At 43.6% G+C, this 58,848-nt stretch overlaps 1 long non-coding RNA gene across 1 annotated transcript; it reads right to left on the bottom strand.

Moving 5' to 3' along the window:
• Window positions 1-12,382: 12,382 nt before the first annotated feature.
• On the bottom strand, window positions 12,383-58,641 carry LOC131561261 (uncharacterized). Its single transcript, XR_009275056.1, has 3 exons — window positions 58,421-58,641; window positions 54,451-54,547; window positions 12,383-12,540 (listed from the first exon to the last, which is right to left on the bottom strand). It is a non-coding gene; the product is annotated as an uncharacterized LOC131561261 (long non-coding RNA).
• Window positions 58,642-58,848: the final 207 nt, after the last annotated feature.

Here is a 58,848-nt window from a genome sequence, read left to right as displayed (position 1 = left end):
TCTTCCTTCCCAGACCCCCCTAAATACTTTCAGTATCAGGAAATTAATAAAAATGAGTAGAATAAAGGAATACACAAAGGACTACAAATATCCCCTTTGTTGTATCTGATTTGGACCTGGAGTGTTTCCCAGCTTCAGTCTAGCCACTTGATAATCTGAAGTGGGGAATGCTACATAAATTACTCATTATTCCCACCAGATGAGCTGTCAAAGACTGCGGAAACCAGTTCATGTTCACCTCACCTCTCTCTTCTCTTACTTTCCACTCTGCAAAGCTCTGTTGCTAAACAGTTTTGTCTCAAGACAATAAAAGAGACAAAGAAAGAAGGAAAGAAATAAAGAAACCCCCCACAAGTGTCCTGTAAGTGTACTTTGAACAAAAATCCAGAAGGATACAATGAAACCCAAAGCAATTGTTCTTCTTCTTATGCCCCACAGCTGTCAAGCAGCCTTCACAGCCTGCCTGGGGTTATCACCAATAGAAACACAGGTATGCAGCCCAAAGACTCCAGGAAAAACACAGATTGAGCTCCCCTCTTTTCAGAGGTGATCCCTGGGAAATGCAAAGGCAGCTCTGGGGCACAGTTTGTGCATTTCTTGAGTTGCAGTGGCTTGTAGTTATTTTCACAGCAAATCTCAATGTCATAGTATTGCATAAATACAGAGTCCTACTGCTTTGCTGCAGCTTCTGCTCATAACATCTAGGAACTCCATCCTCCAGGCCACTCAACCCAGAACTTGGCACCACAACTAAAATAACACTTCATCTTGATATTTCTAAATTAGTAATTTTTATTAAATGTTTCCAACCAGTTGCCAGAACCTATGTTTCTGCCTGACCCTCATCCCTAAGGTTTCCTGTTTGTTTTTGTTTCCACACTGCAGACAGCACAAGTGGCAGAGCACTGTTACTCTTGAAAAAGATGTTTGTACATATGGGTCTGCCCCAAACACCTGGAAGTACTTGCAGCCCTGGAAAGGCAAGCCCAGATGCTGGGTGGCCAAATGTCATTTCAAGTTAACAAATGCTTCCTGTCATTGCTTTTGGGCCAGACAGGAGTGAACCATCCCTAGGGCTAGGAGAGACAAAATTCAAACCCAGGATGGAATCTAGTCTCAAGTCTCTCTTGCAATATCCTGATGTTTCTGGCACACTGCTGGCTGGGACATCTTGGCACAAGCTGCTGCTGGTTTGCTGTGCTGCACAACACCAGGCAGCACTTCAATTCCTCTGCAACTGCAGCACAGTGTATTACTGTGTGGTGCCATGGGTTCCAGGCCCTGCAGCAAAGGGCATTCAGCACAGCCAGGAACCACAGCAGCTCCCTCCAGCTGGGAGGCAGGGAGACTCTCAGGACTCAGGGAAAAGCCTGGAGGCCAGGGGTTCAACCCAGCACTAAATCCCTCAGGGCAGTGGCAGTAACACCAAGCCAGGAGAGGGCCCTGTATCTCCCTGTCTCACCAGCACAGTTCTTATAAAACCACTGAGCGGGTGGCTGGAGCTGCACCACTCTCTTTTTCTCAGTATAGATGTGGCAGCCAAATGTTGGACATCAGTTTGCTTTTACTCCACCATGATCTGGCTGGATGTATGACAGCTCCAAACTATGCAGGATCAAAGAAAAAGTGTTGGAAAGGCCCCACAGAGATCATTTGCTCCAGTCCCTCATTCTCAAGGCAGGATCAATTTTCCCCTCATCATTTTTGGTAGATAGAAAATTAGAGAAAGAAACCAAATTTCAGGGAACTGGGGTTCAGCTATAGCTACAGAACTATGGTCTGGACAGGAATAAGGCTGAATACACTTATTCTAGAAAATCATGCCACAAAAATAGTGTCAGGAACTTGACTATTCTTTTCTAAAATAAACAAATCTGGAAGCTTTAAAATCCAGGCTTTGGGGTGAGAATTATTTTGTAATCTTTAGTCACCTACATAGTCAACCAATGCAGAAATGCATCATATCACATCCTAATAAACACTATGCAAATATTTTTGCAATTGAATGCTAATGATATCAAATATTATTAATATGCCATTTGGCACACTATTGTAAAAATTACATTTAACTATGTATTAACTGGAGTTGTAACAAATGATGTATTTAGCTAATTGTATGCAATTAAATTAGAATTAAAAACGGGATGTTTCATAATCTTCTTTGCTTTTCACTAAAAATCTAAGCAGGGAATTCAATAAATGAAAGCTGCTGGAAAATCACATGAAACATCAAGCACTGGAGATTAATATAACACAAGGCATCATATGTTGCTCATCTAAGTTTATTGAAAACCACACCAAGTCTAAATCTTTGCACACTTCATACTGAGCTAAACTTCACCTCTGTTTTTTTCCTGATTCTTCATTCTATCCATTATATCCCCCAGACTTAGATCTGTTGCATCATTATATCCAGAAATGAAAATAAAATAATTGTTTTTAAATCATGCCTCCCTATAGCATGCATGTGTGCTCCTTGCAGTTGTGTCAATAACTGGTAACACATATGAGCAAAAATACAAGAGTTACAAACAGCAGCAGGGTTTGTTTTAGGAGTTTGCTCTTTGCTTCCCAGTTAACTGCTTACACATTTGTGTAAATATTAAATGTCTGGATGTGCTCAGGCTTTCAGAGAGAAAGACTGGGAACTCACCCTGTGGCCCATCCTTTTTTGGACTTAGTTATTTCAAGGATTTCTCTGCAGGCATTGATCCAACTTTGTACAGGCAACTGTCCTTACAGTACTTACAACTCAGTAAAAAGGACTTGTGCATACAAATTTGGCCACTAGTGATACAAATGAACAACTTACATGCACATGTAAACAAAAGACAAGAGCAGTTGCTTGTGCAGCACCATTGTATTAACTTTCTCATTGTTCTGGGCAGCACACAGACCCCTCTGAATGCAGGGTGCACACTTGACCCTACTTGTGGAGGTTGACCTTTGCATTCACCCATCTCTCTCTCTCTCTCAGGAAGCCCTGCCCTGGCTCCTGCTGCAGTCACAAGTGCAATCATGCCCACTATAAAGGAAGCTGGATCAGCTCTACCCACCACACATTTCAGATTGCATAGTTTCAGCTTAAAGCTTTGGCAACACATCAGGACTTCTCTCCTAATGACTCTAGCTAACTTTAGCTGCTGCTTCTACTATTTCATGGAGGCATCCATATCAGTGGAAAGCTCTGGACATGTTTTAACTTTTGTATGGGCATCATTCTTTCCGTCTGCAGGGATGGAAAGGTCTGCAGAGGTCCACAGTCTGCCTGCACCCAGGGATTTCTCCTCAGACCCAAGGAGCAGCAGAGACAAGTGAGCTGCTTTGTCTGCTCAGAAATCCTTATTTGCAGCCCGAACTGACTCCTTTTTCCATGTCTGTGCTTGCTGCCTGCCAGAGGAAGGGGTGTTATAGGGACATGAGAGGGGCAGGCATTTGCACAGCAGGAACCTGCAGAGGTTCCTTGCTATCCCTGAGCCAAGGCAGCAGGCTCAGGCCTCTGTGCATGGGAACACCCAGTGCCAGGAAATGAATGAATAAGCACAGAGACCAATGTTCTGGCAGGTTTTGTCCCACACTGCAGGGAAAGCTTGAGGACCCTTCATTTTAACTCCTTGTTATTTATTTAGACATAAGGGATCTCCACCTGCTTCTAGATACTCATAGCCTGCGTGTTTTAATTCCTAGCCCAGTGGGCATATCAGATAGTGAAAGTCGTAAGATCAGATATCCTAGCTAAACAGAGGAACTGCTTTCATGCACCACTGCAGCTATCACCCAGGACCTGCTGGAGCTGGGGAAAGCTTCCATTTGCCCTGCTGGTGTTGGCAGGGGTTCCAGCTCCAGCATTTCCTGCCATCCCCCGCCTCACTGGCATGTTCTTCAACACCCTTCCACCCAACAGTGGCAACTCAATGAAGCACTGCCACAATTTAAATAGTTATTTGCATTTCATTAACAATGACAACATTTATTTTAATACAGTTAAATCAGAGTAGCATTTAATTTAATTTTAACAAGATAGTTATTAAGCTAACCAAATATCAATTGATTGCTGAAGAGACCACATTGTGAAACAAATAAGTTGAGAAATAAATCTTGTTGCCAGGCCATTAATGTAAAATCACATAAATAATAAACGTCTAATTAGGTTTTCTCTAATGAAGAGCTCCAACTGTTCACTGACATTCTCTGGGATGGCTGGGGCCTTCCCAGGTTGGCTCTTAGAAAAGAGGAGCCTGATCCAAGCACCCAGAGCTGTACAGACACACCCAGGCTGGGCAGCTGGCTTTAAAGAGAAGCTCAGCCTCCCCATGTGCTGCCTTGCTCTGCATCCCTCCGGCCACTGGCTATTCAGAGACCCAAAGCACCTCACTCAGGTGAGGGTGGGAATCCAAAAGTCAGGAAGCAGGGATAGCAGGGAATCCAAAAGTGGAAATCCAAAAGTCAGGAAGCAGGGATAGCAGGGATCCAAAAGTGGAAATCCAAAAGTCAGGAAGCACCAGGGGCTGCTCCTGTCAACCCCATGGGGCTGTAGGGTCTGGGGGTCATTCCCCCAACAAGTCCCACATCCTCACATTGTCCTCAGAGTGAACAGTTTACCAGATTTCCCTGCAAATTAGCCTGCATCTGGAACACCAAAAATGGGTCAGTTACAGGAGACACAAACATCTCCTTTTCTAGCATTGCCAAGGACTTGTAATTTTCATCCATCTGTATGTGTGGATATCACTTTCAAGGGGGTTGTTTGTTTGCTTATTTAAACACAGATCTCTTAGGGAGATCCTTTTCTGACCATCTGCTCTGTCCAGCTGTACAAAACAGGCCAAAAGACCTCATTCAAGCAATTGTGAATCAAGTCTGCAAGTTCTGCTTGAAGCTTACCAAAGTACCTGCAGGCTTGATTTAAAAGCTTTAAAGTGACAGAGAATATCCACCAAAAGTCCACAAAAATTACTCCAATGGTTAAAATCTACCAACTGTGAAAAATGTTCACCTTTACTGAGCCTGAATTTATCTAGTTTTAATGTTTATTCACTGCCTCTTCCCATGCCTTCTTTTGCCAGCTACAGCAATCCCTCAGCCTCTGCCTCACAGAAGCTGAAGCAGAGCCTGCCATCAAGAGAGGGCAGGGGCCCTTCTCTCTAGCAGCATGATTTTTGGAGGGAAACCAGAGCAATTTCAAGGAAAAAAGGGTCAGAAAGCCAATTCACTAAAATGCAAGTGAGTTACATCATAGTTTTCCTTTTTAAAAAATAACAATAACTCACAGCTCACATACCCCTTCCCCTTAAAAATTACATGAAAATAAGACTGACTGCACTGAGCCCATGCCCCAGATAACCCACACAAACTGCACTTCACCCAGAATTTCTCATACAGGGACATAACCTCTCTTGCAAGGGGGTCACTGGGGGAGAGATAGTTGTGCTCTGTTTGGTTCAGTTTATGGATCACCAATGTGCATATTAAGTTCCAGTGAGTGCCCAGTGAGAAGCTGCTGTCTCTGTTGGAGCCTCCTAAGAGCTCCTCTGCCTGCATCACATTAGGAAGGTGGCACCAAAGGACCACCACCTCCCATGGATGGCACTGGCAGCAAGGAATGAGGGGTGAGAGGGGACATGGAGAAGCTTGGAACCATGCACATGTATCCCCTTGCTCCTTCCAGCTCCCAGGGGGGGTTTTCTGGGTGAACTGTGATCCTAAGTAAAACATGCTGGAATAGTCACACCCATTAGACAGCCTGGGCCTGCACACCTGAGCTCCTGCAGTGAAGGCAGCTGCAGTTCACATTGAGCTGAGACCACTCTTCTACTGCTGTGAGACCTGTCCAGGGGATCAGACACAGGTACAGACCCATTCTGCACAATTCTGCTGTGCCATTCTGAGGCAATGAAGCCAGCAGAGTCCATGACAGCAGTGTCCTCTCTCCACATGGTGTCCAGCTCCAAACCCAACCCTCTCCACTGTCTCTGCCCACCTCACTTGGTTACACACAGGGAGCAGGCCTTGTGCAGAGGCTGTGACAACACAGCACACAGAGCCCTAATTACAATAAAAGCAGCAATGTGGATTTGTCAGTGTTACATTACACAGATCAGAAGCTGTGATTTTTAAGAAGGAAGCAGCTGTTTTGGAATATGATCTATTTTTCCAGGAGGTTAAGATAAGTAGTTTTCAGCTAATTATTTTGTGCCAAACCAAGCAAATCATCTCAAAAGTGAACTTCATCTCAAAAGTGACCTAGTCAGCTTGGAAGACTCAAGAGTTCATACCAAATTTTACACTTGACATTGAACATGGAGCTGGATGAGTGGTGGCAGCAAGGGATCTAACCTACTTCAGCTGAATTGCTGACAGCAGGGTTACAGCTTTTAGCCAGCTGCAAGGTAACCACACTTTTTCTTGCATCTTTCCATTGCTATTTTCCAAACAAGTAACTTTACACATCTGGGAAGAAAACAGAAAACTGACCAAAAAAACCCCCAGTAATTGAACAAAAACCAGAAAATATGAGGGGCCTTAGACTATATAAGCTGTTGGAGACTGACTGAAATAGCCAAGGCATGGCTATCCCTTGGACATCAGAAAGAAAGAGTTCCCATGGTTTTGTCTTTTTAAAATATGTTATCATAGAGGCATTATCAGTTTTTCTAATTGGTTAGCACTGTGCCTGTTCTCAGAGCCAGCCAGCAATTAGTTTTGCTAGGCACAGAGGAAGCTTTTAGCAGCTCATCACAAAAATGACTTTGTGGCTGGCTTCTTCCCCCCTGATCAAAAATCAAGCTATGCAAAGACCAGCACAGTAATCCCTTCCTATCTCATCTGCTCCACCTCACTTGCAGGTGTTCCTCTGCCACCTGAGCAGCACCATTGCCTATTTATTACCCAGGAGCAATGTGCCAGGCAGGGTCTCACAAGAAGCACGAGGGCTTGACTGCTTTCCCTCCATCTCTGGAGCAGGCCCACCTCATCTCCCAGCCCCTGGGAGCACAGCAGCCACCACCAAGGGGAAAGGTAAGATCCTGCTCCAGCCACATCCCCTTGGTCTTGGGAGGCATCACACCCTACCCTGGTACACATCAGGAGGCAAGGACAGTTCTGGGAGCAATCATTGCTTGCTTAGCTGCATAAAATGCTATCAATAACCACAATATCATCTAGTAATTGATTATTAACTCCATCAGCTGAGGGAGCTGCATCATGACTTAGGAATTACCTTCTTTCCTGCAAAGATCTTCCCCCAGACAGGACTCACTAAAACCTGCTCAGCCCAGCATATCAGTTTCCAGGTAGAAATTGAAAAAACAAAAAGGGAAAGAGTAAAGCCAAGCACAGCAAGCATGCAACAACAGTGTTGTGAGCTCAGATGATGTTAAATGAATTCATTCGATTCATTCTCAAATTTAATTGGCAAGATTTAGTGGTTCACATTAAAAGCATGAATAACTATTTTGTTCTGTGAATGACTATAGTTTAGTGACTCCATGTCAGTGTATTTTGCCCAGGGTAAAACTTGCTATATGAATTATTCACTGCTGGGTGAATGAAATGAACGGGGTCATGCTCATAGACAGGATGCCAGCTGTGGTTATTTGACATGACGGGGCACACTCAATGCTGACAAAGGACAATAGTTAATTTACAATGTGGTACTGGGGCTCAGTCATTCTCCTTAAGATCTTTATAGAAAGCATGGCACTTTTTGTCATGTACTCCACATTAAGATGGATTCCATGTGCCAAAAAACACTGAAGCATAGCTCACTTTTAAAAATGTTCAGTAGTTTAAAGGCAAAAAAAAAAATAATCTACCTTCCTGTCTTGTTTGGCTGAAACATTGCTCCAAAGAAAAAGTGTTTAAGAGCAACTTAAAAACAAATGAAGGAACACATCTATATATCACTGGAACATCTTGTCATAGATGCAGTAGTTGATAACTCTTAGGAACCTCTCCCTGATAGGAAAGGATCTGGAAGCCTCTCACACAATGAGGTCTCAGACTGGGAATAATAGAGCTTTTACCTAAGCTTTTACCTCCAAAGCCAAGAGAGAGAACATCCTGGACAAAGTTTCTGCACTAAAGTATTTACAGTGAGCAATCAGAGTAGGACATGTCCCAGTCTTCTTAAAAACCTGTTGCTTTAATACAAGACATTTGTAATCTGGAAAGACTGATTCAGTGCAATTCAGCTTGATCTGACAAATGGGCCACAAAAGTTTACTTATGCATACTAATGATACATTCATCTTCACTTTACACTTCTCAGCTGCCTGCTTATTGCAAACATCTGTGTTGCTGAAATGACTGGCATTACAATTCATTTATATGGTTTAAAGCTAGTGATGGAGAGGGAAGGGGCTGTGAATGGGCTGAATTGATGTCCTGGTGTGTATGAAAATAACTTCATTGGTAACTTCCAAACCACCAGCATGGCACAAAACTTGTGTGCATGAATATTGCATTGATAATTGCATTGATAATACCTATTTAGTATTTAGAAGAAAGGCTAAAGCAAAGATAACTAAAAGGCAGCTTTGATTTTCCCTCCATGTCACACACTCCTTACCATACAGTTGAGGCAGAGGTTGCTGCTTTGTAGCAGCTCCATGGCTGTTCATCACCAGTAAAGCAGCTCAGTTCCTAATGCCATCCCTAATTCAAGTATTTTCTTGCCTTATGCAAGAAAAATGGTACACTTTCAAACTATGGTGTGCTGGAGACTGTGCCTACCTCTGAAATGCACCTGCTTGGATTTGCTTTGTTTTCATCCCTCCTGATACTAGATGATTTGGCATAAATCCTGCCTAAAACATAGTTCTCACATGGTTAAGAGTAATGGGATATTTCTCCTTGTGATGGAGAAAATTACAGTAATGAGATAGTTCTCCTTGGTATTTGCTTTTAGACCAGATGGCACTTCTGCTTTGTAGCTGCATGTGAAGTATTCAATTTCTGGACTCATATTTCTTAGGCATCCTAAGAAGTAGGATATTTCTTAGGATTTCTGGAGATCCTGGATACAGGTTAGTATACCAAAAAGGCTCTCAAGTGGTCTTCAGAGTCTTTCTGTTCTTGGACATCCAGGTATTATCATTATTTCACTGCCTCTAATTATGCCATGGCATTGTGTACTCTTCACAGTCACATGGAACATCTCAGAGACCCTCTAGCTAGGCTGACAGACAGCTGGGTGTGAGTTAAAGCCTTTGCCATAAACCACTCCATATCTAAGTTCGTTAAACTGGTTCAAGGCTGGCTTGGTTGATTGTGTTGGTGTATCTCAGTATTTACAGTGAAATTAGCAGGTCTGTGTACTCATGTATTCATTCACATTCATTCAAGCTAGGAGAAGGTGAGAAGTCAGTTTTGAACATGGTGTATGGTCCATCTCTCAGTGCCCATGTGCTACTCTGGCACAGCATTCACAGTAACATGTACCACAAGCTAAGCAGTATAAAATAATCTCCAAAGTCTTACAAAAGCTTCCCACCACACAATTCTCTGTCTCAAAAAATCAGTGGCCCTGAACCCTTCTGCAAGGCATTTCATTTCATTTCAATTGTTGCCAAAACTTCAGTACCAAACTATGGCCCCATGTCTGCACAAAGGAGCAGTGGCTTGAGCCCCACAGCACCGTGCTGCTCACTGCAGAAGCACCTGCCAGCTGACAGACCTGCCTCAGACCTGCCTCACAGCTGCCTCCTGCCAGTGGAGCCTCACTTCTCTTTGTTTCTTTACTAACACTGCATAAATCACCGAGAAACTTGGATAAACTTGGCAAATGCAAATCCCAAGAGCTGCCCAAGTGGGTTTGTGTTTTCACATGAGGGCACAGTGACGATTGCTTTTGCACATTGTGGGTCAGCTCATAGACAGGGGAGAGCTGAGTAGCCACAGAAGCTACTCCAACAATTTCTTCCTTGCACTTCTGCTCCAGAGGCACTGAGAGCCTTCTCTCAGGCTGGATCTGGACCTGGGGCCATCTCAATTGCACACTTGCATTTGATATTACTGCATTACACTAGCATATACCACTGTTAACTAAAACTACAAGAATAGAGAAATAAATGCATTGTTAGGAAAAGTGAAAAGTGGGAGTTCATTTTGCAGATACTGATTTCAGCAACCTTAAACATACCCACTCAACCTAGCATATCACCTGGCACATGGGGCTCACTTGCTCAGATGTGAGTTACAGTATTTCACTTGCCATTTCCTCACACACTCTCCTCCCTGGGCACAGGCATGGAAGAGAGAGGAGCCCATTTCCACACCAGAAATAACATTTCCCACCCTCTGGCAGGCACGGGAGCAGCAGGGTGGGTGCCTGACTTTGTGCAGCATCCCACAGGGAGAGGCAGGGCAAGAGGCACCACACAGGGGGCACAGCAAGGACTGCAGGGCACCTACCACAGCCACAGCAGGGGCTCTGCTGCCAGTGGGGCCAGCTCCAGCCTGGGGAAAAGGCACATCAGGCGCTCCCTCCAACACTTAATCATCTGCAGCGATAAGGAGGGCAAGGGGGAATAAGGAAGAAAGAAAAACAGCCAAGTAAGAATGAAAAGTAACCAAAAACAAATGCAAAGTAAAAAACCTAGCCCACTTCCCTCATTAATTTTGGTCACTGCATTCACTAAAAAAAGGCTGGATGGGACAGCAAAGCAGAGCATGCAACTGTGCTCAGAGGACACATGAATGAAATCCTGTCTCACTGCCACCTTGTTACAGGATTGCTCTGCAGACATGGCCCACTTCTAAAACAGCTAACAAAGGCTGCACATTGCTGCAGTTATGCAATGGCACAACCAGAGGGTGCACAGGGAGAATTTGCTCCTCTTCAGCCCTTTCAAAAAGAGTCTGTGCCACTATGAAGCCTACAATAGAGAAGTTATTAACTTGAGCTATGCTTTCCAGCCCCTGCTATGTTATTTTCAGGGCTGACTGCTGCAGCCTGAAGAATAATTCCTAATACTTCTCTCTTTCTGTGAATTCTGAATGTTTATTTTTTGTAGACATCTGTCCAATTTCAGGTAATTTCACGTCTGGAATGTCTACATAAGTAGGTGTGTGGGACTATCACAAGGCAAAAAACCCCATTGTTACAGGAATTGCTTCTTAATGCTGAGGACTTTTCATGGAGAAGATTTGTGCCTTAGTGTATGTGTGCTATTGACAAAGATTTACTGCATTCAACAGATCTGCATTTTGTTAGTTTGTTACAATTTCAATCAGAAGTATAATCTGCCATGCACAGAAAATACCTTCCATGGGGAAAAATGAGAGCTACAAAGCTTTTCACTGCTTTCTTTGTTGTCCTTCTTGTTTCAGGTACATTACCAATGAATGGTATGCTGCAACAAATTACAAAGATTGCAGTAATTGAATATGTTAAATGTTGGTGATGCAGTGAGCCTCTGGATTGCTAAACAGTAATTCCACAGCACCATCCCAAAGCAGAAGTACTCTGAGCTATGCCATTCCTTGCTGCTTCCAACTCCTACTGATGCTGATAACTATCTACCTTCAAAGCACAGCTGGATGAAATGTAAAGAAAAAGCTAAAATAGTGCACCTTACCATCCATGAATACTCAGGTGCCAGTCAGCTAAAGGCCCTCTGGGAACAGAAAGTCACAGCTATTCTCCTCTTTCACAGTCCATGCTGCCATTGCTGGGATGGGATATTTTGAAAACACACATGCAAAGGACATCCTGTCACTTCGATTTTTTTCGACATATTACCAAGGAACACTGCCCTTCCCATGCCTGGCATGGTCTGTGCAGATAGAGAATAACAATCACTGCAATAGTACCAGGTACCAGTGTGGGATCAGATAAGATCTTCCCAAGTTTCCAATGAGCTAGGAAGTTCCTCTAAGTAATAAAGGACTGAATATCTGCCACGTCCTGTTTTATTCAATGGAGAGCTCACAGGATGACTGAATTAAAAACACAATACTCTGAGAATTCCTCCTCTTTGGTCCCTGTGTGACATTTACCTGTTAACTATACCAATGCCTACACCCCAAGGGAAAGATCCTGGGCTAAGCAGCAGACTTATACCTGGCTTTGGGCAGTGTGTTCCTTGAGCAATCCACAACAGAAGAGTTTGACTTTAGCTGCTAGCAAAGCACTCCAAAACATGCTACTGCACATCCTCATCCCAGCACTGTCTCTTTGGCTTGGACAAATGGCCCCCAGGGTCAGGGCTGCAATTTTGTGTGTCCTACACGTGCTTCTTCTTTTACTGTGATTACTGTGAAAGTAACCATTGTGCTGTGCTGCTTAATAACACAGCAGAAAAGCTCCTGGAGGTGCCAAAGCAAAGGTCCTGGGGCTGAAGCCATGTGGATGCACATAACACAGACACATACCTGGTTATTCCTGTCATCCAGATTTTGTGATCCATTTGTCTTTATAAAAGATGAGAGGACTGGGAGAGCAGACTTTTACATCACAAATGTCTTGATTTTACTTCCTTGTCCCCAAGTGTCACAGGGCCCTTGGACAGCCATCACCCCCTCCTCCTGTGCATCTGCCTAGAGCACAAATGCCAAAACAAACACAGTAGATACAGAGGCACTTCTTGGATTCTTATAGAGCCTGTTTTAACAGATGACTTATGTCTATGGAGTAATGTATGTGGGAAACAGAGATACACATCACACTTTCAGGAAGCTCAGAAAACTGTGATGCTTCTAGGAATACAAATGACCTAGGTTTGAGTACATTGCAGAATTTCTATTATCACCCTGTTTAGAAAACCCTTGTGCCTGGATTTCAGTTCAGCTTTTCTACTAAGTACCATTTAAATGGTTAACTGAAAAAATGTTCCATTACCTTCATGAATGTGGATGTTCCCTGGTGTCTGTTGTACAGATGCAAAGGATTGCAGAGGATTTTGTTTACATACACAATGGAAAGTTTGTTGTTGTTCACATACACAGCAAACGTTGCAGCAATATTTCAGCTGTAAACACCAGTTGGTGAAGTTGTGCATCAGTCACTCAGTATGGTCTTTGGATGCAATGGTTTTGTTTAAGAACCTATAATCTCTCTCAGGAAAATCTACCAGCTAGATTTCCATTATTTTATATTTAACAGTAAGTGATCAGCTGTAGAAGGGACATTTACAAGTGTGAAAGCAAATGAAAGTGTGGGGGAGGAAGAAGGAGAGAAAATGATGAGTGCTTTACTTGAAGATCTCAGCAAAATATTGTTTGTTACTCAACAGGATTTCTCACAATAAAATTATTCAAAGAGAAGGGACACATCAGGGAGGACAGGGACAGAGCTGTGATCACAGGAGCAGAGCTCAAAGACGGTGTGGATTCAGACTATTCAGAAATATCACAGCATGGGCTCTTCTAAAGATCATGGTCTATTTTTCAACTGACACCCACACATCAAAATACTGCCTGTGTTTGGTGAAATCTAATAATCTAGTTATTGCCACTTGTAACTATTGGAGTGCAGAAGCTGAAATAATATTTGGTTACACGAGTGTTGGTTATCTCTATACAAGTCCTACCCCATTCTTGCCAATTTTAAAGTAAAATTTGAGGTCTGAAACGATGGATGGATACATTAAACTCCACTGCTCCTTTTATCCATAGGTGGAGATCAACTGCACTGATAAGCTACTGAAATAGAAGAGCAAGTCTCTGGAAAAGCCTGAAAGGGAAAAAACCAGCCAGTGATGTTTTCTACAATAAAGGAGGGATGCAACATAAGAAAAAAGTTTGAATGTCACATGGGCTGAGACTTGCAGAAGGTAGGGAAAAGTATTCTCCTGAGGACATATTTTTGGAACTGCTGTGGGAAATCTCTCTGCAGGCAGATCTTGCTGTGGGGGAAGCTCACACCCTGCCGTGAGGGAGGACTGGCCCATTTGGAGCTTAGGATAAACACTTGGCAGGAAAGCAAGCTCCATCAAGGATCTGTATCAGGACTGGGCATGTCAGTCCTGCAAAGATTAACACATATGCTCAGCTTTCTGCACATGAATGTTCCCACTCTAATTCATGGGTGTAAACATATGCGTGTGCGTGGAATCAGGACCTCAGTGCCTTTCTTCTCCAGATCACATGGAAGATTTTCTGACTGTAAACGTGCAGGAAGGGTTTTCAGCAGAGCTAAACAGCTTCTGCTACAGGCCAGAGTGTTTTGATACCAGCACATAGTCAGAAATATGATTGGTCCATATGGCTTATTGTCACAGGATTCCCTCAACAAAAGTGCCCCTGATAACTAGAAATTATTTCATTTTTTAATATAATTTTTTGATTGCTACTAAATTTGTTTCTCATCTGCTTAAATGTACCTTTATATAATGGAAATTTCCTTCATCTAAATTCAATTACACATTAGCTTGTGGCATATGGTAACCATGTAAAACTTATCTGAATAATTATTTATTTTATTACAGTTTTTGCCAAATTACTTAAGATTGTTCACACTTTCAAGGGAATTTTTGCTTACATATTCCTTACTAAGCCCAGTTCACTAAAGATTTTATCAGATTTATATCACTATCAGTGTTCATGTTGAGGGAATTCAGGACATTTTTTTATCAGTGGATAAAAAATTGGTATTCTTCCAATTGTGACAATAACTTGCCTAATCACATTTTGTTATAGCCCACTTGATGTGCTGATGACCTGATGGAACCTGAATTTTGAAGCAAAATTATCAAATCAGATGTGGTCAGAGCAGTCAGTTCTTCAAGTACTGACAGTCTTGATATTCAGACCAAATATTTTTTTGGTTCATGAACAACTTTCCTTTATAGAAGAATAATTTGTGTGCTATCTGACCAATGTGTTGTTAGCAATCATGAGCAGGAAAGCTGCTTGATGTACAGCAGCAATTAGTATTTCTGGGTCTTAGCTGACAGCCTTAACCAAGAGCACTTCTCCTACACTGGGAAACTGAGGTCTCTACACAATCACTGCTGCCTTTTTACAGGCCAGGATTGGCGGGGGAACAACTTTGAGGATTGGATTCTACAGACAATTTGGTTGAATCATGAGTAAATCAAAAGGAAAGATGAAAAGAATTCCTGGGCAAGTATTTATAAACCCATGGGACCGAATGACAAGCATCAGAGATTGCTAACAGAGCTAGCAGAGGGAAGTGTGATACCTTCAGCAGTGATTTTTGAAAGTTCATGGAGAACAGATGAGGTGCCAGAGGATTTCAGAGCCACAAAATACAGCACTCAATTGAGTTATAAAAAGGGGCATCCAGGAATTTACTAAGCAATTCATTTAACTTCAATAGCAAGTAAACTATGTAAGGAGTCATAAAGGAGCCATTATGAAATCTTACAGCGACCCAGAATAATAAATAATTGGGTGGGAAAGGGCTTTAAGAGGTCATCTAGTAATCTCATCAAAAATCTTGTAAGAGTCAACATTCAGAAAAGTATGGTACTTAGATATGCACATTTCAGCTGGCCCTCTCTACACACCCGAGGAGAGAATTCAGCCTTTGCCTGGGGAGGGGGAGCATTCCTTGAGCAGAGCCCATTTTAAACGGAGAACTTCCCTGCATTTTCTGCACAGCTCTTGGTCTCACTATTGAGTGAAAAATCCTCAGAGGTGACAGGAGAAATTACAGCAGCTGGCACAGAAAAGAAAAGCTGTTAAAGTTGATGATCCTCTTTTTCAAATTAATATTCCCTGGACAGAGAGCCAAGGAACAGATTAACTGGGGGCGAACTGTGATAACACAAGCAGCTAATGCCACGATGGAGGGCTGTGGGGGAAGAGCGTTCTGGGGAAGGGAGGTTGGAAAAGAAACTCTCTCCTGCCCAAACCCATAGGGCAACAGAGAGGTCAGCCTGCCTTTGGAGAAGCAAAATACCATGCTGCCTTTGCAGCCAGCACCAGGGGAAAGCTCTGTGGTGCCTCCAAAATTCCCACCTGAGCTGAGGCAGGTGAGAGGAGCTCACATCCATGCCCATCCAAGGTTGTCACTCCCTTACTTTCCCTGTTCTTCTAACACCACCCCTGAGTGGCCAAGCAAAGGGAGCTCTGCCATGACTGGGGACAAGGACAAAAGATTGTTTTTTTTACAGCTTGAAAGGCTCTTTAACCTTTAACTGGAAGTGTTCAAAACCTTCCTTTCAACCCATGCTTCTGTGAGCTTTTATATAGTCCCTGCAATGTTACATGGTAATATTTGGGTTTCAAGTATTGTACTGAGTTTTGCAGAATAGTTCAGGAGATCCACGGAAATACTGGACGGCACATAAGATTAGGAGATAAAGATGGGGACTCTGGTGCTCAGTCTAAAATGCTGATTTGCAGCCTGACCTTGACATAAAACCACTAACCCTGAAACACTAAAGTGCCAGTGCAGTACAAGAAATTTACCTCTGAGGTGAAATTCTGTGTCTTTGCTTGTGCTCACATACAGCTGCTCACCAAAGTCAACCAACCAACCAACCAGCATGAATACTGACTGAAGTAGCAACCTGTGACTGCAAAATTTATCTATGATGCTGCCCAGCCAGGTACATGTGTATTTTTCCCCTTAAATGCAGAATGGCACAAGGTCATTTTGAAAGGATTGAGGAAAAAAAACAGAAGTTTACTTGTCATTAGATGTAGATAGTAATAATCAAAAGCAATAATCACACCATGTGAGGAAATTGAATACAGACAAACTGCAATGCCAAATGAGAGAGAGCACCAATTATGTGCAACAGAGTTCTTATTATATGGCATTCTGATTACCTTAAATTATATTTTTAAAGATACCCATTTTTATTTTTACTTCTAAAACAGGAAGTTCTTGTCAAGTACTGACGTCAGCTAGCCTCATCAATTGTTCCTGTAATAGCTCAACCACCACTACAGCCACAAATGCTATGAAAGAGCTAAGTACTCCCTGCACAAAGGGGATTTGGTTTGGGCATTGCCACAGCGAGCGTGCATGCCTAGTCTTTTACAGGGTAGTAATTGATATTGATTTTTTGTGGCAGAGGTTCCCTCCTGCTATGCACTGGTCTTTATTTAAAAAAAAAGAAAAAAAGTTAAAGACATGATGATCCATCTTGAAAATAAATCTAATTTTTTTTTTCTTCTTTAGAAAATGCAGTGAATTCAGTATTCATTAGATGTGCTGGACTGACTCCATGGCAGACCTCCAGCACGGTCTGCAGGAGAACAAGTCTCCATGTGGGACTGCCTGCACCTCTTGACTGTGCCTTTGGGGTGATCCTTTGGGGCAGCACAGCAGCACCACAGGGACTTCTCTGGCACATGGGCCCCCAGCACTCAGAGGCCATGAAACAAGAGTACCATGACCCACTGCAACCTGGGTCAGAGAATGCCAGCTCTGAGAGCCACCAGCTGGCAGTGTGGCTGCCACTTCCACGTCCCAGTCACATCCAACCCCTGCTGTGTCTCGACCTGTACCCCCCATTATTTCCTGTTTGCCTTTCCTTTATGTTTATGACCCTTATTATTTCTGAGTCTGTATCCTTCTCTCTCACAGGAATCCTGGGTTGCACTATTTATTTATCATTGCTCTTGCTTTGGCTTTAAAAGACATCTACAGCTTGGGGATGGGAGGGAAATGGAGTGGGGGGAGTGGATGCTACCATGAGTGCCTGGTAATGGTTCAGTGGAAAACTTCAAGCTGTGCCAGGCTAAACAAGGAAGGCCAGGAGAGCTTCAGAGGCCAAGGAAGCCTAAGGAAGCACTTAAACTCCCTGGGAAGACAAGGGAAATCTAGTGAAAACACTGAAATGGCACTTTTGTTTCCTTCCTGTTTATCACATGAACCCACTGGAGTTTTACTTCCAGGTGTAAAGAAGGTTTTTACTAACAGGAGGTTTCACTTGGCACTACAGGAGGGCTGGAGGATACTGGCAACTGCTCAGAGTCCCACATGGCATCAGTGCCAAGGCCTTGTGGCATCATGCAGCCCAGGAGCTTCCCAAAACCACACAGAGCCACTTCTGACTGTGCACCTGAACCCCTGGATTCATTGACTCCTCCTCTGCACCTCGAGAAGGGTTGCACATTCACCAAAACATCTTCACTGGCCACAGATTTCAAGTGCCCTTGGATGCAGTTTTAGTTTAGGTACCTTGTTCTTGTATACCTGCTTCAGCTAACTGCTGCACCTACACAGAGGCTTTAGATGGCAGCTGGCATCTGCCCAAGCCTTATGGATAAAAACAAATGTTTTTGAAGGCACATGGAAATGTGCTCTCCCATAAAATGTCCAGCACCTCTTACTGCAGCCTGAACTAAAAATACTACAAGTACAGTTCAGGCTTTTGTCATTCCCACTGCCCACGGGAGCAGGATGTGCAGAGGCAGAGGATCAGAGGATATAAAAAGTTCATTCAGGAGTCTGTCTTCTTTACATTCTTAAAGTGACCTCAGACACTCTAAGCTTCCCTTTCAGCTTTGACTGGGAAGTTTGGCTTTCTCCTGACCCTCTGCTAGCTGGTGGGAAGCAGCAGACAGAGCCCAGGCCATCACTTTGATGCTGCTTTCCTGTGACACTGACAGCTCCCCCAGTTCCCATGGCCACAAATTGGCCATGCCTCCCCATTCCTGCCCAGCACAGTTGAGCATCCCTACAGCATCCATGTCCCAAACTCAGCAGCAGGGCTGCTGCCAGCTGAGACCAATGTAACTCTTACCCACCTTTACCAGAGCAAGGCCAGCACAAAATGGGCTCCTAGCTGCACCTAATATTGGTGGCACCAATATTAATTTTGTCCCACAACAAAGAGCAGAATTACTGATAAACTAATTCAAGCTCTTCTAAAAATCTATAAAGTAAGATTAAATATTTCTTCTTTCTAACTTTTGATCAATCTAAGATTAAAAGCATTTCTTTCTGAAACCTGAAATCTTCCTGATAACTCTAAAGTTTTAACCCAAGTGGTGGTATGATTTGGAATGAGATGGTGACCATGTATATAAGATGAAGTAGATACAGAGGTTTCATTTCCTACAAATTAATTCTCTACAAGCTGTGTAAACTTTCCTTCATATAAACTAAGTTTTTACAGACAAAGATGTTAGGGTTTTCCCCCTTTCAATTATTTAGAGAAAAAACAGAAATGCAATTTTACTGTCTAGGCACTTCAACCCATACCAGCAGATTGAGTTGCTCTGGTTGCCTTCCACAGTGCACTTCCTCATGCTTCTGACTATAAAACAAATGTAAATAAACTTGCAAAGAAACAACTTTGTGCAGCTGGATATTACTAAGTTGTTTCAAGTTTCTACAGTGAATTGACAACAATTTGTATTCAATTAGTATTTACTGCCTCCCCCCTGCCAGATGCAAGTTTCATGATCTCTCAATACAAAGGGGCAATATACAAGACAACACAACTGCCATGGCATTACCAGGCTGTCATCTTCACTCCTATCACTTTTCCATGCCCTAACTTCAGGGAGGCTCCAAAATTCAGCTCTAAAAATGCATTAAACAGTCATTCTGCAAAAGAGGGAGTATTCCACATTATCAAATGTAGTGGCCCAGCTCTGTCCCAGCTGGATGTAGAGGTAATGGAGGGGGAGCTGCCAATTTGCTTTGCCCTAACTCTCACACTACAGATCCTCTGTGAAGAGAGGGGACTTGTCCCTCCTCAGAGAGCTCAAGGCCCCCACAATTTGGAGAAGGAGCATGACAGAGAACAGAGACAATTCAACACCCTGAGGGCTTGGGATACCATTCCTTGGAAGAACAGGGAGCACCCTGAAGTCTCAGTGGTGATGGAGAGATGGTGGCTTGCCTGAGGACACAGAGAAGTGGGCTGGAGGCTGTAACATAGGAGGCACCAGACTCAAAAACAAGACAGGGGAAGGACCTACCCTCCAAGGAGATGAAAAGAGCCTTATTTTAACCTGAGAATTTTTCTTCTTCAAAAAGTCACACTGGTAGAGCTTGTTTTCTGAGAAAACATGGAGCACAGAGTCCCTGGGAGACTCCTCATGTGTGCACTTTCAGGAAACACTGCAGGTCTACCAGAGGGCTTGATTCACAGGCCATTAGATGTGGTTTTGCCAAACAGACAAACAAGTCATTGTGGACAAATACAAAGTACAATCAGAAAACAGCAGCATTATCCTTTAAAAATATTCTGGAGCACTTAATTCCATCTCATATTCAAGTGTCCAGAAGACCAATTAGAAATGCTTTTTGCTGGTTTTTTGTTTTCCTTCATGGTATTAATCTAAACTAGTACATTGCATATCATTTAAGAGGAAGAGTGTTTTCATTCATTTGAAAAATATTTTTGTTTCATTAATGCCCCATGTCTAAAAATAAACCCAGCACATTTAGAATGAATGCTCACGATATTTGCCTACCCTTAAAAAAAAATCTCCATGCCAGAAGACACAATTTCCTAGAGAAACAAGGGACACCTTCTCTAAATGATGCTGTTTAGGAAATAAAGCAGAAGAAAAGAGTCACTTGTGCTCAGAGTTCCCCACAGGGGTTTAACCTCTACCTTCAGGCATTTTGCACACCCCCATGGAGAGCATTCATGCTGTGTTGCCCAGGGCTGAGCACTTGGGCTCAGGCACCAGGAGCAGCAGGAGCTGCTGAGAGCCCCAGCTTTGCCTGCAGTACCTGCAAAAGACCACTGGGAGTAGTGACTGCCTTGCTCTGCCTCATTCTGGAGTACTTCAGGATTAATTCTGGAGGGCAAAATTTCAGAACAGCAACTTCTAGAGGAGCTATATTGCATGGAGAGTAAAATAACATGGAAATATGTTGCCACTGCAACCACCTGTACTTCAGTCAAAAATCTCATTGGACAGTACTGCTGTAAACCTGTTCTCCATCTATTTATGGTGGTTATTGGTCACACATGAGAAGCTTACATGAAGGCAGGGCTACACCTCCTTCTATCCTTCTATGTCACTTCTGTCTCCAGCCACTGCTTCTCAGGACAGACACAATCTACTGCTGAGATAACAGTCCCAAACTCTGCTTTTTTCTTTTTTTCTTTATTTTTTTTTTGCATTATCTCTCCCCAGTGACTGTAATACCTGTTCTGACAGCACCAGTGGTCTGACTTTCCAGCGTTGACTGGAAAAAAAAAATACCAGCAGCAAGAATAGATGCTTTAAATCTGCTGCTCCTTAACTTAATAAAGTCAAATATGTAACAGAATCTGATTTTTCACTTTTCTTTATTAGGTACTTTATCATTTGGGCTTCGTTGTCCAACCTGATTTGTTACTAGAAGATAAAGCAATTACATGCTCAGATGTGATTCACTGTAAAACTCCAGCCTGTGAAACCACAGCCCAGCAAAAGAGCTGTGCTGGCAGTACCATGGCTAACAAAGATAATTTGTGTGACACCTGGGGACAGCAGTGCTTCCACCACAGGCCTGTGCTTCCCTCTCTCCTGCTGCTCCCCAAACCTGCCTGAAGTGGCACTGAATCCAAACTGGGGAGAAACTACCACAGGGTCTGCCAGAGAGGGCAGGGAGGCAGCCATGGGGCCAAATGCAGTCCAGACCAAAGGGGAGCCAAAGGCAAGAAAAGGAAGAGCATGGTAACCCTTGGGGAAGCCAGGAGAGAAAAAGGAAAGAAAGCTTCTCTCAACAGCTGCAGACAGGTTTTGCCAGACAAAGAGAGAAGCCAGGCAACTGCACAGCTGCTCTGTAAATCACTGCTCAGAGTGCTACATGGTCCTGACTGGCTGGGGTGCAGCATCAGGCTGGCCCTTTAGCCAGTCCAGCAGGCTCAGGCTGTTTCCAAGTGGGGGTGAAGGCCACCAGGCCTCCTTGGGACCCCAGTGTCCTGCAGGAGCCCCAGCTGGCAGCCCTGCCTGCAGGTGCTTACATCACAGCATTCCGCCAGCCACCAGGGCCAGACAGGAGGAAAGGCAGCCACTGGCCACTGGCCAGCACATCTTGCACTGCCTTAAATGCTCTGTTCTGACTACATCTCCTGTTTGCTATGAAACAAATCTAATGGAGGAAATGAACAGGATTTTGCTTTTAAAAGCATTGTGTCAGGTACATTAACAGTTCTACCATACGTGTTACTCAGCTCTTCAGAGAGTGCTTGGGTTTCATTTCTGCTGTAATTTTATCAGCATCTTGCTCAAGCCTCTCCTTGGTTTCCTGCTACTTAATTTATTTTCCTTTGCAGTCATATATTGAGCCATCTACAGTGCTCTGCTGCCTGCCAAACCTCTGGAAACACATCACACCAAAGTGTTGTAGTGAGTCACCTATGGCTCTTGTTTGCAGTTTTTACTCATGTAGCAAATACTAACTCTGTGTTTAGGACTTATTACTCCAATGATTGCCTTTTTTCAGCTTAGCAGTTGCTGAGCACAGATACTGAAAATGAAGACTTCTGTGGCAGAATAGCAGTCATTTGTCAGGTTTTAACAAAATCTCTGACACAGAGGTGGCTCACAGAAAGAGAAGAGCTATTGTCTAGTTATTAGTACAATAAAGGTGAATATAAACCCAGCTGCCATCCTGGAAGCAGCAAGTCATTAAGGGGGTGCTGCAGCAAGCAGGATCAGTTCAGCTCCCCGAGCATCAGCGCTGAGGTGAATGTCATTCACCCTATTTATCTGTGCCATTACTTATTCTGTGTCATTTATTGGTGGAATATGTGAATTTGACAGCTATCTGTGGATGACAAGGAGCTAACAGGTGTATCAAGTATCAGGAGCCATACATGCTGAATGCAGATGATTTAAATAACTTGGAGATTTTATAAGAACAATGAGACATGAACTTCAGTGGGAGGGGGCAGAAGAGGCCAGACTGTAGCTGGGGCAGACATTGGCAGAGGATGGGTTATTCAGGCTCACTCCTATGGAGCAGGGCTGGAAGGAGGAGGTTGGCCACCCACAAGTGCTGTCACACTGTTGCACATAGACTAACCTCAAGACCCTGATTCTTCATTGGAGCTGGGGGTATGCTAAGTCAAGGAAAGTGGAATTTTACAGCTTTAGGAAGGAGGTAGTGCAGCCCAGAGCCACACAGCCTGGCTAGTGCTGCTGCTGCCCCCAGGGAAGAAGGAGAGGTGTATTTGGGGTGGTCTGTCATATTCTCTTACCCATAGCCACTGGCACAGGTGCCCTGGTTCCATCTCACAAGGCAGCTGCACTCTGGCTCTCGGCAGCACTAGCACTGGCAAAGTGGGCAGTGAAGCCATTGCTCTTTAGCTTGGGCATTTCTCTGTATTTGCCAGCGTGCAGAAGCAGGCAGAAACACTCTCCTCTTTGGCAGCAGGCAGAGGGCTTCCCTCCACCATGGGTGGGCTAGGAAAAATACTTGTCAATGTGTAGCCTCCCTGCACCTCACTTGTCTTCCCACCTCCAGCCTCAGCACACACTATCTGTGTGAAAGCCCATACACAGCAGGAAAAGCTGCAAGGGAAGGGAAAGCATTTTGTTTGCTTCCAGACTTTAAACAGCTTTTTTCTGGGATAATGCCAAGATCCCTGGAGGATGAACTCCTGTCAATAAACTCCAAAAGTTCAGAACAACTTTTAAACAGCTTAAGCTTGGGGGCCAAAACTGGCTACCCTAAAAATTAATATTCAACCTTGAAAATACACACCTAAAAGGATCTTGGCTTAAGCTGGGAGTTCTGTCAGAAGTAAATCACAAGCAACTTCTGTTAAAATGCTTTGAGAGTACTGGGTGTTGCAACTGAAAGGCAGCTCCCAGGAGCCAGAACTGTGACACAAAACCAGCCATCTTACAGAAACTGGGGAGAGATATTAAAAGTTGACTGCTCCAGGGAGCCAGCAGATGTTAAATTGAGTAATTAGTTTAGTCTGAAATGGGAGAGCCCTGTCATCAGAGGGCTCCTGTCCTGTGAGGAAAGGACAGACATTGGCCTGATGAGGTACCTGAAAAAATGCTTTTCATCAGGAGACAGCACATGAGAATTAAAGAACAGTTGACAATATCACTTAGGAAAGAAGGTCATCTCTAACTGGACTCACAACTGCTTACAGGGAAAAATCACTTCATAGGAAAGAGATAAATGTACTCTCAGTTGAAACTAATGCCAGAGGCCCAAGCCTGAGGTTTTATAAAGGATGTGAACCCAAATAACAAGCAAGGAAAGAGGGGATATATAGAGGAATAGATATACAGACCCCTGGGGCCTGTGGAAGGAAGGTGAACAGCATTGGCAGGCTGGTGGCTGGGACCAGGAGCCACTGCTGCCTCCACACAGCCCTGCCCAGAGCGCAGGCAGGCACAGCCACCTCTGCCAGACAGCTGGTGCTGCAAAAAGCCACTGCTGCAAAAATCTACTGCTGCAAAAATCTACTGCTGCAACTCAGTCCTGTCCAGGAGGTGGGATTCACCCCCTGCATTAACCTGTGCCATACAGACACCATGGGGAGGGAGGATGGGAAAACTCCTGGGGTTCTGCTCCAAAAGGCGTGTGGGAAAACATCTGGGAATAGACTCTCTGTGGGCTCCTGAGGGCCAATTCACAGTAACAAAAGATCTCAAGAGGATCTTGTGCAAAAAAATGAAGAGCCCTTCCCCCCTCAATTCTGGTAGTTTCCAGATGGGAAACTGAAATGAAACTTTTTAAAAATGTTCAGAAACCTTTTGAACCTCATCAGTTTTCATTTCATATGGCTCTGCACAAAGAAGTTTATAAACCTGCAGCTCTTTTAGATGAAATGATGTAACGTTCAGATTATATCAATCGGAGTGGGGAGGGGAGCATTCATCTCAGTAATATTTTAACAAAAGAAGTCATTTTGTGCAGTCTTTACAATGCTTTCTTATTTCAGGGGTCATGGGAGCTGCATAACACCAGGTCTTCACAGTCTCAGAAACCAAATTACCTAATTTTGAGGAAACAATACCTGCATGCAATTAAGCTCTTAACTTTACTCATGTGAGTAGTTTGAATTGGTGCATGGAGAATACTTGCAGGCTTTCAAGTCCACATGTGTAACTTTTGGCAGGGCTTGGTTTTTAACCATGTTAATTTTGAAGCCTTGCTTTCTTTTTTTTTTTTCAGCAGCAAGCCTAGAAAAACTACATATATGCTATCAACTTTAAAAATCCTGTAAAATCATTTTTGGAGACTTCAAGGAAATCAAAGGAAATGTGATAAAATTAAAATGCTCCCACTTAAATAAAATTTTATTTCCCTTCCAGTAACATACAATATTTAACTAAAATTTTTAATATATTCAGTAAAATATGAGCATATTATTAACCTCCTCAGAACGACACCATTTACTGTAAAGTCATTACCATTCTGTTCACTCATGTCTGGCCTCTTTGTTTCAAGTCTGTTTTCCCAGCTTACAGTATCAGGTCAACAGACTCTAACATAAATGAGTAATGTGTCTGGAATTTTTCCTTGCAATACCAAACCTCAGACCAAGCTCAGGCAGAAGGGCCATGCTGTGAAACGGATGGGAAGCAGCTTCAGCTGTACCTGTTCTCTACATCCTCCATCCTGTCCCACTTTTCCTAGCAAGAGGCTCCTACCTAGGCTGCTGTCTGTCCCTGACTTCACTTCCTTCTCTCACAGCTCTCAGAGACAGCATCTGGACTTTTGGAAGTCCAAACCCACCCTTTCTCAGGGTCTAGTAGATAAAAAACAATTCTGTGCTTCCCATGGCCAGTGCTCAAAAGCTGCAACAGTGACCTCAGAAGTCCAGAAACTTGTTTCTGTAAGGTGGGACAGTCAAGGGGGATCTAATCAGTTAATTAAGTATTTGTGGTCATTTCTGAGGTGCTGCCCACAGTTAACTCAGTGAAGTGAGGGGATGCCCTGCTTCTTGCTGTCTGTCCCCAGTCAGTGGGGCCTTGTTAACAGTGCTGAAGGTGACACACAAGAGAAGGATGTCAGTCTTTCCTCAGCACTTTAAACTTCTAAAGGTTTCAGGTCTGGGGGAAGCTGGATGTCCTTCTGAAACATTCTGTCAGTAAATCTAGTCTTTTATACAGATATTGGAAAATAAAAACCAAGTTGTGTGAAAAATGTCAGTTCTGTTTTTGCCAACTAAAATATAACAGGAAATTGTATGCCTAACATATGTGGAGAACTGCAAAACCAAACCACAGATAAGTAACCACTATTATTAAGAATGGTAAACACAGTTGCAGAGGTGAAATGGATTATGCTGCTGGATGTTTCCTTTAATATGAATTCCAGCTACAGACTTGCTTTGCATATGAAGGGTAATAGAAGATTCTTAAAGCAACTTAAGGAAACAGAATTGGATTCTTACAAATAGTCATGTATTTATTCAGTGCCTTAATGGGAAAACATATGTATTGTGGTACACAAACTAAACAAACTGTTCCTGAATACACTAATTTCAGAAACACACCAATAGCTCTGATAGGAAGAACTTGAATGTGAGTGTCATACAAACCAAAAAAAGGAAAAGAAAAACCAGTGTGAGTGGCTAAGCTACAAGCTGTTTTGAATGATGTCCAGAATCCAGATGAACCAAAGCCTGCCCCCCCAAATCTGAATCATAAGTGCAGATCTCCTCTGGGATGCCCTGGAAAACCCCATGCAGAAACCACAGCTCTACCAAGGCTTGAGCCAGTGGAATGTTCTGCAAAGTGTGCCTGGATGCTGCTGCCCCAGGAGGGTGGGACACAGGGGGCCCTGAGAATATGGGCCTGGCCCCCTCTGTCAGCAGGGAGTCTGAAAAACACTGTTGCAAATATTTTTATTTATCAGAACAAGAGAGTGTTCTGAAATATTCTGTTTGTTCTTTGAAAGCACTCATTTTCCTAAAGAAACAGCCACCTTCTTTCTGTAGCTCTGAGGCTCAGGGCTAAATATCTTCCATATTAAGTTTTTTCCCCACTAACTGGTGTAGCTACTCCAGCAACTAAACCTCCCCTTTCTAGTCACTAGTACAGCCAACATCAAGAGAGGTACTGTGTGGAACAAATCATACACCTGAGAGAGGCAAGCCACTCAACCCTTTCACTGTCTCTTAAATTAAAAGCAAATACTATTCACACCTATAAGTTCAATCAACCTAATGCTCCAAATGAAGGAGTCCCACTGTTGGAACCTCTGCCAAAAAGGCACAGTATGACATGAACCAACAGAGATGAATTTTTTTAAGATCTCCAATTTTCTATGCAAAGAAACACTTCAATTTTTAGGAAAAACTGTTTCAGGCAGCATTCTTAAAGTTGAATGAAGACAGCATATGCCAAAAGCAATTTATGAGGATTTTTCCTCTAAATTCTTACTGCTGTATGCATCACACAGGGAGGGAGTGATGCTGAGTGCTCGTGGTGCACAGGCAATAACCACAAGCAGAAATTTGCTGTGTTTTTCACAGACAGCCCTGAGTATTTTCTCCTTTGGAATTAAACTCATATTCAAAGTGATGATAGGACAAAAGAATTCAGCAGGGAGAAATCAGAGCACCCAGCAACCCAGACAGCCCCCAGCTCAGGGTGCTGCCAAGTCCACAGGCACTCGTGTATGATGAGGACCCTCTCCCCAAAACACATCCTGGGGAAGGGTCCCAACATACTTAAAGTTCAGGGCTATGAATATAATTTCTTTTCAGACTGGTAATTTGTGACTCACAGGCAGGTATCTATTTTTAGGGATGGCTTCAGCAAGCTCCAAATGGAAGCACAACAGACTGTGGCCTCTGGCCACTTCTCCAGCCCAGCTCCTGACACTAGTCTGGAAGCTTTGGCCAGTGCAAGTCAGGCACAAACTGTAAGTGTTCAGTATTGTAAATACATGTTTTAACCTGAGGGTCCCCCATCACACAGGTTAGTTTGAATTACAGAAGAAATGCCATGGTTTTGTACTGTTTTCCTTCTCCCTGCCTGCTCAAACACAAGCTGGAAGCCTGTCCAAAACCACTCCGTCACCGTGTCTTCCAGCACGAACTGTCTGATATGCTCTGAGTCAGCTACATCTGAGGAGCCACAGCTGGCCTGGCAGCAAGCCCAAGACTTTTCCCTTCAGTTTTGTTGCACAATGTGATCTAAATACCCGGTCCCATCTAATTTGTTTCCTTCTGGGGCTTAAGGAAACTGTCTTTCACTTTGCGAGGTCTCAAGTTAGGGAAACATCATAAGGTCAGTGTCCAAAACCAATTCAGACAGCAATACAAATAAACATTGATTGGAAAAAGAGACACAGTCAGGGGAAAAAAAAAAGGAACAAACTTTTGTGACTAGACTATCACTTTCCTTCACATCATGCTCTGGAATTTAAGTTTCATCTGTTTCTATGAAAAATATGAACGAAGCAATGTATAACCAAGGAATGAATTCTTACTTGATTGTGTGTCCTGGCTTTGGCTGGGGCTAAACCACAGCACTGTGTAAGCTTTTCCTTCTTGGGAATTTTTCAGGATAATATTTGTCAATTTTAGTAAAATTGGGTTAAAAAAAATTTTTTTTGGAGTGATGCTGAATCACTAAAATTCTTTAAGGTGAAGATTGCCAAGATGCTTGGAAGTCAGCTGTGGCAGAGACTGCATTAAGAAGCAGCCCAATATATATTTTTTCACTATCTTATTTTTACTTCATCCTCACAGACAACATATCTTTGTAAAAGCCAGCATATTTCACTAATTTCTATTTTACAACTTTAAAAAGCAGTAGCGTGATCTAAAAATGAAATTTGATTATCTAGTGCCATAGAATTTTGAAAATAAATCGTCTCTACTCAAGAGATACTGAAATATTAAAGATGCTAAATTAATTTTCTTCTTGGCTCAAATTTTGAGGCAAAAGGAGTTTTTAAAAGCATACATGTATACTTTTCTAGTATTCTATCCATATTCTAGAAATGACTTGCATTTTGGCTGACAACATATAAATTATTTTTAGTTGCAAATTATATTAGAAGGAGAGAATCTATGATGTGATTCTCATAATGGAACAAAAAGTGTACATTGTTTTAAATGGTGCTTGCAAACATCTCTGAATTGTCACCCAAATAAGGGGTAGAAGACAAAAAAACAAAAAAGTCTGGCTGTGCCACACACATCCCCTAAGGGATAAGTGCACCTTCCCCAAGGGGCAGAAACTCCCATCCACCTAAACAACCACAAAGAAATATCAGCTTGCTGCCATCACACCTTGTAGCCCAAACACAAGCAAAAGCCAGAGGAGTGTGCAAGACTGCTGCACAACATCAGTGTTTCTCAAGATTTTCAGGAGTCCTGACTCCTTGGGCCTTGCCCAGTCCACAGCTGCTCCATGCCTTGGTGGGGGAGCAGATGCTGGAGCCACACCCAGGGTCCCTCCAAAGGCACTGTGCACACTGTCCCTGGGCAGCACCCCAGGACATGGGGCAGCTCCTTTCTGCTCCCCTGCAGAGGACCTCAGTGATCACCATCTAAATGACCTCTTTGGGGTATTTCACGCCATTTTTCAAGGGGCCCTTTGGAAATTGTTAATCAATGGACAGATTTTTTTCCCCTAAAACTGGTGTCAGTGGTGTGAGGAGCGCGGCCCTACCAAGGAGAGGTGCTCTGATGGCACTGAGCTCAAGTAGCACCCTCTGTGATACACTTCTGATGCAAGATGAAGGACACGACTGGAGCACACCTTCCTCACCTTGAGCAGCCTGGTGATGACCCATGTGGAGTTGGCACCATGACTTTTTAAAGACCACCTTTTGTTTATGCCTGGTCAAACCCAGGCTGGTGCAACACAGAGGCTTCCTGCACTGTCCTGCTCTGCTACCTGAATCAGAAGTTCTCACATTGGCTGCCCTCAGAGAAGCTGGCACCATCCTCTTTCTCCAAGATTATGACTACACCCCAGCTTCCATCCAACACAGATCTCCCACTGGTAACCAGAAAGTTCAGAAGGGCTAACAGAAATTATATTACCAGCATTTTCAAAATCTAGCAAGTTCCACACCAGGGTGGAGAATTAGTTTCAGTCTGACTGGTCCCATTATTTATTTGTTTAAGGACTACTCCAGCAGCAAGCAGGGAAGAATTCCATTCCCATGTAGGAGTATGATGCCAAGTTCCTCTGACTTGCAGCAAGACTCATCAACATTTCCTGGCTCCCTCCATCCTGAAATGCCAGCAAGAAGCCTATTGTACACCTCACAGCAAACAGCATATAGCAAAGGAATAATTTAACTATGGGAAATAAATTCACCTTCTCATTGAAAATTCTACTTTGAGTAAGGCCAACTGAACATATTTCCACATAAACTGGTGATAAATGGAGAGGAGGAACATGCAAGGAGAAGTGCCAATTTGCCTGTGCCCAAATCAAAGCAGTTGCTACTTGAAAGCATTAGGGCACCAGCATACACAGAAGCACATTGTTCAAATGGAGTTCCTGTTGCAAAAATAAAAGCTTGCACGTGGCGAAAATGAGGTAGAAAATCTTACATTCTCTTCTTCATTAACACAGTGGGACAGCAATATCAGAGGTGTTAACTGGCAGGTGTGTTCACACAGAACTGCTCATTCCTGTTGTATGGTGCAGCAGAGAACAGAAATCAGATTTAAAAGTGAACATACACCAGGTCTCTTTTCACCCAGGCTGGGCCCTATGGCCATAATTTATTACTGTGGATAATACATATTGTTCAATAGCACTGTATAAACTTTTTTCATGGATTTTAACTCTTGCAGAGGTACAATATGATTTCCAGAGGTCGAGTCCTCAGAATAAGAGTCAGGGCTGAGATGCAGAATGTTCAGTGTAGGGCTGCACCCACATGCAGCAGCCTGGCTCATGCTCCCAGGGCTCCCTAACATCCCCAGGCTGCACTGAAAGGATGTGTGGGTGCTGCCAGACCTTCCTACCCCAACAGCAGAAATAAGGCAAGAAAGAGTTTTTAAGAGGCTCCTGAAGACATTTCCAAGATTGCAGGTGTTTAAAACCTTAGCATGCAAAGGCTCCAACAGATCTAGGAGCAGCTGCTGCAATCCATGGAGATGACTCCAGTGATCTCACTGGTCTCAGTAACCTGTCTCAAGGGTTGACCCACTTGTTTCTCTCTGGATGAATAACTTTTCAGACAGCTCATCTAACACAAATTCATCTTGTCTGTGCATACAAGTCTACAATTGACCAATTTATAAAAATAGCAAAAATTAACAAGTCCAGTGATACACCTTAGAAATAATCAACTGCCCTGACTGTGGTGTTTCCTCAGTCACCCATTTGTACCAAAGATGTGATTACTACAGCGAGCAAACACCAACTTTGTAGATGCTGCCATGCCCAGGCTCATTTCAAACTATTTTCCTTACAATAAAATCCTTTTTGTTCTTTATTCCTTTCTTAAATTGTTTTTACTTACACAGGAAATGAGATACAATATTCTTTGAATGAATCAAAGGATATTGTTTCTATAACCTATGTGCACTCACCATTCAGGGGCTGGAGTGCTTCACCTAAGAGCCCTTTTGCTGGGTTTTTTTTCAGGGTTTTTTTTGTTGCTGTTGTTGCAGACCAGTGCCATGAATCAGGTCTTAAGATAGTATAAAGGAAATTGTTGCCAAATTGGCCAGCACTAGAACAGAATCTGATTCCAAAGTTTTAAAGAATATCCATGGATACTGGAGACACTGCCCTTGATTTCTACATGCCAGGACTGGACTGATTTGATGCAGCAGGATGCTGTCACCCACTGTCAGCCAGCTCCTGCCCTGGCTGAGATCTGTTACTGCTCTCAACAGGAACTGAACTGGACTCTTCACTCTCTCCATCACATTTTGGCTGAATAAAGAATTTTTCAATCAGGGTGGGATGGGAAAATTAACAGTCTTTTAGGAATGGCATATCCTGAATTTCCAAAAGCTGTCTAGGTCAGCCCAGAGTCTAGCCAGCTGGTGCACTCATCCCCAGTATTTACACTGACAGTGGAAACATGCCTGGAACACCTGCAAACAATTACATCTCTGACCCTCTCACAGTGAGGCCCTGTAATGCAGGATACTGCCATTCACACTGCACATTGCAGCATCTACTGCTCACTTCCCATGGAAAACATCCACACTGAACTTATTTCATTATAGCTAATTGGCACCCAATTGAATTCTTTTAAAAGGTGCTTTGCAATGTCTATCATCTCAAAGCTTCCCTTACCATGAGGAAACATCTGTCTCCTCTGTGGGTTGAATGTAAATGTTTTCTGCTTCCACATTATATATGTATAGCAGAGAGTGGCAGAGCAGAGTAAAACAAGGGTTCAAAGTTGTAGGGCTCTGCTATTGACCAGCCTGGCAGTTCCAGTTCTGAGGCCTCCCACCCATACCCATATTTTTTTCCCACCGCTCCCATCCATCCAAAAGCATCCCCTAAGCCATTGTTCACTTTCAGTACAGCATTTGTCCAAACCAAAACTCCACCTCAAGTCCTACACACACAGTGAGTCCTCTGCCTCCTCCCTTATTCCTGACCTAGAGCTGTGTTACCAACCCTCACTTGATCTCAGCACAGCCCAGCTTTCAATGTCAAGACTTGCTCCTGCCCAGGGCTAGGAAGGTCACACCTTGCCATGGTGCTCACAAGTGGAGTTTCAGGTAGGAACAATCAATTCTCACAACCACACTACTCTGAAAAAGGCCCTGCACATCACATCATCCACACAACTAAGCAAAAACCACCAGGAACCAGGCCTGACATCCATCTATGATCTCTTCTTCCCTCCTCTACTACTTTAGTTCTGCAAGGCAAGGAAAATATTGCCATGTATGTCTTGCTTCCTTCAGTAAGAGTAGATTCTGGACTGACATGGAAAGGATTGCTGTCACCTCAAAATAACCCTGGCACAGGGAGCATACAGAAAGGTGGTTTAGAAGCAGAAACATTAAGAGGAAAACAAAAACCAGCAACTTAGCTGGTGTGACAGAAGGCATGAAATGCCAAGTCTCTTCGTATTTACAGACTCATGGAGTTTCTGGGCCTAATCATATGCTTCAGTAAGAAAAAGAAATAAAATAAATAAATAACAGAGTCATTAATCTATAACCCTTGAGACTAAAGGAAAAAATGACCAGACCACAACAGTCAAACCACACACTAGTTTCTTTAGCCTTTTATTAGGATCTTTTCTTCCTTCTCTCACATACAGACTTTTAAAGTAACATTTTCAATCTAAATTCTTGCACACAAAGTCTGAAACATGAGCAGATAAAAATACATGGAGTTGAATAGTACAACAGCCCTGGACTTTGGCTGAGCCAGCAATCAGGCAGCCTACATTTTGCTGTGTTCCTTGATGGGCTGTGAATAGACACTCATACAAGTCTTATTTGTTGTCCTTCCTGATACAGGCTTGAGTAATTAAAGAGAAACAGCATATAAAACAGCTCTGGCTACTCTGATGGCTGAATTGAAGTTTTCCTCCAAGGAATATGTTAATTGAGAAAGCAGGTTAGAAAAAAGTGGCAAGAAATACGACTGTAATCTCTCTGAGACTAGAAAATGTATTCCATTGACTAATAAGTAACAGGAAGAAACTTCACACTTCCATTTACACTTGCATTTCCAGTTATGTAGTTACAGAAGCAATTATTAAGAGGGATTTTTATTTGTGAACTGTCAAATGAGAAGACAGAGAACAGAAGAATATAGAGGTTGAACCTAAGGATAAAATACAGATAGTGCTCAGAAAAAGATGCCAGCTTGCAAATGGCAGAAGGAGAGACCAAGATCACAGCTCACTGTCCTCTGCCACCTAATGGGAGTCTGCTGTAAATTGTTATTCCCTTTTGAGGACACTGTTTGTGATGTTACCAGCAGACCAGCATGGCTGGCGAAACAGCAATGAGCAAGAGAGCTGTGTAACACTCAGGCCACACCTGCTGGAGTCACCCTTTAGCCTTAAGTTTTCTGAACTGTCCCCTAAGTCTTTGCAGGGACCTGGACCACTGCTCATAATTATCCAAATTATATAAATCTCCTCTTAAAACAACACACATCTTACCAAAATATCCCTGTAACAAGGAGTAAGTGTCCCACCAAAGCAGCTCATTCTGGTACTAAAATAGCAAAATACAAAACCACAAAATCCAACAAAAACCATTTGTTTAACTGAGGAAAAATACTGTCATGAGTGCCTGGGAGTCTGAGTTGTGCTCAGGGCTTATTGGAGCTCCAGCTGCTCCCAGTGAGTTATCCACCAAACTCCAGTGGAAACAGTGGCAAACTCACAGCAGTGGGCCAGCAGTGTACAGTGTGACACAGAGGCAGAGGGGTGGACTGGATCCTTCAAGCCCAGCTTGTGTGTTCAGTGTGAATATCTTACATGAACTACAAGCCACAGTTTCCCTAAGTCTGGCAGGAGAAGGGGAAACAGGAAAAAGCTAGCTTGTAATTCTTTTTTAAAAGAAGTTGTGGTAATTTCATGCAATAGATTGAAAGGAATAAATGTCAGAGTTTCACATGTCTGCAGAGTGAAAGCTGGTTTCTAGACTGCCAGCTTGAATCAAAACATGCACTTAGTTTTGGTATTAGTGGAAAGAAAACTGATCTGTCACTCAGTAGATTATTGTGGTGTTTTACTACTGATATTGGGATTTTACATGCCAGTGCTGGACTGTTCAGGTCCTGCTGCTCATGAAGCTTGGGCTTTTGGATGCATTAAGAGGGAGCTGCTGAGTCCTGACCATTTCCAGCCATTCCTTGCCAAAATAAATGGCAGCAAGATCAATATTGCTTGGCTTGACACTCATGAGCTATGTTCAGGCTGTATTTTGCTGTTTGGGCTTGGGATTGAGGATAGAAAAACACAAACAAGTAGAAGAAAAGTGACCACAGCCTTTCAAGGCACCACGAGCCAGGAGGCAAGACAGATGAGACTGTCAGTATCTTGGACAGCAGGTTTGGACTTTAAAACTTTTTAGAGTGCTTGCAGAAGTGCTCTGGGAGGGGGGAAAATTCAATAAGAAAACTGAAAGATGCTTCTGTCAGACAGGAAGAGCCAGGTTCACAGCTAAGGGAGGAAAATAACCTGTCCAGGCAGCAGCTATGCAGAGAAGGACCTGGAGGTGGATGGGTCACCAGGGAAACCAGGAGTCAGCTGCACCATGGTGTTACAGACTCAAACACAGCACTGGCATGAACAGACTGAGCTAGAAGCCTCCAGTGCTCATGAAGTCACACATCCAGTGCACACAGCCCTGCTCCCAGGTCCCATCTCCCTCATGCCTGCTTCCAGGACTAGGCACTGCACCTGACAAAATATGAGAATGACTGGAAAGAATACAGGGGACAAGAAAAATGTTGGGACAGTTTTCTGGCCTTTCAATGAAGGAAAAGAAGGAAGATTATGAGATTACTTCTCTCAAGAAATGGAAACTGGGGAACTTGTGAAAACAGTTATGGATATATGAAGTTTGGCTTGGAAGAAAGAAATAATCTACTTTCTAACGGCCATAATATTCAGAGGAGTGTAGGAAGTGATGAGTTTATTGCACAGCTGAGAAGATGTGGTTCAGGCATGAGAAAACCCTCTGAAAGGTGAAGGGGCAGAAGAACAGCTAGAGCTGGCATTGGGAAAATGTGAAGTTTCTAGCATCCAGGAAAAGCATCCTTCAGAACTGAGAGGTAGTGCTGATCCTGCCTTTGGCCAAGAGCTTTTACAGGTCTGCCTACCTCCACAACAACACAGGCATGGTCTTTCCTGGCCTCTGGTGAGCCATGCCACTCTGGAATGTTATACTCACAGAAACAGGGAATCAACTGGAACACTGCAAAGAGTTCCAGCACATACTGGGAACACCAAACTTTCTTTTATGAGGACAATAATATACAGAACAAGGGCATAAAAACTCAAGGACAGGAAATAGTGCTTTTACAAAAGTAGCATTTGCCTGCATGGTCAGCCTACAAGTTTTTACAGCAAGTTGTCATCTAATTCCATCCTGTACTGTAAATTGGAGTTGCTTGTTTAGCAATCACAACAGCTTATCTCCTACAAGAATGGGGTAATCATGGAGTGACATGCAGCAGCTGGAAACAGCCCTGATACAGATGGGGCTGTGCTCACCCTCTCCCCATGAAGACACACAATTAACAGAGACTGGACACCTATGGCTGGAGAGAAACTTTTAAAAGTATCTTCTGTCAAGGGATTTAACTTCCTTCTAAAAATATTTTCTAGGCATAGCAAAAATACACATGTATTACTTTTAAAAAGTTGCCACACCACAACTAGACATGTAAATAAAAAGCCACTTGCCTTATATTGATGAAATGCCCCACAAAAAGTGGGAGACCTGCTGCTGTTTGAGAAGGAAAAGGAAAGGAGAGTCCATTTCTTTGTTGGCATTCAAGTCATTTGGAGCCTTTTTGGATCTTGGCCTTAAAACATCAACTCCTCCTTCCACTTTTGGTAGGACATGTACACTAGGAGGAGAACCCAGCTGAGACTCAACATCAGCAGTAGCCCCAGGACATAGCTCTTGGCTCTCAGAGCAGCCTTTTCTCTGCACACCTGCCCAGCATTTACCAGGAACAGGCATTCCCAGCACAGACTTTCACAGCAGCACAAGGCTCCTGCTTTGGTTTTGATCTAAAGGTCTTTACACCTTTCCCATGCAGACGTCTTTTAAATATCACCTGAGCTTGCACTTGCCAAAAGAATAAACATAGCGTTGTTTTCATTCATTTTTCAGTTGTGAAGCACTTAGTTCAGAATTGTTTGCATAATGATTTAGCAAGAGGTAAATGTCAGCAGCAAGAGAAATACTGAACACATTAAACACGTCTTATTGTCTTGCACAGAGACATTTACCTTAATAAAATTCTGTGTTGTATTGAACAAAAAAGAGCTGAATCACAACCTCTTACAGTGTTATCTTCTACAGTTCCCTAAACAGTTTGTTTTCCTACAGTGTGAGCTGTGAGAAAGCTAGAAATGGTTGAATCACTATTCTGCACTCATCTGGGTTGAAAGCAGGACAGGGAGTGACACTGGTGACTGACAGCAGTCAGCACACCAGGATCCACTGCTGGGCATCAGCTTTAGTGACCATCTGCCCCTATGTGTTAGACCAGTGCCCCTCCTTACATGGGCAACCTGTTACACCCTCTTCAGATCAGAGGAGTCTACATGTTAGAAGTTATTTAGAGAGTATCACAAGACATGGAAATCTATGGCACTTGGCCCTTTGTGTCACTATAAGAGATACAGACTTGCATTAAAAAAAAACAAAACAAACAACAAAACCCAAAACTAACCAATGAAAAATACAAACAAAAAGCCATCCAGTGTGTCACCAAGACAGCAAGGAGGTGTAGCCAGCAGCAATGGGCATGCCTGGTCCACTGCTTTTGTTAGTTCCATTTGGCCCTTAAGAAATCGTTCTGTCTGCAGTATGTGTGGTTTTAACCCTTTTCTAAAAAAGCATAAATGCTTTGTATTTGCAAAATGAAAAAGCACTAACATAACAAAGCTGTGTTAATATTAGAAGGAGTTGTGCATCACTGGTTCACATTGAATGGATATCAGCATTATGTTCACTGGTGCTAGGATACCATGGTGATGGGCCCTGAAGAATTACCAAAAATAGATTAAATGCATGTGGCAAGTGATAATAAGCACAAAATGTTTTCCATACAGTAAAAATACCTCAGAAAAGCAGAATAACACATTCTATAAATCAGCTCAAAGAATCAACAATGTCCAGGCAGAATACTTGTGTATCTGAATGCACAGTCAGAGCTGAACTCCTAAGCCCAAAATTGCCATGAAACCAAATTTGGCAATAGTGTCTGCACCTAGAGAAATTCAGACCAAGGAGACTGGCACAGAATCTGCTGTTGCTAGCAAAAATGTATGAAAGGAGCTGAAAGGTTTGTATTTAAAGTAAGAGACATTAATCACTGGGTAACACCTACCACAGTGACTGTGTCTTCCCAAGCTGTTGGAGTCTCATCCCTTTTTGGATTGAGTCAATCAAAATATTAAAAATGTCATTCTTTGAAGCTGTTCTGAGCCAGGCTGCTTGTTCACTGCTGTATAAAACAAATCACTCGAAAGCGTCTCCCTGACGCTGCCCACTGATTCAGCAGGGGGCTCACACACAGAACTGAAGACACGTGCGAGCACCAAAGCTCTTGTGTGGCAATGACAGCACACAGTGCTCCCCACTTTCTCATTAACAACCACTGTGCTGCATTACCACTGAGTGGGTGACATCAAAGGGACGAGAAATGTCTGGGATGGCACCGCTACTTGCTCACAACTGTCAGCAGCACTTGGCTCAAACCATCCCTCGTGGAGAAATATGCACAGCAAAGCCATTTGTTTATGAAAACAACAGCTACCTAAAGCCATATTGAAAATTCATTAACTGGGATGATCCACCAAGGAGACTCGCTGTAGTAGACACATATAAATATTTAGGTTGCTGCTCCAGATGTTAAGCCACCCTCAACCCAAAGTTGACAAAGTGACAAGGCTTTCGGAAGAAAAATTCTCTATGCTTTAGAGCTTAGAAGGGCTCCCACCAAAGGGAGCAGGTACCAGAAAGCAACTGGGAAGGAATATCCCACTGCATAGCAACATACCAAAGGTATTTAGGGGAAAGCACATGCTGGAAGAAAAGATACCAAAGGCAGGCATGTGAGAAAGAACATGACACAAATTTCCATGGCTTTGAAACACTGGAGCTAATTCAAAATCCTCAGTGCCCATCAGCCAGTGCAGATCTTTCAAGTGAGACAACAGCAGCAGAGTCCTCCCAAGCTTGGCAGGATTTTTCAACATGCAGGGGCAACAGAGATATCTAATTGCAAAGTCTGTTACTAGGTGACACACCAAGTCCTGACAAACTATAATGGGTGGTATTTTGATATCTCAGTCTATGCAGCAAACTGCGCAAAAAAATCCACTTTCACTAATTCCACCCTCTGCTTTTTCGATGACTGAGACAGGGCCCCCAGAATATACATGCCAAGAGAAATCCTCTGGAGACCAGAAGGTAAAGGATTCAAAACTTCAGAGTCCTTGTATTTTCTGTAGGAAGTGAAGAAACATGAGAAATGCTAAGAAATTATCATAGAATCATTTATGTGGGAAAACACTTTAAGACCACTGAGTCCAGCCATTAGTCCATGCCTGCCAAGCCCACCACTAAAACATGTCCCTAAGCACCACATCTACAAATCTTTTAAATAGCTCCAGGGATTGCAACTCCCTCATTTCCCTGGGTAGCCTGTTCCAGTTTCTTGGGAATAAATTTTTCATAATACCTGATCTAAACCTTCCTGGTACAACTTGAGGCCATTTCCTCTTATCCTATTGCTCGTTGTTTGGGAGAAGTGACACACACACTCCTAGACACACCCACCCTGGTTCCAATCTCCTTCCAGGTACTTGTACCCACCCTGGCTCCAATCTCCTTCCAGGTACTTGTAGAGAGCCATAAGGTCCCCTTGAGCCTCCTTTTCTTCAGGCTGAACACCCCCAGCTCCCTCAGGCACTCCTCATCTCCTGTGTGCTCCAGACCCTTTCCCAGCTCCATTGCCCTTCTCTGGACACACTCCAGCCCCTCAATGTCTTTCTTGTAGTGAGGGGCCCAGAGCTGAGCACAGGATTTGAGGTGCCTCACAAGTGCTGAGCACAGGGGGTCAATCAGTGCCCAGGTCCTGCTGGCCACACTGCTTCTGATACAAGCCAGGATGCCATTGTCTTTCTTGGCCACCTGGGCACACTCTGGCTCGTGTTGAGCTGCTGGCAACCAGCACACCCAGGCCCTTTTCTGTTGGGACACTCATCAGCCACTCTTCCCCCAGCCTGTAACAAGGCATGGGATTGTTGTGACCTTAGGGCAAGACCCAGTTCTTCACCTTGCTAAGCCTCACACAACTGACCTCAGGACCATCAATCCGGCCTGCTCAGATCTCTGTGAAGAACTTTCTACCCTCAAGCACAACAACACTCCCATCCAACTTGGTGTCATCTGCAAACTCACTGAGAGTGTCCTTGATTGCCTCATCCAGATCACTAATAAAGATTCTTCCTCCAAAATTATTTCCACCTCCTGCTGCAGGACAAGAGACTGAAGGATGTGTAGAAAAACCAAAGCCCTCCCAATATCCAGGGAATCATTTGGGAAATCAATTTTTCCTGGTAAAAATGTGATTTATATGTGTTCTTGGAGCATGAAAAGATTGGAAGTATAAGCATCTCCACTCTCCATGCAAGACAGACCTTTGCTTAAGCACTTCAGCTCTTAGCCAGAAGAAACAGGTTTTACTTGCTTTTTCAGCAATTTCAACCCAAAATTTGATTGGGATAACACAGCAAAGCTTCTGTAGGGTTTATAGATCCCACTTGGTCCTGAGCATATGGTGTCTCTCTCACCAGCTTTCAGATCTCAAAGACACCAAGTAAGATGAGCAATACCAATGTGAGATCTTAGACCTTGTGGCCACCAGAGAGCTGCTGAGTCTGGGCTGCTTCTGCAAGGTTCAAAGGACCCCTTACAAGAGCAAAGGCCCACTGTGACAGTGGCCTTACTGGGGAAAAAGTGCAGTCTGGATACCTTTGAGCCTGGGCCATGCTACAGAAACTCCTGGGTGACCTCTTAAACCAGTTTCACCATCCCTTGATAGTATAAGAATAGTAGAATGAAGGAAGGATCTATAGCAGCAATAAAGATTATACCAGAAATATATGTACTGTATTAAAGACAAGAAATGAGGAAAGGGGTAGAGATCTGAGTTTTCTGTTCATCTCCATTTCAGCTATAATAAAAACCATAGAATAAAGTACAAAACACTGGTTGATGTAGCACCCACTTACAAGGCTTTTGTGCCTCCAAGTTACCTTTGTGTGCTGCCATGCTAAAGGTCTGGTCACAGAATCAATGATTTTGTAAAACAGCAACTGCAAAGTTGAGTGCAAGCACCCAACACTTCGTGAGAGAATCATCCTCAGAGCACCTTAAGGGGCCATGCCAAGCAACTGGGATTCCAAACGACCAGAAGTCATGGAAAGACATTGGATAGATAGTAACCATAGCACAGAGCTACAGAAACACACAGACACCTTTGTGATAAGATCTGAAAGGGATGTCTGACTTCTGCTTTATAATTCCACAGTGCTTGGGCCTAATATGCTCCACACAGTGCTTGAGAAAGTAGACCTGTCATTTTCCTGATCACAAAATACTGTTCTGAAACGACAGGACTCATTCACTTTCTCATTACCTTCAGGAATATAAAAGATTTCACATGTAAATGATGGTGTTCAATATGAGAATTGAATTTGGAGAAGTAATACAAGGAAAAAAATTTCTGAAATCAGCATAGCACTCACACTACTTAGCAAACCCAAAATTTCAAGCCAGGTAAAAAAGAGCTTTGCAGTAGAGGACTTAGATCACTAAATTGGCTGTTATTTATCAGCCAGACTTGATACGCTCACTTTCAGTATCTGATGTCTCCCAAGAGCTCTCTAGGACTCTCCCTTGACTGGTCTAGCTGTATATAGATCTGAGAGGCTTCAGGGTCTTGATAATTGTTCCTTATCAAATTGTTCCTTATCAAAAGGAAGGACCTACACTGACAGGACTTGGTTTTGAAGAAGTACCTGGAAAAGAGGAGCTATCAAGCAAAAGGCTTGCATGGGTAATTCTGCTACCAACTTTCCAGAAGCAGCTTCTCTGTTGTGCAGAGCAATTTAACCACGACCTAAACTTTCAGAAGGTTTCTATTCCTTCTAGCATACCAGATCCCTCAACACATGTACTTCTCATGCAGGTGAGGAGAGTTGTGGGATCTCAGCACCTCAGGATGGAGGTGCAGAGTGGCCGAGAACACCCTTGGGGGGCTCGGGAGTCCTGGAATGTTGCCAGAAGTGTCTGGTGGCTGGACTTTGATCTGACACAGGAGACGACGCCTGTATGAGGACTGGGAAGGTTTCACTGGGTGAATGGTGAAGGGATAAGTTAATTAAAGTGTAAAACACAGGGTTTAGGATTTTGGCACAAGGGGGTCTAAAGAAGTAAGATGGAGGAATTGGGGCGTGTCCTGTTCTTCTTCTTCTTGGCCTCCATCTTCTGTGGTGATGGTGGCACTTTGGGATTGGTTATTACTAAAAGTGCACCGGTTAATAAGGGTAGAAGGTATTGGGGAAAAATTATAAATATTGTACACGTAACTTCGGGTATAAAGATAAGTGACTGCCCCAGGGGCTCGCAGTGTGCCCATGGCTGGCTTGCTGTGCAGACCTCTGTCGGGCTGAAAGAAAATCTTTTAGATAAACAATTAATAAACACCGAGACAAGATCAGAAGTCTCTCCTCGTCCTTTGAAGCGCCGGGCTCTTCAAGGCCATCCCTGGGCCTTTCCAGGCCACCTAGACAGCACAGAAAACTTACAGAGAGTCTCCAGCCGGGAAGGGTGGGCGTTGCTCCGGAGGCCGCACAGCCGCCGGGCTGGCGAGGCTGGGCAGGAGCCGCCGGCGGCTCCCCCGGCCGCGGGGCCGAGAGAGGGCGCTGGAGCCTCAGGCAGCGGCGGGGCCGGCGCTCCGCTGAAGGATGCCCGTCTGAAAGGTGCCCGGGGCCGGGCAGGTGCACTCACAGCTCCGGGTGACAGCCCTCTGGAAATCCCAGCCATGGGAAACGGGAAGTCTTTTTTTTTTTTTTTTTTTTTTTTTTTTTTTTTTTTTTTAGTATGTACACAAGCGTCTTTCAGGGCTTTGAAGGGCTGAATTCTCATAGGAAATTGCACATATTGGAAAAAAGGAAAAGAAAAGGATAAAACAACATTGACGATACATAGGACAAGAAAGTAAAAAAGAAAAGCAATTTTCAAAGCAGTCGTTCACCATGTGTTTATATCTAGTCTAGAGACATTGAAAACAGCTCCAAACAATTCTCTTACTCCTTCTAGAGGAGAGCTGCTGGCCAGCTCTGCCTGCTCACAGCCTCTCCCTTCAGCCACGAGCAATCAGAGAAGGCACCAACAGCCACCACAGCTCAGGGACATCACACCCCAAACAGCAACGTGAACATCCATACAGAGACAAGGAAGATGCCCCAGAAGTAGAGATTTCATAAAAGAATCACCTTTTCTATTGTGTTGGCCTCTTCATTTTCAAATAAAGCATATCCAACTAGTTTATATTTCATAGCACTGAAAACATTCCTTGTTCCTCATCTAAGTATTTATTCTAGACTTGAGCACAGCTAAAAACCAATTCAATGGAGTTCTGCAAGCTAAAGAGAAGTCTGGTCCCTGTGCACAGGTATCACTTGTTCTTCGCATTTCCACATGAAAAGCAGTTTGTTCTGCTCTGCTGTCTATTTTGCCATTAGGTGTTCTCCTGAACACAGGTCACAAAGGCATGAATACACCTCATATATACTGCACAACTGATCTGAGGGCCAATTTCAGTATCCTATAATAATTCTTTCTACATTTATTTCCCCACAAACATCCTCAGATCACAGCCTAAACAAAATACTGTGATGACTTCCAAGTAATTTTGGCTTGAAATACATTGCTGATGTGATTTAAAAAAAGAAAAAAAATCAAGGTTAATTATATAATTAATAAAGCTTCTGTCCACAAAACAGAACATGTAGAACAAAAATTACAGACTGATGTTGAATGTTCCCCAAGGTGAACCTCAGCACCTGCAGTCTCACTCATCTTCTGATTCTCCAGACCAAGACATAAAAGACCTAGACTGGTTCCAGATTAGGCACAGTGCAGAGTTTTGTTCAGTAGAACCATGAACTTTACTAAATTTTATATGTCCCACTGGAAAAGTGGAGGACTGTCTCAGTGGATTGTCCCCTCACATTTTTGGTCTGATACACATTTCTAACTCATTGTGACCATGAGCATGAGGACTCCCAGAAACAGAGGCTGCAAGACCATGGTCATCTGACAGCTGTCAGTAGATTGAAACACCCTGAGCTCCAGTTTGGTCTCAGCTGTACACCTCATCTACCAGGGCAGTATTTGGGGTATCTACAGCAAGTAACAGACAAGCTGCACATCTGAAATCATTAATGAGCTTCACATGTCCTGAAGAGGTCCCCTCAGAGAAATAGCAACCTACTCCACATAGCAGAAGTTTGTACTGAGCTCAGATACTTTCCCAGCCTGGGGCCTGCTGCGCTTAGACAGAAATTGAAAGGATCATACAAAGCTGAAGGTAGCCTTGAGCAGACTAAAATATTTTTCAATTAATTTTGGCCCCTGTCTGTAGTCAGTCTCCCAGATTCACACCTCCTGAATACATGCAGCAGAGCCATGATTATTACTGCAGGGCTTCAGAAGCAAGGTAAGTTTTCCAGTAAAGATGGCTCCTAATTCATATCCTAAAGAAGAGTTAAATTCAGCAGAAAAGAAACTACACAACTCAAAGTATTAAAAAATTTTGCAGTCTAGAAGGTTGGCTCAGGACCATCACTTGCAAATTCAAAGGACTTGTTAAATGTGGAAGTTCCCAGGGTGCTGTTCAGAGGTGTGGGATTAGAGCTCTCCAGAAGAGAAGATAAAGAGTCAGTACTACACAGTACTGGAAAATCTGGGAGTTAAATAGATGTTAGTACATCAGGACTCTGGAGTCTTTTTCTTCATTTTGACAAGTAGGTAATTTTGCTCTGCTGTCCAGACCATGACCAAAAGGCTACATGGGGTCAGAAGGCACAGTGAGGACTACACAGTCAGGACAATTCCTTCAGTAGGGGGGGTCAAGGACCATCCCTTTGGTGTGATGAAACACCCTCCCTGCTCCTAGCTGCCCCAACCTTGAGCCAGTGCTTTCTCCTGGGCCAGCCAGAAGGCTGAAGACTGAAGGCTGCAGCAGCAGGAGGATTTCGCTCTAAGCTCCAGGAAAGATCTCAGGGCTTGCTGACAACTGTCAGGAGTAAACATCAACTACTGCTTCTTAGCCTTGAGGCAGGGCAATCTTGGGATAGCAAGGCCAGGGGGCAGAATTCACAGCATTTCCACAAAAGTGGGGCTTGCCATTGGCTTACTCCATTATCACTCATTATCTCAGCTATGGAGGACCCAAAGACAAAGGTCAGGCTGCTTCCAATCTTCCAGCCAACTTTTATTCCAACCTTATTCATAGACCATTTCCAGTCCAGACTATACAAAACTCAATCCATCTCTGCTGGTAGCAGAGTTTCTTACAGCAGTGCAGGCTCAGCAAGATAACTGCAGAGGAAGGGAGGATGTTAAGAAGTTTGATCTGGAGTAGAAAAGCATCACTGAGGGGAAAAAACCAGGGGAATGATCTCAGTATTTCCCAGGCATTATCAGCAGGCATAGATGCTACCAGTAGGAATGAAAAGGAAAGTAAGATTTGGTCCAGGACATGTATGAAAGGGAAAACCAATGGATAAGAGGACTGAAAGGAACAGAAAATGCAGGAGAAGGTTGTTTAGGGAAAAAAAAAAAAATTAAAGGAGGGGGCAGTGCAAGAGGAAGGGCAAAAACCAGGACTATATCTGTCACTTGCCTCTCCCCGCCCACTCTGAGAAGCTTCAAAAGAGATCTGGAAATAGAGAGGAAAAAAAACGACAGTCAGATATTACTGTTCCAGCCACTGAGTCATGGCAGGAAACTACTGATACTGTAAACTAAGTTCTGTAAGGTCAGAGACTATTTGAGTTTTGTCAAGGCTCACTGTAAGAGGAACAAATATTTAGTGGTGAAGATTTGCCCCTTTCATAACTCTTGGGGTTACCACAGAACTATTTCATGAAGCATGTTTGAAAAAAGCTGCCTGTATTTTATCATTTCACACAAATGCAGATATTTCTTTTCTTTCTCTCTTCCTGGATCTTTGATTTTATTCCAACAGATGCTTATTAAGAAAAGGATGTGGAGAAAGTAGAAAAAGCCACCAGTCTTTGGTGTGCTACTGGGTGCTTGGTCTACTCCACCTCTTATAATTGCTGTGCCACAGAGAAATCATTTCACTATGACCTTCTTATCCTTTCTTCAAATTAGTCACTGACAGTTGTCAACACATTTGTGGCATTTTTAGACACTGTCTACATCAGCCCAGTACATGTACTGGGTGGAATTGCTTCTACTGGAATGGCACAGCCATCCTCATTCCCACAGAAATACAACAAAGAAAAAAAAAGCTGAAACTTGCTGTTGTGCAGAGGGCTCAGCAGACTCCTCTCAGCCCTCTAGGAAAGCACCCTTACACTCCTTGCACTGCCCAGACATGTTTAAGTGGTTTTGATTTCCCACCAAGAGCTGAACAAGTAGTGCACACATGCATGCCATCCAGGCAAATTACACTTTTCAATTGACAAGCCCATTTGGAAAGGTAAGATGCTACCTAGGCCCAAAGTGCTGAAGAAAATAAAACAGCAGACACAGGATTCAGAGATAACTGGGGAAGGAGCACTACAGTATAGGACACGGATTCTTGGGTAATTGTTATCTGTGTTACTTGTTAATTAAAGCTTTTAATGACCAAGTTTTGCTTCTGTTGCCTAGGCATACACACACAGCTTTGCTGCCACCCATCACAGTGAACACAGCCAGGAGCTCTTGTCCCACTTCAGAGGTTAAGGCATTATGGGATGTTTGTGCATCTGCTGCAGAAACCTACTATGCTACCACTAAGCAACTTTCCAACTCAGTCATCTAAAGCTAATTGCTTCCATAAGTCCTGAGGGTCTCTCTCCAGCCCATTTGAGTCACTGTACCAAGCCTGAACCAGATCTGGTCAAGCACAGCTCAGCAGAAAGACACATTGTCAAGAATAGCCCTGTGGTAGCAATGCCTGCCAAATCAAGGAAGTCAGTCACACCAGGGAAAGACACTGGTGACGCTGGAAACTTGTCCCACTCTTCTTCCTCCAAGGAAACAGACCAAAACAGAACTTTACCTTATGAGGCTGAAGGCGTTCAAGCCAGTGATACATGGAACAAGAGGATGTATGAAAGTTGCAGAACAACTTCCTGCACAATCTTCTTAGGAACTGGGAAGTCATGGCTGGAGGCAATAGACCTCATGGCAGGCTACAGGAAAGCACAAACACAGGCACCTGCTGCTGACACTGAAGGGCCCTGAGTGTGGAACCCCCCCACCCTTTCCTGACAGTAGCTTTAAAGGCTGATTAATAGCTTTGCTGTTTTAAGTAATAAAAGAATTTGTGATGCTACAGAAACTAGCCAGATTCTATCTATGGTGCATCACCATAACACAGAACATGTCTGAACCTCAAAACATACCTCAGAGACCACTGGCCAAAAAGAAAATCTATTCCCCTTTTGTTTGGGCTTACAGGTACTGGTAAACTTGATGACATGACAATGATTTCCAGCAGGGGAGCAATATTTGTCTCAGTTTCCATGCCAAAAACAGCCATGGAAAAGGGCAAATAATACAATGACTAAGCATCAGAGGGTGGAGACTAATTAGCAACAGATCAGGAGCAGGCAGTGGTCTCTGGAAGAAGGTGCTTTCATCAACAGAGCACAATTTTACTCATCACCAGAGGTTTCCATGAAACAAATGTTACAGCTGCCTCAAACTGACCAAAAAACTTGGGTGGTTTTTTGTTTGATTATTTGAAAAGTAGTGCCTCTGTTTGGGACCTTCTCTATTCTTTAATCCTGGTAGAGTGGGACCCCACCTCCAAACACAAAAAGCTCACTGTACAGCACAAGCACTTATCAGGCAGTGCCTCTCCATCAGCCCTATCAGTTCACTGCAAGCAGATAACAAAAATATTAAGATTATGAGGACAGAATCATCCTTTCACTCAATCAGTGTAGATACACTACAAGGTTGTTTCAGCAGTTGCTCTTTTCAAGACATGCTATTCTCCTCTGTGATTTCAGGCAAGCAATGGACTCACAGCACATGACTTTTCAGTGGTACAAAACTACTACAAAAACATTTTATCCAGTTAGTTATCACATTACTCCATCAGCAAGGTGGATTTTATTCCTGTTTTAACAAACTTGCCATCATTTTGGGTTTATCTGAAAGGTATACTGTGAATACACTGAAAGATAATTCTAGTCCAACAAATTTAGTTGTTTTTTCTAGGAATATATTGGGAAATGATGGCAAAACTAAGATTTGAATCTGGGTCTCCTAGTGCTCCTACTATTCCTAGTGGACTCACTGGATTGCTTCCTAGTAAGTTTTTTCTTCTAAAAAATCTATTGCTTACTTAAGGAAGCTTAAATGCTCAAAAGCCCCAAAATTGATTTGTTTATTTTTTAACTAAATCAGCAAGTCCATTTTTCAGGAGTTGATGTATGCCCATTCATATTGAGAAAGGCCTTGATAATTAGCATTTATCTTTAGCTAAGCAGAGCTGAAGGATGGCACTGACATGAATTTTAAAGTCCCCATTCCTCAGGAAGTAGAGTGCGGCTCTTCCTGCCATTCTCAGCTTGGCTGGAACTGCAGGAGAGCCAGTCAGGCTGCCCTATCAACCAAGAGAATTTAGGCTGTGTGCCAAGCACCCATCTCCCTGCTGGTACAGGTGCCTCCCTGATCTCACATAGGCTGGGACACTGGAGGATTTCCCTTCTGTAATAACAGAGACTCCCTAAGCACTCCTGCTTAAAAAAATACAATAAACATGGGCAAATGCATGCCCTATAAAATATTCTGAAGGGTTTTAACAATCACTTTGCTGTTTGGTGACCAGGAGTTTGTCAGGCAAAGGTGATAGACACCACCCACTCACCCCAGCTGAGGTCTGAACCAAGCCATCAGTATGACACAGTGACAAGGTCCTCTGGCTCTCTCTTGCCTTGCTGGTCTGTCACTGCATACCTTTAATGCAGCAGGAACCCTGGCATCCCAAAAATCCTCCTCTCCTAGGCAACAAACTGATTGACCATCTCAATCATTTCTTCGGGTTTTTTTTCATTCATTCTCGTAACTGGCAGTTGCATCTACTAGGTTCTCTATTTCTGCAGCTTATGATTTTTTCAAGCAGATAAAGGGATTTAGGAACTTAAACCTCCCTGCAGCAGCAGATGGGCAGATTTTTACCAAAATCAGCCAGGCTAGAAAAGGCACATTAAGCACTTGCTCTGACACAGCACTTGTTCTGTCACAGTCTGGATGACACATCTGGGTGCTCACACAAGATGAGAAGGTGTGTGGCAATCTGTGGCAGGATGAAAATAGAGATGAGTGGGGACAGATGCCTTGATTTATTTTGAAAACACCACCCATGGTCAGTTAAACTTGTTTCCCGGGCAGCCTGGCCATGCATGGAGCAGCCCACCGTGTCACACTGCTCTGCAGCCTGGAAGGATGTGCCACAACAGCACCTGAGAGCAGTGGCACAAGCAGAAGGCAGCAGTCCCATACACAGGACATGTCCTACCAAGGCAGCTCTTGTCCCTCTCCTGAGAGGGCACAACTGGTGAGAAGTACCTGAGATGAGATGTCCATGCTGCATTGCCAGACCTGTGTCCTTCAGAGAGGCCTGACAGAACTCACAAATGTCCCCTCTGGTGGCCTCAGCCTCTTGTTTGGTGTATAAAATCTTCCAGCCTAACTCCTGAACATCACCTCAGATGGAGGAGAACACATCCCCCAGTCTCAAAGCTCATTCCACTTCTGTGACAGCTGCAGAAGTTACTATGGAGAAAAACAGCTCAGTATGAGAAAGTACTGCAGGAAATCTCTCTCTACAGTTTACCATTAGAAACAAGGAGGAATGCAAGAGGCCAATCTGCTTTCTTGGGTCTCTCAGTGGCCTCCCACAGCCCACCACTGCTGCAGCCCCTGTGCCTCCAAACTGCTCACTGATCTTTGCTGGATATCTCTAGGAGCCTCCAACCAATGGGTACAGCTGACTTACACAGATATATTTCAGTTATGTATAAAAAGCCAAATTCATTACACATTGAAGCATGGCAGTTTTAACCTAGCACTTTTAGGCTTTTCCCTACTTCTGCTGGCAAGACCACTGTATTTTCTCATACATGTGAGGAAGCTTTCCCAAATAGTATCACAGGGAAAAACACCCTATGTACATCATTCTCTGTAGGATGCCCAAATCACCAAGCTTGCAGTGAGTGATGCAGTAGCTGGGGAGTAGCTGAGAGGATTGAGCCTGTGCCTGCTCAGTGGGAGGCATGAGGATCTCCTCAAGGCATCAGCAGATGGCTGGGAGCTGAAGGTATCTCCCTGGTGACACCCACAGGAAACAGCTGGCACAAACCTGGGCTGAGGGACACTGCCTCACAAGTTGTCCAAGACATTTTGGCCACTTCTGGGCATCTACAAGGTCTTCTCGGGGCTGAGATCATGGCACAGGGCACTTGGGAGGCCACTGCTCCTCTGCAGCAATAGCTGAAGTTCAGACACCTCAAATGGCACTAGTCCTCTACATTTACACACTTGAATCATTCCTCTGCAAAACAAACTAAAAAGCACTGGAAGAGCAGGTAGCCACAAGAACTCAAGTTATAGCTCTCCTGTCTGCATTGTGAAAATTAGACTTTAGTGTTCAATATGCGATTTTCATGATCTGATAACAATTAACAGAAAAATACCAACATAAAGGGCAGTGACACATCCTCACTACACTGTTTACAAATGTCATGGTCATATGAGATAGTAGTCAAACAAATCAGCAGACTAAAAATAAACCACATAGGATATGTTGATAAATATTTGTTTCAAAACAGTATAGCTTTTTACATGACTAATGTGATTTAATGTGATTTCAGACTGAGAAGAAAACAACCAAAGCTGATTGCTTGCTAACTGTGTTTGGAGGAGTGACACAGGTAACAAACTACCATCAACTCTGGCATTTTATTCTCCTGGTAGGAAATGTGATTAGGTAGATCAGTCAACACCATTATTGCTTTTAACACACCAGTGAGGACTGGTGCAGGATGCAACTAGAAGGCCACAGGTACCACCTTGGAAGAGGAGCAGCCATTTGCATGCACAAGCGCTCATCCTTCACATCTGTGTGGGCTGGTTTCATGCACCAGCCAACACAGCCTGTATCACAGAGAGGTTAGAAAATGTCTGCCTGGACCTTTAAGACCATTTTATTCCCAGTTAGATCACCATCAAACCCTTTTCACAATAGCATCTGCCACTGAACCACTGCTAATTAGTCAGTCTCTGCTCAGCGAGGGAGGAAGACGTGACAGCAAAGATGAAATTATTTTTAAAAGCAGCCCCAAAAGCCCCGATAAGGATTGCAGCAGTTTATGACCAACACCAGGCTTGTCACTGGGCAGGGAGAGGGAATTTGCCTATCACTGCCTGTTGCAATCACAGCGGAAATGTCTCTCTCTTCTTCCTTCCTCTCCACCCTTGTTCAGAGAGTTAAGGTAAGATGGGAAAGCAGCTGCAGCTTCTAGGACATCCCATCTGGGGAGCCAGGACAGTGCTGGCAATGCCCCTTCACTGTGCTCTATAAGCCTCAGCTGCTTTAATGCTTTCTCCATTGATTATCACTTTTCTCTCACTATTGTGAGCAGCATGAAGAAAATTCATGGAAGATCTTGGACAGTTTGGGTGTGGCACAGTAGGGGACACACAACAGACAGCGCTGTCAGATGTTTTACTGAAGCAAACAGTTCTGTTGTGCTGGGGGAGAGAGAGAATTGGGAGAAGTGTCTTGACTTAGGGAGAGGGATTCATAGCTCAGTGAAAGTCTGTGCAATGACTATTCTAACACAAGTTTTCATTCTGCACACCACAATCTCCAAGGGAAAAAGTAGGGCACTTCCAGGGATAAGTTTACTAGGCCGAAAGGTAAACTCCTGAGTCCCAGGAGGGCAAGTGTTCATTAAGCTCTTGGATCTCACAGATATGGACAAATAAAGCCTGACCACCTAAGCAAAAGAGCAGTTTTATTGGAATTCCTTGTCCATCATTCTCCCAAGAATATGGAGAGGGGATTGCACAGCTGAGTATTTCTGTAGTTCCTTGGTGAGGACAGAAGCATTCAGTCCACAAGGCTTGGAGAAAGATCTTTGAAAAGAGAAAGTGGTATGTTTCAAATGAGACACCCATCTTCTTCAGGGTGATGTACTGGCAATACCTTAAAGTAATGGGCTGCTCTGATGGTTCCTTAAAGACAGGAAAGCCTAGTAAGGGGATGGCAGATTGTGCACCTCCTCTCTTCTACCTTTTCCCAAACAAAGCAGGGCTCACAGCACTGGAGGGGACTGCTGCCTGTCCAGTAACCCCCACACTATGGTAGCCTCATCCATAGAGCATGATGCAGGCTATATGCCCACTAAAGCATCTGCCCACTCCTGATTCCACAGGGAATAGCAGCACTAAGGATACTGCTCCAAAACCAATTCTCATTCTATCACAGACTGCAGTGACAGCAGCATCGTGTCCACCCTCCCAAATGCACTCAGCTCAGCAGTTTACCAAACACACTAGGAATGGCTAACAAGAAGACGGTACCAACACTGACAGGCGGAATTTTAGCAAAGTTAAGAAGCAGTTTATAGAGAGAAAAGGAAATATTTTAAAGCACATATTTGTTGTACTGTCCTGTTATGCATCTGCCTAAGTTGTGCTGGTAATCAGCAAATTTCCTCTGCTATTCTCTACTTTCATGAAACTGAACCTATTTCTGGTGAAAAATAATGTATATACCCCAACACTGTGTACATCATTCATACAGAAGAGCAGAGTATTCAGTGCAGTGGGAAAGTGTCATCCTTCAAATGCTGCAAAACCCATAAACAGACAAAAGCTACATTCAGTTGCTAAGTATTAAGAAATACACATAAAAAGGAGACTTCCTACCACGATGGCAGAAAGCTCAAACAAAAGAAAGATAGAAAGGACAGTATGATGTCCCCTTGTGTCCTGCTATTTTTTATTATTATGGAGGGCTCTACTTACAGAGTGTGCAATAAGAACATGCTTGTATAGTAAGGTAGAGTCAACCAAAATCATCAGCAGAAAACCTATGGAAAATGATATTTTTTCCAAGTGTTTTCAGTATTTATACAAGTTCAGAAATTAACATTGGTGAAACATTATCTCAAGAAACACTTTAACATTTGTGTTGTGTTTGTGTAGGGCAGTGCTGAAAGCTCACGGACCTTCTGAAACCTACCATAGTGTAAATGTCTGCTTCTGTCATGTTCCATTTCTCTGCAGAGGAAACTAAATCAAAAACTTAGCACTCTATGAAGAAAGGAATATGATAATCACCAGGTGGAAATTCATCATAGTTGAGAATCTAAGACATCTTCCTTCTTTTCCAAAACCTCTTTAATCCTGACCAGTCAGAGAGGACAGAGAAATATATATAGTCTAAACTGTCAACTAATCAATACACCAGATAAAAAACCTGTTTTCCCCCTCATTTATTTCCCCCCAAGCATCTTCTGTAATCTTTTCCTTTCCACACACCCCAACAATGTGAAAACCACAGGCTTTCCCATACTCCTGGATTAGTTGGGTTTTGTAATGGCTGCCAGTGTGAAAATCCTTCATAATATTCTAACACAAATAAATACTTTTAGCCAGTCCCCTTTGGTACATATACTTATTTTCATAATGTAAATTTAAATAGTAATTTAAATAAACTACTAATTAGTAATTTATTAATTAGTAGTTTAAATAAAAAAATGTAAAAATCCTGAAAAAAGTGTTTCCTAGTAAGATGTTTAAAAGCTGATAGGACCATGCAATTCATGTTTCATGGTAATTTTTAATTACATTTTGTATGTGGTCATTTCAGACATGCTAGAAACAGAGGAATTATCCAATACATAACTTTGGCAAATATATTTACAAATATATTCCAGAGATGCTGTCAGAAGTTGACACTAAGAATAAAAGTTATCAGTTAAAGAAAGGCAGTAGATGCTAATCCTTGTGGTGGAAAAGCTATTTTCAAATGTGAACTTAACCACATCCTCTTTAGTATGTACTTATCAACATTCAATACACTCTTCCTGAATCTATACAAAGTCTGAGACAACAGTTCAGAAAAGCATATAAATATTCATTTAATAGTAAAAAAAAAAGGCTCCCTCTGAAAACTAGCTATAATAATTAGACATTAAGACTCAAAGACTATGTCCATGTTTGGGCCTGGGGCAGGTCTGTGCTCTCTCAGAGCTGCCAGACACTGCAAAGGCTGCAGGAGGACCACCCTCTCTTTGGAACAACAAAGGGCAGGAGCTAATAATCCAAGGCCTCAGACTTCATGGGAAAGGAAAGGGAAGAGGAAGGCACACTGAGAACTTCTTTCAAGTCTAGCATCTGATAACTGTAAGCCAGCTCCAATGCTTTCCTGAGTCCCTGTCCCACACCTGCTCATCCAGCCTCCTCATACCTCCAAAAGAGTCCATTCTGTCCTGTGAACTTACAGAACACTTAGTCTATAGAAAGGACTGTATCTGAGCACAGCACAAAACTGAATTTACTTTCCAGCACTCAACATGAGGAACAAACAACACAAGGACTAAATTGGTTCCAAACTTTTGGCTTTTCATAGTAACAGCTTAATTTCTGACCTTACCTGTAGCTACCACATAGCTTGGAGTTTACTGCAGATCCATAGCTGTCTTGCCATTTTCATCACAGAAGTAACAGGTAGGAGTATTGGTCTCTTCTTTCTGGGAAGTAAATGAAAGACACAGGTGGTTTGTGGGTATTTATTTAACCCACATTCCAGTCATTTAACTAATGACCAGGGGAAGGAAGCAGGAAAAGGAGAAACAGAGCCATTTTTAACTCAGCTTAATGATCTCCAAGCCATCTGTCCACACCTTTGCATACACAGCAGCCATGTAAGTGTGCAATGCTGACAATAATGGTGGCCAAATCAAGAGTCCATGCCTCTACATGGGCAAACTCTTAAAGAACCGCCCTGCTAATCCCAAATAGTTTGTTGCACTACTGAAACACCTGATGCTCGTGACTATAACGACATAGAACACACCTGACCTAATTGGGATTCAGCCTTGGTAATAGGCCTTTATCATCAGCACAGCAGGATATAATAAAGCCTCCACAATTAAGTGAGCAACAAAACTATTTTCCTGCTTTTCTTTCTTTTAATAGTTTCTTTATGATGCCATAAGCACTGAAATTGGTGCTATTAACATTTATTATGCATGGCTTGGTTAAAGTTTAGAATTTTGCTGTGCTAGAAGCAACAACCTTTGTCCACTGAGGCTCCTATTTGGCTGCCACAAGCTGCAAGGCAGAGAGACACCAGGGGTCTGCAAAGCCCAGCTCTGTGCCCCGAGGAGGGTGCTCAGTGTTCAGGAATCTCTCCAGGGAGTACCATGGTGTTCCCAAGGCAGAAATACCACCTATTTTACCTATGTGCAAGTTTGGGGGTCCTTTTGCCCCCCTTCTTTAATCCAAAACCCCAGTTTCTGCTATTCTATCTCTGTTCAACCCCATAGCTCCTCAGTGAGGCCCCTGCAAAGAGAAGCATGAGGAGGGGTATTGCAAGTTCAGCCTCATCTCACAGCCTGCCTGACACAGGCACAGGGGCCAGCACCTCCCCAGCTCCTCCACAGGGCTGGGGAAAGGGGATGGCCAAAAGCACATTAAGGGAATTAATTTAGGTCTTGTTGAGACTTTAAAGTAAACACTTCCAGAAAGGAATGCAGGGGAGGGTCACAAATCTACACTGGCTGGCCTGTGCAGCCATGTCCACAAGGAAAAAGCTGCCCAGATGCACCCACATCATGATCCAAGGCATGAAGACAGCCCAGAAACACCCATAGCCTTCCCACCATCGCGTCAGCCCACAGACACCCACAGCCCTCCCACCATCATCTCAGCCCAGAGACATCCACGGCCCTCCTGCCATCGCCTCAGCCCACAGTCACCTACAGCTCACCCGCCATCGCCTCAGCCTGGAGTCACCCACAGCCCACCTGCCATCACTTCAGCCCACAGACACCCACAGCCCTCCAGCCATCGCCTCAGCCCACAGACACCCACGGCCCTCCGGCCATTGCCTCAGCCCACAGACACCCACGGCCCTCCGGCCATTGCCTCAGCCCACAGACACCCACGACCCTCTTGCCATCACCTCAGCCCACAGACATCCACAGCCCACCTGCCGTCACTTCAGCCCAGAGACACCCACAGCCCTCCGGCCATCGCCTCAGCCCCTCAGGACAGGAATGGCCTCCCCACAGCCCTCTGTACCAGCAGCCTCACCTGCTGGGGTGACCCAGACTGTCCCGTGAGAGAGCGGGAAAGGGGAGCCCTATGGCTGTGGGGCAGGAGGCCCAGCGCCTGCCCACTATGGCACTGCCCTTGCACTGGAACCTGTGAAGTCAGAGAATTCCCACCCATGTAGAAATTATCTTCTCTGGGAGTGTCTGAGGGAACAAAACAGTCCACGAGGTTACTGGAGGAGAGCAACTCTGCCCAGATACACAGGCCATCCTGCTAGAAATGTCTCAACTCCAACTGGACACTAACAGTGATTTAAAAAAAAAAAAAAGGGATCTGCTGCTCTCCATCTGGTAGGCTCCTCCTGGCTGCATGAGCAATTAGGAGACCTCAGGACAAAAACAATTCTATCTAAGATGAACAGCTGCCCTTACACTGTGATGTGGTGTTTTTGCTGGTAGAGCCTGTGTGGTGCTGCAGGAAACAGTGGCAAGAAAGGGGAACTGAAAGCCTTGGAGGAGCACTGAGAAGCCACCTTCTCCACAGCTGCTCCCTGACTGCTCCCTGTGGCCAAAACCACCCAGTTAGGGCAACTGGTGGCGGACAGGGGTTGTGCGGGCAGGGGCATGTGAGGACACTGTATCGAGCAGGGAACCAGGGCACCTCCCCCTGTCCACGGCCCCATGGGGTGCCTCAGTCCATGCCTACATCCCACCCTCCCTGCTGGCACTGAGTCATCCCTCAGAGCATCCTCCCTTCAGGCTATCAGAACCCAAGGCAATGGCCAGTTTTTCTTACTGACATTCCCATCCCTAAATACATTTTCACCATGGAGACCGTCTCCCTCATTCATCTCTCATCCCAGGAGACACAACTTTGTGGGATTCCAACTCCTGCTTGTTAGCTGAAGCCAAAAGGAATAACTATCAACTAAGAATAAATACTAATTAACCTGAATCTTTCATCATATCGTGATCTGAACCAGATGCTATCTCTAACTTTAGGCTGCTTTGAGATTCAACCTCTATCTGCAGCAGGCAAAAATAAGATTCCTTCTTTTGATAAAGTTAATTGTGGGCCTCAACAAGACACATTTCTTGGCAATACTGTGCTCTTATCTTTAAATGCTGTGAACTCACAAGGGTTTGAAAGGGCTTACATTTTGAGTGCTTCCCATATGAGTTTTGTGATTGAGAATTCAAGCCAGGAAACTTCCTATGTCATGCTGGAAAAAGAGGTGCAGTGAAGACAGCTTTAACACTGCACACAAGCACTGAATAGAAACTGTCTCAGAACACCCAGCCAAAGGCTGCACAAGAGCACAGCCGAGTTTTAGTCCCCCAGTGCAGGGGACAGTGGGGTGAAAGCCATATGGTATCTTCTGTTGACCTGGTTGAAATCAATAATGCTTTATGTTGGTTTTAGTATCACAGAAAGAATAATAGAGCAGGGTGAAACCCAAAGATTTATCTGCCAAAATGTATCAGCATTTTCAAAGCTGCTTTGTTTTGATTTTTTTCATTTGTTGGAAGTAGCTCCAATGTTTTCTAAACTACTGAAAACCACTGTTAAAAATTCCTGTAAGAAAACTGTGTTTTTCATTATGACTGTTGGTACTTATGCAGACAACATACATAGAGAGAAGAAACGATACAAACCAGACTTACTGTAAAAGCCAAGACCTTTCATAAATGCAGCTGTGTTCCCTTGCAGAAAAATAGGTTATTTGGGGAAAAATATTTTTGGACTTCAAAAAACAGTGACAGGGATACCAAATAACTCTTGGCAAGAGCTGTGCAAAGCTGAACGTTGCCCAGTTCCACCTCTCAGGCACCTTCTGTGCAACAGTCTATACTGGTAACTAGGATTAGCAATTTAATCTTCACACCACTTCAGTGTGGACATGTAAATTTCAACAAGCCTGGAGATGAAGTAATAAAATCAAGCCTCTACCATTTTGAGGTTGCATAAACAGTGTTTAAGTGGTTCAATAGCGGGGTTTGTTTGTACAGCATGAATATCATTGCATATAGCAGCTCAGCAAGTCCAAAGATGCGTCCAGCAGTGCCATCTCCCCAGGTGCTGGCACACCTTCCCATCCACAGATTCTCTGCTGCAGATCATCAAGGGCCTCGTGGTCTGTAAGACATTCATCTCACTTGTGAGGCCAGAATTACCCAATCCCTTGTTACATGGCAAAAGGACACTGCTTCTGTGTCCTCTGAAATAGACCTTGCTTTCCAAGAAGAAAGCCCTCAAATTTGTGCTAAAGGAACAAATGGCAGCTCCATCCATCCTCCATGAGAGCTGAAATAGCCAAAACCACTGAGAACTAAGTACTAGTTTACCTTCTTCATGAGTCCCATCACCATCTATCTCCTCTCTGTGTCTTGCAAGTGGCTGTTTCCTATGGGAGTAAGGTACAAGTGAGCAGTGATGATCACTGGAGGTAACCAGAAGTTACCTGATTCTTACCAAAACTGATGGGAATTACATAAATGATTTATTTTTTGGGAACTCTGTCAAATTGAATGCCAAAATTGCTCTTAAGTCTTCTACTTAGGTTACTGGCTGACTGTGAATCTCTAAATGTACATAGTCAAGTGGAAACACCAGCCAGAGTTTCAGCCACCTGAACAGTCCCAGGTGCCCGGGTGTATTTTAGGTACTGAAAACAACCTTTAAAACTTGAGTCAAGATTCCTTTCCTTGAACTGAAGGTTCGTAATCTTTGATGAGTCCGATAACCAAATCTGCCATCATAACAAATGCAAAGG

The sequence above is a fragment of the Ammospiza caudacuta genome, chromosome 9, assembly GCF_027887145.1.
Source record: "Ammospiza caudacuta isolate bAmmCau1 chromosome 9, bAmmCau1.pri, whole genome shotgun sequence".
In the NCBI taxonomy this organism is placed as follows: domain Eukaryota; kingdom Metazoa; phylum Chordata; class Aves; order Passeriformes; family Passerellidae; genus Ammospiza; species Ammospiza caudacuta.
The sequence above is the reverse complement of the archived record's forward strand: the minus strand, read 5'-3'. Positions and strand labels throughout refer to the sequence as shown.